We start from the raw sequence: 60,948 nt of genomic DNA on the forward strand, positions 1-60,948 counted from the left end.
GTCCTATGCGGGCTATAGGGGGTCCTAGGGGAACTCTAGGGGGCCCTATGGGGGCTATAGGGCATCCTATGGTGGTTTTAGGGGGCCCTAGGGGAGCTCTAGGAGGCTCTCTGGGGGCTATAGGGGCTCGTAGGGGAGCTCTGGGGATCCCGTGGGGTCTCTAGGGGGCCCTAAGGGAGCTCTAGGGGGCCCGATGGGGGCTATAGGGGGTCCTATGGGAGCTCTGGGGGTCCTAGGGGAGCTCTAGGGGGCCATATGGGCGCTATAGGGCAACCTATGGGGACTATAGGGGGTCCTAGAGGAGCTCTAGGGGGTACTATGGGGGCTATAGAGCATCCTATGGTGGTTATAGGGGGCCCTAGGGGAGCTCTAGGTGGTCCTATGGGGGCTATAGGGGATCCTATAGGAGCTCTAGGGGGGCAATAGGAGCGCTAGGAGTTCCTATGGGAGCTATAATGGGTACTATGCAAGGTCTCGGGGGTCCTATGGGGGCTATAGAGTGTCCTAATGTTGGTTTTCAGGGACCCGAAGGGAGCTCTAGGGGGCCCTATGGGGGCTATAGGAGGTCTTATGGGAGCTCTAGGGCTCCTAGGGGGGCTATAGGGGGGCCTATGGTGGTTATAGAGGGCCCTGGGGGAGTTCTAGGGGGTCCTATGGGGGCTTTAACCACCATAGGACCCTCTATAGTGCGCCCTATGGGAGCTCTAGGGCATCCTATGGGGACTACAGGGGGTCCTATAGGAGCTCTAGGGGGTCCTATGGGGGCTATAGTGGGTCCTATGGGGGCTCTAGGGCATCCTATGGGCACTGTAGAGGGTCCTATAGGAGGTCTAGGGGGGCTATAGAAGCTCTAGGAGGTCATAAGGGGGCTCTAGGGGGTCCCACGGGGGCTCTACGGGGTCCTAAGGGGGTTATAGGGTGTCCTAGGGGAGCTCTACGGCGTCCCGTGGAGCTCTAGGGGGTCCTATGGGGGCTTTACGGGGTTCTATGGGAGCTCTGGGGGTCCAGTGGGGGCTATAGGGGGCCCTATGGGAGCTCTAGGAGGCCCTATGAGGGTTATACGGGGTCCTATAGGAGTTCTTGGGAGTCCTATGGGGCTCTAGGGGGTTCTTTGGGAGTTCTAGGGGTCCTATGGGGGCTATTGGGGGTCCTAGGGGAGCTCTAGGGGATCCTATGGGGGCTATAGGGGTCCTATAAGAGCTCTAGGGGATCCTATGGGGCCCATATGGGGTCCTATGGTGGTTATAGGGGGCACTAGGGGAGCTCTAGGGGGCCCGATGGGGGCTATAGGGGGTCCTAGGGGAGCTCCAGGGGGCCCTATGGGGGCTATAGGGCATCCTATGGGGACTATAGGGAGTCCTATAGGAGCTCTAGGAGGTCCTATGGGGCTTATACGGGTTCCGATGGTGGTTATAGGGGGTGCTAGGGGAACTCTGGGGGTCCTGTTGGGCCTCTAGGGGGCCCTATGGGGGCTCTCAGGGGTCCTAGGGTGGTTATAGGTGGCCCTATGGGAGCTCACGGGCATCCTATGGGGACTATAGGGGATCCTATAGAAGCTCTAGGGGGGCTATAGGAGCTCTAGGGTTTCCTATGGGACTCTAGGGGGTCCTATGGGAGTTCTAGGGGGCCCTATGGGGGTTATAGAGGGTCCTAGGGGAGCTCTGGGTATCCCGTGGGGTCTCTAGGGGGTCCTATGGTGGTTATAGGTGGCCCTATGGGAGCTCTAGGGCATCCTATGGGGACTATAGGGGATCCTATAGGAGCTCTAGGGGGCCATAAGAGCTCTAGGGGTTCCTATGGGGGCCATAGGGGGTCCTATGGGAGCTCTAGGAAGCTCTCTGGGGGCTATAGGGGGTCCTAGGGGAGCTCTAGGGGGCCCTGTGGGGGTCATAGGGGATCCTAGGGGAGCTCTTGGGGGCCCTAAGGGAGGTCTAGGGGGCCCTAGGGGGCTCTAGGGGGTCCTATAGGAGCTCTGGGGGTCCTAGGGGGGCTCTAGGCGGTGCTATGGTGGTTATAGGGCGTGCTGGGGGAGTTCTAGGGGATCCTATGGGGGCTATAGAGGGTATTATGGTGGTTATAGTGTGCCCTATGGGAGCTCTAGGGCATCCTATGGGGTCTATAGGGGGTCCTATAGGAGCTCTAGGTGGTCTATAGGAGCTCTAGTGGGTCCTATGGGGGCTATAGAGGGTCCTATCGTACTTATAGGCAGCCCTAGGGGATCTCTGGGGGTCCTGTGGGGGCTCTAGGGGGTCCTATGCGGGCTATAGGGGGTCCTATGGTGGTTATAGGGGACCCTATGGGCGCTCTAGGGCATCCTATGTGCACTATAGAGGGTCCTATAGGAGGTCTAGGGGGGCTATAGGAGTTCTAGGGGGTCCTGGGGGAGCTCTAGGGGGCCCTAGGGGAGCTCTAAGCGTCCTATGGGAGCTCTAGGAGGCCCGGTGGGGGCTATAGGGGGTCGTAGGGGAGCTCCGGGGTACCCGTGGGGTCTTTAGGGGGCCCTATGGGGGCTATAGTGGGTCCTAGGGCAGAACTGAGTGTCCTAGGGGGGCTATAGGGGGTTCTATGGTGGTTATAGGGTGCGCTGGGGGAGTTCTAGGGGGTCCTATGGGGGCTATTCAGGGTCCTATGGTGGTTATAGTGAGCCCTTTGGGAGCTCTAGGGCATCCTATGGGGTCTATCGGGGGTCCTATGGGGGCTCTAGGGGGCCCTGTGGGGGCTCTAGGGGGCCTGTCGGGCTCTAGTGGGCCCTATGTGGGCTATAGTGTGTCCTATGGAGGTTATAGGGGACCCTATGGGAGCTCTAGGGGGCCCTATCAGGGTTATAGGGGGTCCTATGGGAGTTCTAGGGGGTCCTATGGGGGCCATAGGGGGTCCTTTGGGAGCTCTAGTGGGCCCTATGTAGGCTATAGGGTGTCCTATGGAGGTTATAGGGGACCCTATGGGAGCTCTAGGGCATCCTATGGGCACTATAGAGGGTCCTATAGGAGGTCTAGGGGGGCTATAGAAGCTCTAGGGGGTCCTAAGGGGGCTCTAGGGGGTCCTACGGGAGCTCTAGGGGGCCCTATGGGGGTTATAGGGTGTCCTAGGGGAGCTCTAGGGCATCCCATGGAGCTTTACGGGGTCCTATGGGGGCTATAGGGGGTTCTGTGGGAGCTCCTGGGTTCCTGTAGGGGTTATAGGGGGCCTTATGGGAGCTCTAGGGGGCCCTATCAGCGTTATAGGGGGTCCTATGGGAGTTCTAGGGGGTCCTATGGGGGCCATAGGGGGTCCTTTGGGAGCTCTAGGGGGCCCTATGGGGGCCATAGGGGGTCCTTTGGGAGCTCTAGGGGGCCCTATGGGGGCTATAGGGCATCCTATGGTGGTTTTACGGGGCCCTAGGGGAGCTCTAGGAGGCTCTCTGGGGGCTATAGGGGCTCGTAGGGGAGCTCTGGGGATCCCGTGGGGTCTCTAGGGGGCCCTATGGTGGCTATAGGGGGCCCTAAGGGAGCTCTAGGGGGCCCTAAGGGAGCTCTAGGGGGTCCTATGGGAGCTCTAGGGGCCATATGGGCGCTATAGGGCAACCTATGGGGACTATAGGGGGTCCTATAGGAGCTCTAGGGGGTACTATGGGGGCTATAGGGCATCCTATGGTGGTTATAGGGGGACCTAGGGGAGCTCTAGGTGGTCCTATGGGGGCTATAGGGGATCCTATAGGAGCTCTAGGGGGGCAATAGGAGCGCTAGGAGTTCCTATGGGAGCTATAATGGGTACTATGCGAGGTCTCGGGGGTCCTATGGGGGCTATAGAGTGTCCTATGTTGGTTTTCAGGGACCCGAAGGGAGCTCTAGGGGGCCCTATGGGGGCTATAGGAGGTCTTATGGGAGCTCTAGGGCTCCTAGGGGGGTATAGGGGGGCCTATGGTGGTTATAGGGGGTCCTGGGGGAGTTCTAGGGGGTCCTATGGGGGCTATAGAGGGTCCTATGATGGTTATAGTGTGCCCTATGGGAGCTCTAGGACATCCTATGGGGACTACAGGGGGTCCTATAGGAGCTCTAGGGGGTCCTATGGGGGCTATAGTGGGTCCTATGGGGGCTATAGTGGGTCCTATAGGAGGTCTAGGGGGGCTATAGAAGCTCTAGGAGGTCATAAGGGGGCTCTAGGGGGTCCCACGGGGGCTCTACGGGGTCCTAAGGGGGTTATAGGGTGTTCTAGGGGAGCTCTACGGCGTCCCGTGGAGCTCTAGGGGGTCCTATGGGGGCTTTACGGGATTCTATGGGAGTTCTGGGGGTCCAGTGGGGGCTATAGGGGGCCCTATGGGAGCTCTAGGAGGCCCTATGACGGTTATACGGGGTCCTATAGGAGTTCTTGGGAGTCCTATGGGGGCTCTAGGGGGTTCTATGGGGGCTATTGGGGGTCCTAGAGGAGCTCTAGGGGATCCTATGGGGGCTATAGGGCATCCTATGGGGGCTCTAGGGGGTCTATAGGAGCTCTAGGGGGTCCTATGGGGCCTACATGGGATCCTATGGTGGTTATAGGGGGCACTAGGGGAGCTCTAGGGCGCCCTATGGGGGCTATAGGGGGTCCTAGGGGAGCTCTAGGGGGTCCTAGGGGAGCTCCAGGGGGCCCTATGGGGGCTATAGGGCATCCTATGGGGACTATAGGGAGTCCTATAGGAGCTCTAGGAGGTCCTATTGGGCTTATACGGGTTCCGATGGTGGTTATAGGGGGTCCTAGAGGAGCTCTGGGGGTCCTGTTGGGCCTCTATGGGGCCCTATGGGGGCTCTTAGGGGTCCTATGGTGGTTATAGTTGGCCTTATGGGAGCTCACGGGCATCCTGTGGGGACTATAGGGGATCCTATAAAAGCTCTAGGGGAGCTATAGGAGCTCTAGGGGTTCCTATGGGACTCTAGGGGGTCCTATGGGAGTTCTAGTGGGCCCTATGGGCGTTATAGAGGGTCCTAGGGGAGCTCTGGGGGTCCTGTGGGGGCTATAGGGGGGCTATAGTGGGTCCTATGGAGGTTATAGGGGACCCTATGGGAGCTCTAGGGCATCCTATGGGGACTATCGAGGGTCATATAGCAGGTTTAGGGGTCCTAGGGGAGCTCTAGGGGGTCCTAGGGGAGCTCTAGGGGGTCCCATGGAGCTCTAGGGGGCCCTATGGGGGCTATAGAGCATCCTATGGGGACTATAGGGGGTCCTATAGGAGCTCTAGAGGTGCTATAGGAGCTCTAGGGGATCCTATGGGGCCTATATGGGGTCCTATGATGGTTATAGGGGGCCCTAGGGGAGATCTAGGGGGTCCTATGGGGGCTCTAGGGGGCCCCATGGGAGCTCTAGGGCATCCTATGGGGACTATAGAGAATCCTAAAGAAGCTCTAGGGGGTTTTATCGGGGCTATAGGGGGTCCTATGGGAGCTCTAGGGGGCCCTAGGAGGGTTATAGAGGGTCCTAGGGGAACTCTGAGGGGTCCTATGGGGGCTATAGGGGGTCCTATTGGAGCTCTGGCGGTCCTAGGGGAGCTCTAGGGGGTCGTATGGGGGTATAGGGGGTCCTAGGGGAGATCTAGGGGTCCTATGGGGGCTATAGGGGGTCCTTGGGGAGCTCTGGTGGGTACTAGGGGAGCTCTAGGGCGTCCTATGGGAGCTCTAGGGGGTCCTATGGGAGCTATAGAGAGTCCTATGGTGGTTATAGGGGACCCTATGGGAGCTCTAGGGCGTCCTATGGGCACTACAGAGGATCCTATAGCAGGTCTAGGGGGGCTATAGGACCTCTACGGGGTCCTTGGGGGCTCTAGGGGGTCGTATGGGAGCTCTAGGGGGTCCTATGTTGGTTATAGGGTGTCCTAGGGGAGCTCTAGGGCGTCCCATGGAGCTGTAGGGGGTCCTATGAGGGTTATAGCGGGTACTAGGGGAGCTCTAGGGTGTCCTATGGGAGCTGTAGGTGGTGCTATGGGAGTTCTAGGGGGTCCTATGGGGGATATAGGGGGTCCTATAGGAGATCTAGGGGGTCTACAGGAGCTCTAGGGAGCCCTATGGAGCCTATAAGGGGTCCTATGGTGGTTATAGGGGTCCCTAGGGGAGCTCTAGGGGGCCCAATGGGGGCTATAGGGCATCCTATGGTGGTTATAGGGGGCCCTAGGGAAGCTCTGGGGGGTCCTAGGGGAGCTCTAGGGAGCCCTATGGGAGCTATAGGGGGTCCTAGGGGAGCTCTGGGGGGCCCTATGGGGGCTATAGGGCATCCTATGGGGACTATAGGGGGTCCTATAGAAGCTCTAGGGCAGCTATAGGAGCTCTAGAGGGTCCTATGGGGCCTATATGGGGTCCCATGGTGGTTATAGGAGGCCCTAGGGGACCTCTAGGGGGCCCTATGGGGGCTATAGGGGGTCCTATGGGGGCTATAGGGGGTCCTATGAGAGATCTAGTGCATCCTAATGGGACTATAGAGGGTCATATAGGAGGTTTAGGGGTCTATAGGAGCTCTAGGGGGTCCTGTGGGGGCTCTAAGTAGTCCTACGGGAGCTCTAGGGGGTCCTATGGGGGCTATAGAGGGTCCTACGGTGGTTATAGGGGGACATAGGGGAGCTCTAGTGCATCCTATGGGAGCTCTAGGAGGCTCTCTGGGGGCTATAGGGGGTCCTAGGGGAGCTCTGGGGGTCCTGTCGGACTCTAGGGCATCCTATGGGCACTATAGAGGGTCCTATAGGAGGTCTAGGGGGGCTATAGGAGCTCTAGGTGGTCCTATGGGGGCTCTAGGGGGTCCTACAGGGGCTCTAGGGGGCCCTAAGGGAGCTCTACGGGGCCCTAGGGGAGCTCTAGGGCATCCCATGGAGCTTTAGGGGGTCCTATGGGGGCTATAGGGGGTTCTGTGGGAGCTCCTGGGGTCCTGTAGGGGTTATAGGGGGCCTTATGGGAGCTCTAGGGGGCCCTATCAGGGTTATAGGGGGTCCTATGGGAGTTCTAGGGGGTCCTATGGGGGCCATAGGGGGTCCTTTGGGAGCTCTAGGGGGCCCTATGGGGACTACAGTGGGTCCTAGGGGAGCTCTGGGGGGCCCTATGGGAACTCTAGGGCATCCTATGGGGACTATAGGGGATCCTATAGGAGCTCTAGGGGTCCATAAGAGCTCTAGGGGTTCCTATGGGGGCCAGAGGGGGTCCTATGGGAGCTCTAGGGGGGCCCTATGGGGGTTATAGAGGGTCCTAGAGGAACTCTGGGGAGTCCTAGGGGAGCTGTAGGGGATCCTATGGGGGTTCTAGGGGGTCCTATGGTGGTTATAGGGCGCCCTAGGGGAGCTCTAGGGCATTCTATGGGGAATATAGGGGATCCTATAGGAGCTCTAGGGGGTAATAGGAGCTCTAGGAGTTCCTATGGTAGCTATATGGGGTACTATGGGAGATCTGGGGGTCCTATGGGGGCTATAGAGGGTCCTACGGTGGTTATAGCGGGCCCTAGGGGAGCTCTGGGGGGCCCTAGGGCAGCTCTGGGGCATCCTATGGGGACTATAGGGGGTTCTATAGAAGCTCTAGGGGGTCCTATGGGGCCTATATGGGGTCCTATGGTGGTTATAGGGGGCCCTAGGGGAGATCTAGGTGGTCCTATGGGGGCTATAGGGGGTCCTAGGGGAGCTCTAGGGCATGCCATGGGAGCTCTAGGTGGCCCTATGGGGGCTATAGGGGGTCCTAGGGGAGCTCTGGGGGTCCTAGGGGAGCCCCAGGGGGACATATAGGGGGTCCTAAGGGAGATTAGGGGGTCCTATGGGGGCTATAGAGGGTCCTAGGGGAGCTCTGGTGGGTACTAGGGGAGATCTAGGGGATCTAATGGGGGCTATAGAGGGTCCTATGGTGGTTATAGGGGGCCATAGGGGAGCTCTAGGGCGTCCTATGGGAGCTCTAGGGGGCTCTCTGGGGGCTATAGGGGGTCCTAAGGGAGCTATGGGGGTCCTGTGGGGGTCTTAGGGGGCCCTATGGGGGCTATAGGGGGTCCTATAGGAGCTCTAGGGGGTCTATAGGAGCTCTAGGGGGTCCTATGGAGCCTATATGAGGTCCTATGGTAGTTATAGGGGTCCCAAGGGGAGCTCTAGGGGGCCCAATGGGGGCTATAGGGCATCCTATGGTGGTTATAGGGGGCCCTAGGGGAGCTCTAGGTGGTCCTATGGGGGTTATAGGGAGTGCTAGGGGAGCTCTGGGGGGTCCTAGGGGGGCTCTGGGGGAGTTCTAGGAGCTCTAGGGGGTCCTATGGGGCTATTGAGGGTCCTATGGTGGTTATAGGGGACCCAAGGGGAGCTCTAGGGCGTCCCATGGACCTCTAGGGGGTCCTATGGGGGCTCTAGAGGGTCCTAGGGGAGCTCTAGGGGGTCCTAGGGGAGCTCTAGGGGGTCCTAGGGGAGCTCTAGGGGGCCCTATGGGGGTAATAAGGGGTCATATGATGGTTATAGGGGGCCCTATGGGAGCTCTAGGGCATTCTATGGGGAATATAGGGGATCATATAGGAGCTGTAGGGGGTCTTATGGGGCCTATATGGGGTCCTATGGTGGTTATAGGGGCCCTAGGGGAGCTCTAGTTGATCCTAAGGGGGCTATAGGGGTTCCTAGGCGAGCTCTGGGGTTCCTAGGCGAGCTCTGCCTATGGGGGCTATAGAGGGTCTATGGGGGGCTATAGAGGGTCCTATGGGGGCTCTAGGAGGCTCTCTGGGGGCTATAGGGGGTCCTAGGGGAGCTCTGGGGTCCAGTGGGGATATAGGGGGCCCTATGGGAGCTCTAGGGGGCTCTATGAGGGTTATAGGGGGTCCTATGGGGGCTCTAGGGGGCCGAATGAGGGTGATAGCGGGTCCTAGGGGAGCTCTAGGGGGTCCTATAGGGGTTATAGGGGGTCCTACGGGAGTTCTAGGGGGCCCTATGTGGGTTATAGCGGGTCCTAGGGGAGCTGTAGAGGGTCCTAGGGGAATAATTGGGGGCCCTATGGGGGCTATAGTGTGTCCTAAGGTGGTTATAGGTGGCCCTCTGGGAGCTCTAGGGCATCCTATGGGGGACTATAGGGGATCCTATAGGAGCTCTAGGGGGGTTATAAGAGCTCTAGGGGTTCCTATGGGGGCCATAGGGGGTCCTATGGGAGCTCTAGGGGGCCCTGTGGGGGTTATAGGGGGTCCTAGGGGAGATCTGGGGGTCCTATGGGGGCTGTAGGGGGTCCTATGGGGGCCCCAGGGGGTCCTAGGGGAGCCCCAGGGGGTCCTATATGGGCTATAGGGGGTCCTAGGGGAGATTAGGGGGCCCTATGGGGGCTATAGGGGGTCCTAGGGGAGTTCTGGTGGGTACTAGGGGAGATCTAGGGGATCCAATGGGGGCTATAGAGGGTCCTATGGTGGTTATAGGGGGACATAGGGGAGCTCTAGGGCGTCCTATGGGAGCTCTAGGGGGCTCTCTGGGGGCTATAGGGGGTCCTAAGGGAGCTCTGGGTGTCCTGTGGCGGTTTTAGGGGTCCCTATGGGGGCTATAGAGGGTCTTATCGTGGTTATAGGGGACCCTATGGGAGCTCTAGGGCATCCTATGGGCACTACAGAGGGTCCTATAGCAGGTCTAGAGGGGCTATAGGACCTCTACGGGGTCCTTGGGGGCTCTAGGGGGTTCGTATGGGAGCTCTAGGGGGTCCTATGTGGGTTATAGGGTGTCCTAGGGGAGCTCTAGGTCGTCCCATGGAGCTCTAGGGGTCCTATTGGGGCGATAGGGGGTCCTATGGGGGCGATAGGGGGTCCCAAGGGGAGCTCTAGGGAGCCCTATGGGAACTATAGGGGGTCCTAGGGTAGCTCTATGGGGCCCTATGGGGGCTATAGGGCATCCTATGGGGACTATAGTGGGTCCTAGGGGAGCTGTAGGGGGTCCTATGGGAGCTCTGGGGGTCCTAGGTGAGCTCTGGGGGATCCTATGGTGGTTATAGGGCGCGCTGGGGGAGTTCTAGGGGGTCCTTTTGGGGCTATAGAGGATCCTATGGTGGTTATAGTGTGCCCTATGGGAGCTCTAGGGCATCCTATGGGGTCTATAGGGGGCCCTATAGGAGCTCTAGGGGTCTATAGGAGCTCTAGGGGGTCCTATGCGGGCTATACGGGGGTCCTATGGAAGTGATAGGGGACCCTATGGGCGCTCTAGGGCATCCTTTGGGCACTATAGAGGATCATATAGGAGGTTTACGGGGGCTATAGGAGCTCTAGGGGTCCTAGGGGAGCTCTGGGGGGTCCTATGAGGGCTCTGGGGGGTCCTATGAGGGCTCTGGGGGATTTATAGGAGTTCTAGGGGGTCCTATGGGGGTTATAGAGGGTCCTATGGGGGTTATAGGTGTCCCTATGGGAGCTCTAGGGCATCCTATGGGCAGTATAGGGGATCCTATAGGAGCTCTAGCGGGCCCTAAGGGAGCTCTAGCGGGCCCTAAGGGAGCTCTAGCGGGCCCTAAGGGAGCTCTAGCGGGCCCTAAGGGAGCTCTAGCGGGCCCTAAGGGAGCTCTAGCGGGCCCTAAGGGAGCTCTAGCGGGCCCTAAGGGAGCTCTAGCGGGCCCTAAGGGAGCTCTAGCGGGCCCTAAGGGAGCTCTAGCGGGCCCTAAGGGAGCTCTAGCGGGCCCTAAGGGAGCTCTAGCGGGCCCTAAGGGAGCTCTAGCGGGCCCTAAGGGAGCTCTAGCGGGCCCTAAGGGAGCTCTAGCGGGCCCTAAGGGAGCTCTAGCGGGCCCTAAGGGAGCTCTAGGGCATCCTATCGGGTTTATGGTGGGCCCTAGGGGAGCTCTGGTGGGCCCTAGGGGAGCTCTGGTGGGCCCTAGGGGAGCTCTGGTGGGCCCTAGGGGAGCTCTAGGGGATCCAATGTGGGCTATAGAGGGTCCTATGGTGGTTATAGGGGGCCATAGGACAGCTCTAGGGCGTCCTATGGGAGCTCTAGGAGGCTCCCTGGCGGCTATAGTGGGTCCTAGGGGAGCTCTGGGCGTCCTATGGGGGCTCTAGGTGGCCCTATGCGGGCTATAGGGGGGTCCTATGGAGGTTATAGGGGACACATGGGAGCTCTAGGGCATCCTATGGGCACTATAGATGGTCCTATACGAGGTCTAGAGGGCCTATAGGAGCTCTAGGGGGTCCTATGGGGGCTCTAGGGGGCCCTAGGGGAGCTCTAGGGGGTCTATAGGGGTTCTAGGGAGCTCTGGGGGTTCTAGGGGAGCTCTAGGGGGCGCTATGGGGTATAGGCATCCTATGTGGTTATAGGGGACCCTATGGGAGCTCTAGGGCATCCTATGGGGACTATAGAGGGTCATATAGGAGGTTTAGGGGGGTCCTAGGGGAGCTCTAGGGGGTCCTATGGGAGCTCTAGGGGGTCTTGTGGGAGCTCTAGGTGGCCGTATGGGGCGTCCTATGGGTACTATAGGGGGTCCTACAGCAGCTTTTGGGGGGCTATAGGAGCTCTAGGGGGCCCTATGGGGTCTATAGGGCATCCTATGGTGGTTATAGGGGGCCCTATGGAGCTCTAGGTGGTCCTATGGGGGCTATAGGGGGTCATAGGGGAGCTCTAGAGAGCCCTATGAGAGCTATAGGGGGTCCTTGGGGAGCTGTGGGGGTCCTAGGGGAGCTCTAGGGGCCCTATGGGGGCTATAGGGCATCCTATGGGGACTATAGGGAGTGCTATAGGAGCTCTAGGGGGTCCTATGGGAGCTCTGGGGGTCTTGTGGGGGCTCTAGGGGGCCATATGCGGGCTATAGGGGGTCCTATGGAGGTTATAGGGGACCCTATGGGAGAACTAGGGCATCCTATGGGCACTATAGAGGGTCCTATAGGAGGTCTAGGGGGCCTATAGGAGCTCCATGGGTTCCTATGGGAGCTCTAGGGGGCCCTATGGGGGTTATAAGGGGTCCTAGGGGAGCTCTAGGGCATGCTATGGGAGCTCTTGGGGGCCCTATGAGGGCTATAAGGGGACCTAGGGGAGCTCTGGGGGTCCTATGGGGACTATAGGGGGTCCTATGGGGACTATAGGGGGTCCTAGGGGAGCTCTACGGGGCCCTATGGGCGCTCTAGGGGGCCCTATGGGCGCTCTAGGGGATCTAGGTGAGCTCTGGGGATCCTAGGGGAGCTCCAGGGGGCACTATGGGGTCTATAGGGCGTCCTAGGGGAGCTCTAGGGCATCCTATGGGGACTATAGGGGATCTTATAGGAGCTCTAGGGGTTCCTATGGGGGCCATAGGGGGTCCTAGGGGAGCTCTGGGGGTCCTGCCGGGGTTATAGGGTGTCCTAGGGGAGCTCTGGTGGGTCCTAGGGGAGCTCTAGGGGGTCCAATGGGGGCTATAGAGGGTCCTATGGAGGTTATAGGGGACCCTATGGGAGCTCTAGGGCATCCTTTGCGCACTATAGAAGGTCCTATAGGAGGGCTAGGGGGCCTATTAGGAGGTCTAGGGGGCCCTAGGGGAGCTCTAGGGGGCCCTAGGGGGGTTATAGGGTGTCCTAGGGGAGCTCTAAGGAGACCTGTGGAGCTCTAGGGGGTCCTGTGGGTGCTATAGGGGGCCCTAGGGGGGCTCTAGGGGGCCCTATGGAGGTTCTAGGGGGCCCTATGGAGGTTCTAGGGGGCCCTATGGAGGTTCTAGGGGGCCCTATGGAGGTTCTAGGGGGCCCTATAGGAGCTCTAGGGCGTCCTATGGGAGCTCTAGGAGGCCCTATAGAGGCTGTAGGGGGTCCTAGGGGAGCTCTGGGGGTCCTGTGGGGGCTCTAGGGGGCCCTATGGGGGCTATAGTGGGTCCTATGGTGGTTATAGGTGGCCCTATGGGAGCTCTAGGGCATCCTATGGGGACTATAGGGGATCCTATATGAGCTCTAGGGGGGGCTATAAGAGCACTAGGGGTTCCTATGGGGGCCATAGGGGGTCCTAGGGGAGCTCTAGGGGGCCCTATGGGAGCAATAAGGGGTCCTATGATGGTTATAGGGGGCTCTATTGGAACTCCAGGGCATTCTATGGGGAATATAGGGGATCCTATAGGAGGTTTAGGGGGGCTATAGGATCTCTAGGGGTTCCTATGGGGGCTCTAGGGGGTCCTAGGGGAGCTCCAGGGGGCCCTATGGGGGGCTATAGGGCATCCTATGGGGACTATAGGGAGTCCTATAGGAGCTCTAGGAGGTCCCATGGGGCCTATATGGGGTCCTCTGGTGGTTACAGGGGGTCCTAGGGGAGCTCTGGGGGTCCTGTGGGGCCTCTAGGGGCCCTATGGGGGCTCTTGGGGGTCCTATGGTGGTTATAGGTGGCCCTATGGGAGCTCTAGGGCATCCTATGGGGACAACTTGGGATCCTATAGAAGCTTTAGGGGGGCTATAGGAGCTCTAGGGGTTCCTATGGGGGCCATAGGGCGTCCTAGGGGAGCTCTGGGGGTCCTGCCGGGGTTATAGGGTGTCCTAGGGGAGCTCTGGTGGGCCCTGCGGGAGCTCTGGTGGGCCCTGCGGGAGCTCTGGTGGGCCCTGCGGGAGCTCTTGGGGGTCTTAGGGGAGTTCTAGCGGGCCTCTGGGAGCTATAGGGCATCCTATGGTGGTTATAGGGTGCCCTAGGGGAGCTCGAGGGCGTCCTATGGGAGCTCTAGGAGGCCCTAGGGGGGCTATAAGGGGTCGTAGGGGAGCTGTGGGGATTCCGTGGGGTCTCTAGGGGGCCCTATGGGGGCTATAGGGGCCCCTAAGGGAGCTCTAGGGGGCTCGATGGGTGCTATAGGGGGTCCTATGGGAGCTCTGGGGTTCTAGGGGAGCTCTAGGGGATCCTATGGGGGCTATAGGGGGTCCTAGGGGAGATCTGGGGGTCCTAGGGGGTCTATAGGGGCTCCTATGGTGGTTATAGGGCACGCTGGGGGAGTTCTAGGGGTTCCTATGGGTGCTATAGGGGCCCCTATGGTGGTTATAGTGTGCCCTATGGGAGCTCTAGGGCATCCTATGGGGTCTATAGGGGATCCTATAGGAGGTTTAGGGGGTCCTAGGGGAGCTCTTGGGGGTCCTATGGGAGCTCTAGGGGGTCTTGTGGGAGCTCTAGGTGGCCGTATGGGGCGTCCTATGGGTACTATAGGGGGTCCTATAGCAGCTTTTGGGGGGGCTATAGGAGCTCTAGGGGGCCCTATGGGGTCTATAGGGCATCCTATGGTGGTTATAGGGGGCCCTATGGGAGCTCTAGGTGGTCCTATGGGGGCTATAGGGGGTCATAGGGGAGCTCTAGAGAGCCCTATGAGAGCTATAGGGGGTCCTTGGGGAGCTGTGGGGGTCCTAGGGGAGCTCTAGGGGGCCCTATGGGGACTATAGGGAGTGCTATAGGAGCTCTAGGGGGTCCTATGGGAGCTCTGGGGGTCTTGTGGGGGCTCTAGGGGGCCATATGCGGGCTATAGGGGGTCCTATGGAGGTTATAGGGGACCCTATGGGAGAACTAGGGCATCCTATGGGCACTATAGAGGGTCCTATAGGAGGTCTAGGGGGCCTATAGGAGCTCCATGGGTTCCTATGGGAGCTCTAGGGGGCCCTATGGGGGTTATAAGGGGTCCTAGGGGAGCTCTAGGGCATGCTATGGGAGCTCTTGGGGGCCCTATGAGGGCTATAAGGGGACCTAGGGGAGCTTCTGGGGGGTCCTATGGGGACTATAGGGGGTCCTATGGGGACTATAGGGGGTCCTAGGGGAGCTCTACGGGGCCCTATGGGCGCTCTAGGGGGCCCTATGGGCGCTCTAGGGGATCTAGGTGAGCTCTGGGGATCCTAGGGGAGCTCCAGGGGGCACTATGGGGTCTATAGGGCATCCTAGGGGAGCTCTAGGGCATCCTATGGGGACTATAGGGGATCTTATAGGAGCTCTAGGGGTTCCTATGGGGGCCATAGGGGGTCCTAGGGGAGCTCTGGGGGTCCTGCCGGGGTTATAGGGTGTCCTAGGGGAGCTCTGGTGGGTCCTAGGGGAGCTCTAGGGGGTCCAATGGGGGCTATAGAGGGTCCTATGGAGGTTATAGGGGACCCTATGGGAGCTCTAGGGCATCCTTTGCGCACTATAGAAGGTCCTATAGGAGGGCTAGGGGGGCCTATTAGGAGGTCTAGGGGGCCCTAGGGGAGCTCTAGGGGGCCCTAGGGGGGTTATAGGGTGTCCTAGGGGAGCTCTAAGGAGACCTGTGGAGCTCTAGGGGGTCCTGTGGGTGCTATAGGGGGCCCTAGGGGGGCTCTAGGGGGCCCTATGGAGGTTCTAGGGGGCCCTATGGAGGTTCTAGGGGGCCCTATGGAGGTTCTAGGGGGCCCTATAGGAGCTCTAGGGCGTCCTATGGGAGCTCTAGGAGGCCCTATAGAGGCTGTAGGGGGTCCTAGGGGAGCTCTGGGGGTCCTGTGGGGGCTCTAGGGGGCCCTATGGGGGCTATAGTGGGTCCTATGGTGGTTATAGGTGGCCCTATGGGAGCTCTAGGGCATCCTATGGGGACTATAGGGGATCCTATATGAGCTCTAGGGGGGCTATAAGAGCACTAGGGGTTCCTATGGGGGCCATAGGGGGTCCTAGGGGAGCTCTAGGGGGCCCTATGGGAGCAATAAGGGGTCCTATGATGGTTATAGGGGGCTCTATTGGAACTCCAGGGCATTCTATGGGGAATATAGGGGATCCTATAGGAGGTTTAGGGGGGCTATAGGATCTCTAGGGGTTCCTATGGGGGCTCTAGGGGATCCTAGGGGAGCTCCAGGGGGCCCTATGGGGGCTATAGGGCATCCTATGGGGACTATAGGGAGTCCTATAGGAGCTCTAGGAGGTCCCATGGGGCCTATATGGGGTCCTCTGGTGGTTACAGGGGGTCCTAGGGGAGCTCTGGGGTCCTGTGGGGCCTCTAGGGGCCCTATGGGGGCTTTTGGGGGTCCTATGGTGGTTATAGGTGGCCCTATGGGAGCTCTAGGGCATCCTATGGGGACAACTTGGGATCCTATAGAAGCTTTAGGGGGGCTATAGGAGCTCTAGGGGTTCCTATGGGGGCCATAGGGCGTCCTAGGGGAGCTCTGGGGGTCCTGCCGGGGTTATAGGGTGTCCTAGGGGAGCTCTGGTGCGCCCTGCGGGAGCTCTGGTGGGCCCTGCGGGAGCTCTGGTGGGCCCTGCGGGAGCTCTTGGGGGGTCTTAGGGGAGTTCTAGCGGGCCTCTGGGAGCTATAGGGCATCCTATGGTGGTTATAGGGTGCCCTAGGGGAGCTCGAGGGCGTCCTATGGGAGCTCTAGGAGGCCCTAGGGGGGCTATAAGGGGTCGTAGGGGAGCTGTGGGGATTCCGTGGGGTCTCTAGGGGGCCCTATGGGGGCTATAGGGGCCCTAAGGGAGCTCTAGGGGGCTCGATGGGTGCTATAGGGGGTCCTATGGGAGCTCTGGGGGTTCTAGGGGAGCTCTAGGGGATCCTATGGGGGCTATAGGGGGTCCTAGGGGAGATCTGGGGGTCCTAGGGGGTCTATAGGGGCTCCTATGGTGGTTATAGGGCACGCTGGGGGAGTTCTAGGGGTTCCTATGGGTGCTATAGGGGCCCCTATGGTGGTTATAGTGTGCCCTATGGGAGCTCTAGGGCATCCTATGGGGTCTATAGGGGATCCTATAGGAGGTTTAGGGGGTCCTAGGGGAGCTCTTGGGGGTCCTATGGGAGCTCTAGGGGGTCTTGTGGGAGCTCTAGGTGGCCGTATGGGGCGTCCTATGGGTACTATAGGGGGTCCTATAGCAGCTTTTGGGGGGGCTATAGGAGCTCTAGGGGGCCCTATGGGGTCTATAGGGCATCCTATGGTGGTTATAGGGGGCCCTATGGGAGCTCTAGGTGGTCCTATGGGGGCTATAGGGGGTCATAGGGGAGCTCTAGAGAGCCCTATGAGAGCTATAGGGGGTCCTTGGGGAGCTGTGGGGGTCCTAGGGGAGCTCTAGGGGGCCCTATGGGGGCTATAGGGCATCCTATGGGGACTATAGGGAGTGCTATAGGAGCTCTAGGGGGTCCTATGGGAGCTCTGGGGGTCTTGTGGGGGCTCTAGGGGGCCATATGCGGGCTATAGGGGGTCCTATGGAGGTTATAGGGGACCCTATGGGAGAACTAGGGCATCCTATGGGCACTATAGAGGGTCCTATAGGAGGTCTAGGGGGCCTATAGGAGCTCCATGGGTTCCTATGGGAGCTCTAGGGGGCCCTATGGGGGTTATAAGGGGTCCTAGGGGAGCTCTAGGGCATGCTATGGGAGCTCTTGGGGGCCCTATGAGGGCTATAAGGGGACCTAGGGGAGCTCTGGGGGGTCCTATGGGGACTATAGGGGGTCCTATGGGGACTATAGGGGGTCCTATGGGGACTATAGGGGGTCCTATGGGGACTATAGGGGGTCCTATGGGGACTATAGGGGGTCCTAGGGGAGCTCTACGGGGCCCTATGGGCGCTCTAGGGGGCCCTATGGGCGCTCTAGGGGATCTAGGTGAGCTCTGGGGATCCTAGGGGAGCTCCAGGGGGCACTATGGGGTCTATAGGGCGTCCTAGGGGAGCTCTAGGGCATCCTATGGGGACTATAGGGGATCTTATAGGAGCTCTAGGGGTTCCTATGGGGGCCATAGGGGGTCCTAGGGGAGCTCTGGGGGTCCTGCCGGGGTTATAGGGTGTCCTAGGGGAGCTCTGGTGGGTCCTAGGGGAGCTCTAGGGGGTCCAATGGGGGCTATAGAGGGTCCTATGGAGGTTATAGGGGACCCTATGGGAGCTCTAGGGCATCCTTTGCGCACTATAGAAGGTCCTATAGGAGGGCTAGGGGGCCTATTAGGAGGTCTAGGGGGCCCTAGGGGAGCTCTAGGGGGCCCTAGGGGGGTTATAGGGTGTCCTAGGGGAGCTCTAAGGAGACCTGTGGAGCTCTAGGGGGTCCTGTGGGTGCTATAGGGGGCCCTAGGGGGGCTCTAGGGGGCCCTATGGAGGTTCTAGGGGGCCCTATGGAGGTTCTAGGGGGCCCTATGGAGGTTCTAGGGGGCCCTATGGAGGTTCTAGGGGGCCCTATGGAGGTTCTAGGGGGCCCTATAGGAGCTCTAGGGCGTCCTATGGGAGCTCTAGGAGGCCCTATAGAGGCTGTAGGGGGTCCTAGGGGAGCTCTGGGGGTCCTGTGGGGGCTCTAGGGGGCCCTATGGGGGCTATAGTGGGTCCTATGGTGGTTATAGGTGGCCCTATGGGAGCTCTAGGGCATCCTATGGGGACTATAGGGGATCCTATATGAGCTCTAGGGGGGCTATAAGAGCACTAGGGGTTCCTATGGGGGCCATAGGGGGTCCTAGGGGAGCTCTAGGGGGCCCTATGGGAGCAATAAGGGGTCCTATGATGGTTATAGGGGGCTCTATTGGAACTCCAGGGCATTCTATGGGGAATATAGGGGATCCTATAGGAGGTTTAGGGGGGCTATAGGATCTCTAGGGGTTCCTATGGGGGCTCTAGGGGATCCTAGGGGAGCTCCAGGGGGCCCTATGGGGGCTATAGGGCATCCTATGGGGACTATAGGGAGTCCTATAGGAGCTCTAGGAGGTCCCATGGGGCCTATATGGGGTCCTCTGGTGGTTACAGGGGGTCCTAGGGGAGCTCTGGGGTCCTGTGGGGCCTCTAGGGGCCCTATGGGGGCTTTTGGGGGTCCTATGGTGGTTATAGGTGGCCCTATGGGAGCTCTAGGGCATCCTATGGGGACAACTTGGGATCCTATAGAAGCTTTAGGGGGGCTATAGGAGCTCTAGGGGTTCCTATGGGGGCCATAGGGCGTCCTAGGGGAGCTCTGGGGGTCCTGCCGGGGTTATAGGGTGTCCTAGGGGAGCTCTGGTGGGCCCTGCGGGAGCTCTGGTGGGCCCTGCGGGAGCTCTGGTGGGCCCTGCGGGAGCTCTTGGGGGTCTTAGGGGAGTTCTAGCGGGCCTCTGGGAGCTATAGGGCATCCTATGGTGGTTATAGGGTGCCCTAGGGGAGCTCGAGGGCGTCCTATGGGAGCTCTAGGAGGCCCTAGGGGGGCTATAAGGGGTCGTAGGGGAGCTGTGGGGATTCCGTGGGGTCTCTAGGGGGCCCTATGGGGGCTATAGGGGCCCCTAAGGGAGCTCTAGGGGGCTCGATGGGTGCTATAGGGGGTCCTATGGGAGCTCTGGGGGTTCTAGGGGAGCTCTAGGGGATCCTATGGGGGCTATAGGGGGTCCTAGGGGAGATCTGGGGGTCCTAGGGGGTCTATAGGGGCTCCTATGGTGGTTATAGGGCACGCTGGGGGAGTTCTAGGGGTTCCTATGGGTGCTATAGGGGCCCCTATGGTGGTTATAGTGTGCCCTATGGGAGCTCTAGGGCATCCTATGGGGTCTATAGGGGATCCTATAGGAGGTCTAGGGGGTCTATAGGAGCTCTAGGGGGTCCTATGGGGGCTATACGGGGTGCTATGGGAGCTCTATGGGGCCCTATCGGGGTTATAGGGGTCCTGTGGGGTCTCTAGGGGGCCCTAGGGGTGCTCCAGGGGGCCCTAGGGGAGCTATAGGGCATCCTATGGTGGTTATAAGGGGGTCCTAGGGAGCTCTGGGGGTCCTGTGTGGGCGCTAGGGGGCCCTATGGGGGCTATAGTGGGTCCTATGGTGGTTATAGGTGGCCCTATGGGAGCTCTAGGGTATCGTATGAGGACTATAGAGGGTCATAGAGGAGGTTTAGGGGGTCTATAGGAGCTCTAGGGGTTCCTATGGGGGCTCTAGGGGGTCCTATGGTGGTTATAGGGGGCCCTAGGGGAGCTCTAGGGCGTCCCATGGAGCTCTAGGGAGCCCTATGGGAGCTATAGGGGGTCCTAGGGGAGCTCTGGGGTTCCTAGGGGAGCTCTGGGGGGCCCTATGGGGGCTATAGGGCATCCTATGGGGACTATATGGGGTCCTACGGTGGTTATAGGGGGCCCTAGGGGAGCTCTAGGTGGTCCTATGGGGGCTATAGGGGGCCCTAGGGCGTCCTATGGGAGCTCTAGGAGGCTCCCTGGGGGCTATAGGGGGTCCTAGGGAACTCTGAGCCTCCTCTGAGGCTCTGAGCCTCCTGGACTCAGATATGGGGAGCTGGGAGCCTCCTGGCCTCCTCTACGGGGGCCTCTGAGCCTCCCAGTCTCCTCTATGGGGATCTCTGAGCCTCCTGGACTCCAATATGGGGGACTGGGAGCCTCCCGGCCTCCGATACTGGGGGCCCTGGAGCTTCCTGCCCTCCACTATGGGAAACTGGGAGCCTCCTAGCTTCTCATATGGGGGCCTCTGAGCCTGCTGGACTCGGATATGTGGAGCTGGGAGCCTCCCGGCCTCCTCTATGGGGACCTCTGAGCCTCTCCTATGGGGGTCTGGGAGCCTCCGGGCCTCTGCTATGGCAGGTCTCTGAGCTTCCCAGCCTCGTCTACGGGGGCCTCTGAGCCTCTCCTATGGGGGTCTAGGAGCCTCCCGACCTACTCTGTGGGGGCCTCTGAGCATCCTGGCCTCTGATATGAGGACTGGGAGCCTCCTCGACTCTGATATGGGGGGCCTGGAGCCTCTTGACCTCCTCTATGGGGGTCTGGGAGCCTCTAGGCCTCCTCTGTGGGGGCCTCTGAGCCTCCTGGACTCCACTATGGACGTCTTTCAGCCTCCTGGCCTCTCATATAGGGGCCTATGACTGTCCCAGCCTTCTTTAAGGGAAACTGAGCCTCCTGGAATCGGATATGGGGAGCTAGGAGCCTCCTGGCCTCCGATATGGGGGCCTATGAGCCTCCTGGCCTCCAATACGGGGAGCCCCGGAGCCTTCTGGCCTCCAATACGGGGAGCTGGGAGTCTCCTGGCCTGCACTATGGGTGCCTCTGAGCCTCCTGGCTTCTCATATGGGGGTCTCTGACCCTCCCAGCCTCCTCCATGGGGGCCTCTGAGCCTCTCCTACGGGGGGCCTCTGAGCCTCCCAGCCTCTGATACGGGGGACTGGGAGCCTCCTGGCCTCTCATACAGGAGCCTCTGAGCCTCCTGGCCTCCGCTATGGGGGTCTGGGAGCCTCCGTTATGGGGACCTAGAGCCTCGCGACCTCCTCTGTGGGGGTCTGTGAGCCTCCTGGCCTCCTCTATGGGGGTCTCAGAGTCTCTCCTATGCGGGACCTGGAGCCTCCTGGACTCCGCTACGGGGCCCTTGGTCCTCCTGTCCTCCGACATGGGGGGCATCTGAGCCTCCCGGCCTCCGATACTGGGGGCCCTGGAGCCTCCTGGCCTCCGATATGGGTGCCTCTGAGTCTCCTGGACTCGGATATGTGGAGCTGGGAGCCTCCCGGCCTCCTCTATGGGGTCCTCTGAGTCTCACGGCCTTTGATATGGGGGACCCTGGTGCCTCCCGGTCTCTGATATGGGGGTCTCTGAGCCTCTCCTATGGGGGTCTGGCAGCCTCCCAGCCTCCTCTATGGGGGCCTCTGAGCCTCCTGGCTTCTCATATGGGGGTGTCTGAGCCTCCCATCCTTCTCTATGGGGGCCTCTGAGTGTCCTGGACTCCGATATGGGGCACGGGGAGCCTCCCGGCCTCATCTATAGGGTCTCTGAGCCTCCTGGACTCCTCCATGGCGTCCTCTGAGCCTCTCCTATGGGAGTCTGGGAGCCTCCCAGCCTCCTCTATGGGGGTCTCTGAGCCTCGTGGACTCCACTACAGGCATCTCTCAGCCTCCTGGCCTCTCATATAGTGGCCTCTGAGTGTCCAAGCCTTCTCTATGTGGGTCTGAGCCTCCTGGACTCGGATATGGGGAGCTGGGAGCCTCCTGGCCTCTCATACAGGAGCCTCCGAGCCTCCTGGCCTCCACCATTGGGGTCTGGAAGTCTCCCAGCCTCCTCTGTGGGGGTCTCTGAACCTCTCCTATGGGGGGCCTGGAGCCTCCTGGAGTCTGCTAAGCGGGGGGCAGTCCTCCTGGACTCTGATATGGGGGTCTCTGAGTCTCCTGGTCTCCGATATGGGGACCTAGAGCCTCTCCTATGGGGGGCTGGGAGCCTCCCAGCCTCTGCTATGGGGTCTCTGAGGCTCCCGGCCTCCGATATGGGGGGCTGTAGGGAAATGCTGTGCTGAGGATCTGCAGAGCTGAGAAGAGCCTGTGCGGTCGGGACCTAGCAAAGCTCCTGGCAACCAATCAGAACAGGCCTGGAAATCCCTCAGCTGCTTGTAGGGATCAATATCCGCGCACGTCGGTAACAACCGGAGCGAGACCTGACCTCATGTTGAGTCCGTGTCCTGCGATCCGGCTCGGCTCCCGGAAAGGCCGTGCAGTTATCCTGCGCTGGGCCAACAGCCGGCGCCCGAACAGGGACCCGACGGCGGGAACGTTGGGACCCGACGGCAGGGGACCAAACGGCAGGAAAGTTGCTGCGACGGGTGGGAGATCCTGGGTCGCCGCGGCCGGACGGAGGATCCAGGAGCCGGGAAGCGGCGTCCGCTGCGAGGGATTCTCTGCTCCCAATCAGGCCTGGCTGCTGCAAAAGGAAAAAGGGGCAGTTAGAGAGGAATGGGCAGAGAGCCGCGGCCAGGGCTGCCCAGCAGGGCTGCTCAATCCCGGCTTTCAGGTCGCAGTGGAAGCACAACGGGAACGCTGGCTAGGGGATAAGGAAGCAGGCCAAGGCCAGAGCGAATAAAAGAGCTGTTGAACTGAAAGGAGGAGCTGAACAAGTAAGGGGGGCTGGAAGGGTCTCGGTTACATCATTGTCAGCCAATCAGGAGCCTGCGCAGTGACGTCACTAACTGCCACAATCATATAAACGTGCTGCATGCGAGCTAATAAACGAGCAGGATCCTTTAACTCCCATTGAGTGGGCGTCCTGACTCTGGCCGACCTCCTACAGGAGGACATGGAGGGATATGAGGGACACTGGGGACATGGGGGGACACGGGAGGACATGGAGGGACTCGGGGGACATATGGAGGGGACACTGGGGGACAAAGGGGATACGGAGGGACACGGCGGGACATGGAAAGACACACGGGGACACACTGACGGACACGGGGACACATGGAGGGGACACTGAGGGACAAAGGGGATACGGAGGGACACGGGGGGACACAGGGGACATGGAAGGACACACATGGACACACGGAGGGACATGCAGGGGACACACAGGTGACACATGGGGACACACGGGGGATACTGGGGGACACATGGAAGGACACAGAGGGAAACAGGGACACACGGAGGGACACGCAGGTGACACAGGGACATGCGCGGCCCCCCAAAGCCCCCACGTTCCCCCTATTCCCCCCTGGATCCCCGTGTCCCCACCACCCCCCTGTGTCCCCGTCCCCTCGGCTAACGAGCCCCTTCATTAACCCCCCCATTAACCCTCCCTCATTAGCGGGCCCCCCTCATTAAGCCCCCGCATTATCTCCCCCCCCCACTAACCCCCCCCCCCCCCCCCGGATCCCGGTTTCCTACCCGGCAGCTCCAGCCCCAGCTCCATGGTCTGCGCTGGGGCACGGGGGGATCCCAATGTCCCCCTGCGGGTGACACCAACCCCGTCCCCGCGACCGGGAGGCGCCGCCATCGCTGCCGCCGCCTGCGCCCTCAGCTTCCGCTTCCGGCGACCCGCCCCTTCCGCCGCGCGTTGCCCCCGGCGACGGCTCCGCCAATGGCGGCGCGTTGCCCCCGGCGACGGCTCCGCCAATGGCGGCGCGTTGCCCCCGGCGACGGCTCCGCCAATGGCGGCGCGTTGCCCTCCTCCCGTCTGCACATGCGCCGCCTCCCCCTCCCTCTTGCAGTACCGGTAATCGGACACGCGATGGCAGCAGTGAGCGCTCCCGACGCTCTGCGCATGCGCACCTCCACCCTCCCAGTCGCAGTACCGATGTTCCGACACCGTTCGGACGATAATTCTAGTAACCAGTGATGTAAATACAAAGGCTCTTAATTGGTAGACAATGATCTAAGACGCTTCCTCCCCGCCACCGCTCCAACCCCGGCGCGCGCCCGTTCTCCCCACGCTCCATGGCCTGGGCCGCCGCTCTCGCCCACCGCGGGTTCGAGTCCTGCCCTGCCCGGCCCCGGGGAGCTGCTCCGTCCGTCCCGGTGCGCCCCGAGCGGGATGAGCGGCCCAGGGCCCCCGGCACAGCGGGACCCCCAGCCCCGAGCGCGCACCCCCGGCCCCGCTCACCTGCTCCGGCACCAGCTTCTCAGCAGCAGCGTCCACGTTGCGGAGCGGCTCCAGCACCACCTTCCTTCAACTGCCGGCCCATACACAGGATGCCCCCGCCCACCGCCACCCTTTATCAACCCCCGGTCCCACCTGTGACTCATTCTGGCCCAAGGGCCCGCAGCTGCTGCCCATCACCGAGCAGGACGGGAGAAGGGCCACGAGCCCCATCAGGGACAGCTGGGGCAGCCCGGGCAGCAGAGCCCCACCTGCAGCTCACCAAAGTGCCAGGCAGAGCCCTGGCCCGAGCACAGGGACAAAGGGGACAGTCAGGTGGGGGCAGCGACATCAGCCCCTTTGTCCTTCAGTTTTACATTTGTGCAGTCCGTAAACACCGCGTACAGCAGGATTATCCCAGAAGCCTGCATCATGCACATACGGAGGGATTCGAGAAGCATCTCGGAAGAAAAGAGAAACAAACACCCGTGTGTCCCCTGGATGCTAACCCACCAACATGCTGCACAGAGCTGCCGCACAAGACGAGACCACAGCCACCATGGAGGCGTCACCAAGAGGGGACCCAGCAAAGGGCAGGGGAGGGGGGCGAGAAAGCAGGTGACACCGGCAGGGGCCTCAAGTTGTGCCAGGGGAGATTCACATTAGATATTAGGTAACATTGCCAGATGAGAAGAGTAGTCAAGCATTGGAATAGGCTGCCCAGGACTGCGATGGAGCCACCGCCGCTGACAGTGTTCAGGAATCACATGGACGAAGCGGTTGGTTTAGAAGTGTGGTGTTGAAGGGCTTACGGTTGGACTCGATGGCCTTGAAGGTCTCTTCAAGATTACCCAGATGTCAAGGTGTAGCAGTTGACAGCGACGTGTTGACACTGTTGAGTTGCTGGAGGACTGGGGGGAGCCGGGACTCACGGCCACACTTCTGCTTCTCCAATCGTCAAGCAAAACAGCGAGCACAGGGGAGCGCTCAGCACTCGTGCCTCCCCTTACCTTTCCGGCACGGCTACTCGGATGGCCGAGGGCAGCAGTGAGCAGAGCAATTTGCACGTGCATGCGCCACACTTTGCTGTCATGGAACTCATTTTTAGGTACAGGAGGGAGTGCTGCACAACGCAGGGCACACAGGTGCTGCCCTTTCAACAGCAGTTCTGCTGCACTGACACGTTCAAGGGGCTCACTCGCTTTCCAGAATGGCAGGACTTGATTTTTTTGTTATTTTTTCCCCTCCCCAACAGTAACTGTAGTCAGTTATTCATGCTTTAAGGAATAGAAACCCCCAATTATATACAGGTACACGTGTATCCTCCCTCCTTACCTGGACTGAAGCAGCTCCTTCAAAGGGGGCTGCAAGAAAAGCATTCCTGTCCAGGCCGTGCTTGCACCTTCTAGAGTCTTATTATGACGTCCCCAGTCTTGGTAGCCGTCAGAATGCTTCGCTCGCACATGCGAATGCAGCAGTGCAGGGAGGGAACGTAGGCCTCACCCGTGTCATTGGTCTGCGGTACCGTTTATTCGGCACGTGAGGGCAGCACGGAGGGCAAGGGAAGGCAGTCCGCGTGCACGCCTGCTTTACCACGGCAGCCCTTCTCGCAGCCACGGGACATTTGCAGTGGGCGCTCTGGGGCAAACTGCGCACGCACCCACTGTGCTGACGCTGCACAACCTCCCGCACGCGCGGGTTGTAAAGCACAGGGGAGCCACGGAGCTCCTGGCACGCAGCCGCCGAGTCAGCCCGTTGACCTCACGCGCAGAGCGGTCTGCATTCGATGTACGCACGTTGGCGCGGGCACCATGAGGACGGCTTTCTTCAGGGAAGAGACTGCTCTAGTTTCCAGAATACCTTTAATTATTATTTTACTCAACCCCCATCGCCTCTATTACAGTGTAAAAACAAATCCTAATGGTTGGGCCTTTCTCATATAGATGTGCTCACATCTGCAACATACCTGGTTGGAAGCAGGCAGCTGCTTCTGAAGGCTTCAGGAACCAAGCTACCACCTGAACAGTGCAGAAATGCAGACTAAAATTACTCACAGGCTGCATTAAAAAAAAGGAAAGACAAAAACAGTATATAAAGAAACTTTGTTTAAATTAGTGAATCCCCCCCCAAAATGTTTCAGGGCTAAATTATTCTATTCTGCCTGCTAACTGGACTACACACAACCTGCCCCACAGGCATGTCCACAGGGGGACACGCAGGTGACACAGGGACACACGGAGGGACACGCAGGTGACACAGGGGACACCCGGAGGGACACGCAGGTGACACAGGGGACACCCGGGGACACGCGGTGCCACTCCCGGCGTCCCCGTGCGCCGGCGGCTCCCGCGCCACCTCCTGCAGCAGCCCCAGAGGCTCTCGCAGCCCCGCGGCAGCCTGCGGGGGGACGGGCCAGCGCGGCCCCAGGGACCCAACGGCCCCGTGTCCCTGCGCGGCCCCCATAGCCCCCACGTTCCCCCTATTCCCCCCTGGATCCCCGTGTCCCCCCATGTCCCCATCGCCCCCCTGTGTCCCCGTCCCCCCTCTGTGTCCCCCACCGTGTCCCCACGTGCTCCAGGCGGCTCCACAAGCCCCGGCTCATCCCGTCGCTGCCCAGGGCCCCGCTGAGGCCCCCGAGGAGCCGCTGCAGCCCCGGCTGCTCCCGCAGGGGCTCCAGGGCGCCGCGTGGGGGGCGTTAATTGAGGGGGGGGGGGTAACGAGCCCCTTCGTTAACTCCCTCATTAACCCCCCCCCCATTAACGAGCCCCTTCATTAACCCCCCCATTAACCCTCCCTCATTAGCGGGCCCTTTCATTAACCCCCTCATTAAGCCCCCGCATTATCTCCCCCCCCCCCCCACTAACCCCCCTGCCCGGATCCCGGTTTCCTACCCGGCAGCTCCAGCCCCAGCTCCATGGTCTGCGCTGAGGCACGGGGGGGTCCCAATGTCCCCCTGGGGGTGACACCAGTCCCCCCCCCCCCCCCGTTACCCCAATGTCCCTCCGTGGGTGACACCAACCCCGTCCCCGTGACCGGGAGGCGCCGCCATCGCTGCCGCCGCCTGCGCCCTCAGCTTCCGCTTCCGGCGACCCGCCCCTTCCGCCGCGCGTTGCCCCCGGCGACGGCTCCGCCAATGGCGGCGCGTTGCCCCGAGCGACGGCTCCGCCAATGGCGGCGCGTTGCCCGGAGTGACGGCTCCGCCAATGGCAGCGCGTTGTCCCTAGCGACGGCTCCGCCAATGGCAGCGCGTTGCCCCGAGCGACGGCTCCGCCAATGGCAGCGCGTTGCCCCTAGTGACGGCTCCGCCAATGGCGCCGCGTTGCCTCGAGTGACGGCTCCGCCAATGGCGGCGCGTTGCCCCCAGTGATGGCTCCGCCAATGGCGCCGCGTTGCCCCCAGCGACGGCTCCGCCAATCGCGCGCGTTGCCCTTCAGCGCGGTGGAAGGGGCGGCAGCGATGGCGGCGGCTCCCGCTCCCGGTGGGGCTGGTGTCACCTACAGGGGGACATTGGGACCCCTCCGAGCCCCAGCGCAGACCATGGAGCTGGGGCTGGAGCCGCCGGGTAGGAAAGTGGGATCCAGGGGGAGATAATTGGGGGGGGGGGGTTAATGAAGGGGCTCGTTAATGGGGGGGTTAATGGGGGTGTTAATGAAGGGGCTCGTTAAGGCCCCTCCGTTAACCCCCCCACGCGGCGCTCTGGAGCCCCTGCGGGAGCAGCCGGGGCTGCAGCGGCTCCTGGGGGGGCTCAGCGGGGCCCTGGGCAGTGACGGGATGAGCCGGAGCCTGCGGAGCCGCCTGGAGCACGTGGGGACACGGTGGGTGACACAGGGAGGCGATATTCTTCCCGGGTCCTTCCCGGGTCCTTTCCGTGTCTCTCCCGGGTCGGACTGACCCCACGTGCCAGGACGCGCCCGGCACAGACAGGACAGTGGCCGAGTGCGGCGGGGACAGAAGAACCTCCTGGCTCCGAGGCCGGCGCTGTCTGCGCAGGAGCTGGGCAGCAACTCCCTGCTCTGCAGCTGGAGAGGACGTTGGGGCCAGAGCGGCAGGTACCACCTGGGGAGGAGGTATCGAAATGGCCCTACTGCCCCTGTTACCCTGGGTCCTACTCCCCCCAGTTACCCTCAGCCCTACTCCCCCTCTTTACCCGGCCGGACACTCCCGGCCTCCTCTATGGGGTCTCTTTGCCTCCCAGCCTCCTCTATGGGGGCCTGGAGCCTCCTGGACTCCGCTATGGGGGCCCTGGAGCCTCCCGGCCTGCAATATGGGGACCTAGAGCCTCTTCTATAGGGGGCTCAGAGCCTCCTGGCCCCTCATATAGGAGCCTGAGTCTCCTGGCCTCCTCTATGGGGGCCTCTGAGCCTCCTGGACTCCGATATGGGGGAGTGGGAGACTCCCGGCCTCCTCTACGGGGTCTCTGAGCCTCCTGGACCCCTCTATGAGGGCCGCTGAGACGCCCACCCTTCATTATGGGGGTCTGGGAGCTTCCCAGCCTCCACTATGGGGGCATTTGAGCCTCCTGGTCTCTTCTATGGGGGCCTCTGAGCCTCCAGGCCTCCTCTATGGGGAGCTGGGAGCCTCCCGGCTTCCTCTATGGGGGCCTCTGAACCTGCCAGCCTCCTCTATAGGGGCCTCTAAGCCTCTCAGTCTCTGATATGGGGGACTGGGAGCCTCCTGGCCTCTCATATAGGAGCCTCTGAGACTTCTGGCCACCGCTATGGGCGTCTGGGAACCTTCCATATGAGGACCTAGAGCCTCTGAGCCTCTCCTATGGGGGCCTCTAAGCTTCTCAGCCTCCTCTATGGGGGACTGGGAGCCTCCTGGCCTCCTCTATGGGGGCCTCTGAGCCTCCTGGACTGTGCTCTGAGGGACTGGGAGCCTCCTGGCCTCTGCTATGGGCCATCAGAGCCTTCCAGCCTCCTATAAGGGGATCTGGGAGTGTCCCGGCCTCCTCTATGGGGGTCTCTGAGCATCCTGGACTCAATTATGGGGGTCTCTGAGCATTCTGGCCTCTCATATGGGGGCCTCTGATTGTCCCAGCCTCCTCTATGGGGAGCTGGGAGCCTCCCAGCCTCCTCTATCGGGGCCTCCGAGCCTCCCAGCCTCCTCTATAGGGGCCTGGAGCCTCCTGGACTCCGCTATGGGGGCCCTGGAGCCTCCTGGCCTCCGATATGGGGACCTAGAGCCTCTCCTATGGGGGGCTCAGAGCCTCCTGGCCCCTCATATAGGAGCCTTAGAGCCTCCTGGCCTCCTCTATGGGGTCTCTGAGCCTCCTGGACTCCTCTGTGGGGACCGCTGAGCCACCCACCCTTTACTATGGGGGTCTGGGAGCTTCCCGGCCTCCACTATGGGGGCATTTGAACCTCCTGGTCTCCTCTATGGGGGCCTCTGCGCCTGCAGGCCTCCTCTATGGGGACCTGGGAGCCTCCCGGCTTCCTCTATGGGGGCCTCTGAACCTGCCAGCCTTCTCTATGGGGGCTTCTAAGCCTCTCAGTCTCTGATATGGGGGACTGGGAGCCTCCTGGCCTCTCATATAGGAGCCTCTGAGACTTCTGGCCACCACTATGGGCGTCTGGGAGCCTCCCATATGGGGACCTAGAGCCTCTGAGCCTCTCCTATGGGGGCCTCTAAGCTTCTCAGCCTCCTCTATGGGGGACTGGGAGCCTCCTGGCCTCCTCTATGGGGGTCTCTGAGCCTCCTAGACTCTGCTCTGAGGGACTGGGAGCCTCCTGGCCTCTGCTATGGGCCATCAGAGCCTTCCAACCTCCTATAAGGGGATTTAGGGGTGTCCCGGCCTCCGCTATGGCGGCCTCTGAGCCTCCTGGACTCCGCTATAGGGACCCCGGGGGCCCCTCCTATGGGGGAAGGGAGCCTCCCGGCCTCCTCTGTGGGGGCCTCTGAGCCTTCCACCCTTCACTATGGGGGTCTGGGAGCTTTCCAGCCTCCACTACGGGGGTCTCTGAGCCTCGTGTCCTCCTCTATGGGGGACTGGGAGCCTTCAGAGGCCTTCGAGCCTCCTGGCCTCCACTATGGGGGTCTAGGAGCCTCCCAGCCTCCTCTGTGGGGGCCTCTGAGCCTCCCACCCTTCACTATGGGGGTCTGGGAGCTTTTCAGCCTCCACTACGGGAGTCTCTGAGCCTCGTGCCCTCCTCTATGGGGGACTGGGAGCCTCCCGGCATCCGATATGGGGGGCCCTGGAGCCTCCTGGCCTCCACTATGGGGGACTGGGAGCCTCCCGGCATCTGATATGGGGGACCCTGGAGCCTCCTGGCCTCCACTATGGGGAGCTGGGAGCCTCCCAGGCCCCAGTAAGGGGGCCTCTGAGCCTACTGGCCTCCCATATGAGGGCCTCTGAGCCTCCAAACCTCCTCTATGGGGGGCTGGGAGCCTCCCGGTCTCCACTATGGAGGCCTCTGAGGCTCCTGGACTCTGATATGGGGGCCTCTGAGCCTCCCAGCCTCCTCTATGGGGGCCTATGAGCCTCCTGGACTCCGCTATGGGAAGCCTCTGGGCCTACACTCTGGGGGCCCTGGAGCCTCTCAACCTCCTCTATGGGGGCCTCTGACCTTCTCCTGTGGGGGTCTAGGAGCCTCCCGGCCTCCTTTGTGGGGGCCTCTGAGCCTCCTGGACTCCTACTCCCCCCCTTTACCCTCAGTCCTACCCTCTTCTTTACGCGGCCCGACACTCCCGGCCTCCTCTATGGGGTCTCTTTGCCTCCCAGCCTCCTCTATGGGGGCCCTGGAGCCTTCTGGCCTCCAATATGGGGACCTCGAGCCTCTCCTATGCGTGGCTCAGAGCCTCCTGGCCCCTCGTATAGGAGCCTCTCAGCCTCCTCTATGGGGTCTCTGAGCCTCCTGGACTCCTCTATGGTGGCCGCTGACTCCCAGACCCCCATAGGAGAGGCTCAGAGACCCCCATATAGGAGACCGGGAGGCACCGGGCCCCCCATATCGAAGGCCGGGAAGCTCAGAGGCTCCCATAGAGTAGGCCAGGAGGCTCAGAGCTCCCCTTATCAGAGTCCAGGAGACTCAGAGCCCCCCATATCGGAGGCCAGGAGGCTCCAGAGCTCCTAATTTTGGAGGCCGGGATGCTCCAGGCCCTCGTATCGGAGGCCGGGAGGCTCCCAGCTCCCCATATCCGAGTCCAGGAGACTCAGAGCCCCCATATCGGAGGCTCCCAGCTCCCCATATACAAGTCTAGGAGGCTCAGAAGCCCCCATAGAGAAGGCTGGGACACCAGAGGCCCCTATATGAGAGGCCAGGAGATTCAGAGACCCCCATAGTGCAGTCTAGGAGGCTCAGTGGCTCCCACAGAGGAGGCTGGGAGGCTCCCAGATCCGCATAGGAGAGGCTAAGAGGCCCCCATATCGGAGGCCAGGAGCCTCAGAGACTCCCATATCGGAGGCCAGGAGTCCCCAAGGCCCCCATAGTGGGGTCCAGGAGGCTCCAGACCCCCCATAGGAGAGGTTCAGAGGCCCCCGTAGAGGAGTCCAGGAGGCTCAGAGACCCTATAGAGCAGGCTGGGAGGCTCAGATGCCACCCAACCCTAACCCCAACCCCTAGCACTAAACCCTAACCTAATCCTAACCTCTAACCCTAAACCCTAACCCTAAACCCTAATCCCTAACCCAAACCTAACCCTAAACACAAACACTAACCCCTAACCCTGATCCTTAGCCCCTAAACCCTTATCCAAAACTGAACCCTAACCCTAAACCCTAACACAAAACTCTAACCCTAACCCTAAACCCTAACCCTAAACCCCAACCTTAAACCCTAACCTTAAATGGGACCTAACCCCAACCCTAACCCTAACCCTCTAACTGTAACCCTAAATGGGCCCTAACCCTAAACCCTAACCCGAACACTAAACCCTAACCCGAACACTAAACCTAATCCTAACCCTTAAACCTAATCCTAAATGGGCACTAAACCTAACCCCTAACCCTAACCCTAAATGGGCCCTAACCCTAAACCCTAAACCTAAACCCTAACCCTAACCTCTAACCCTAACCCCCTAACCCTAAACCCTAACCCGAACACTAAACCTAATCCTAACCCTTAAACCTAATCCTAAATGGGCACTAAACCTAAACCTAAACCCTAACCCCTAACCCTAACACTAACCCCTAACCCTAAACCTAAACTCTAAACCCTAACCCTAACCATAAATCCTAACCCTAACCGCTAACCTAACCCTAATCCTAACCCTAAACCCTAACCCTAAACCCTAACCCCTAAACCTAAACCCTAACCCTAACCCCAACCCTAACCCTAAACCCTAACCTAACCCTAACCCTAACCGAACCCTAATCCTAAACCCTAACCCTATCCCTAACCTAACCCTAACCCCTAACCCTAACCCCTAACCCTAAACCCTAACCCTCACTCTGGGTTAGGACCCACGGCCCACGGCCCCCAGCATTGGGGTGCCTGCCATTCCAAACCTCAGTGACCGGGGCACCAGCTTCGGGGGTGGGCGCTGAACTGCCCTGATGGCCCCTGAGGCCTGTGGCCCCCCTGCCACTGCGGGGGCCCGCCGGGCCGACCTGAAGGCCCCCCCGGCTCAGTGCACACAGAGGCCCTTTGAGGCCAAACGAAAGCCTGTAGGCCCACCCCAAATCAGTGCGCACGAAGGCACTTGGAGGCCAAGCGAATGTCCATAGGGCCCCTCTGGCTCAGTGTACACAGAGGCCCCGGGAGGCCTCACGAAAGCCTGTAGAGCCCCCTCCCCTCCGCCTGGTGTGCATGGAGGCCCTTGTAGGTGGGACGAAAGCCCATAGAGCTTCCGCGGCTCAGTGCGCACAGAGGTCCTTGGAGGCCAAATGAAAGCACGTATGGTGCTCCCGTCCCAGTGCGCACAGAGGCCCTTGGACGCCAAAGGACAGTCCATAGGCCCCCCCCAGCCCAGTGCGCATGGAGACCCCGGGAGACCGTACAAAAGCACGTAGGGCTCCCGCGGCCTAGCGCACAGGGAGTTCCTTGGAGGCCAAACAAAACCCCGTAGGGCCCCCCCAGCCCAGTGCGCATGGAGTTCCTTAAGGGCCAAATGAAAGCACGGTGTGGCTCCCCCAGCCCAGTGCGCATGGAGGCCCCGTGAATGTCTGTAGAGCTCCCGCAGCTCAGTACACAGAGGCCCTTGGAGGCCAAACAAAACCTGTAGGAGGCCCCGCCCAGCACCGTGCGCACCGTGCGCACGGCCAAACGGAAGCGTGTAAGGCCCCCCTGGCCCAGTGAGCACGGAGGCACTGGGAGGCTGCACAAATGCCCGTAGGGCCCTCCATGCCCTATGTGCATGAAGGCTTTGGGAGGCTGCACAAAAACCCTTAGGACCCCCTCTGGCCCAGCATGCATGGAGGCCCTTGGAGGCCGTACAAAAGCTCGTAGGGCCCCCACCACACAGTGCGCACGGAGGCTTTGGGAGTCCTCACAAAAGCCCATAGGGCCCCCTCTGCCCAATGTGCATGGAGGCTCCGGAAGGCCAGACAAAAGCCCAGCATTGCCCACCCAGCTTAGTGAGCATGAAGGCCCTTGCTGACTGCCTAAAAGCCCTTACGGATCCCGCGGCCCACTGTGTACGGAGGCCACACCAAAGCACATGCCGCCCCCCCTCTGTGCACAGAGGCCCTGGGAGGCCGCACTAGTGCCTGTAGGGCCCCTGTCATGTGTGGATGGCACAGATGGATGCACGGCTGGAGCGACACGACTGGTTTTTAATGGCAGCACTTTCACAACCACTCCCCTCACGCCATGATGTCCCATTTGTCCCACAAGTGATGTGAGCCTCCAAATAGGGCTGGCTGTGGGCCCGTGAATTCCGGGGTGGCAGGGGAACAGCGTGGATGGGCTCCTAGCTGGCACTGCGTGGACCAAACTCTGGCAGAGAGTCACCCCGGGGCGCCAGGGAGGTGTTTGAGCACTGCAAGACACGATCGCTCCCGGTCTGCATGTGTCCAGCGCCATGCAAGGGACAGCTCCCATCCCGGGGGGCACAGGACCCAGCTGTGGCCACAGTGTCATCCGTAGGGGACCCAATGTTGGGTGGGCTCGTCTGTGCGTCTTCCTCCAGCTCCTCGGTGCCAGTTCTGACCTGGAGCTGGGAGCTGGATCTGCCATCCTGGATGACACTCACCTGGCAGGGCACAGAGGCTGCCACAGGGCCGTCCCCACCGTGGCGGGTGGCAGCAGCCTCACCAGACACGCAGCTCTCACACTCCGGAGAAGCCTCGTGGCCATTGGCTCCTGTCTCTGCGGCTGCATCGTCCCAGCCTCGCACCACAGCCCGCTCTGGCGCGGCCCCGTCCACGGAGCCGAGCAGGTCACCCTCTCCTGCTGCCTCCTTGGCACCTGCTGGAGCCTCCTCGGGGAACCAGCCGCCCACCTCATCCGCCTTCTTGCGTGGGCGCCCGCGCCGCCGTTTGGGTGCATCTCCAGGTGGCTCCAGGGGATGCTTGGTGGCCTTGGGGCGCTGCGTGATGTGCGGGCCAGGACCCGGGCTCTCTCCTGGCATGTTCCAGGGCTTGCTGGGGCTGTCAGCAGCACAGAGGCCGGCGCCAGGCGGTGCGTTGGGCAGCACAACGTTGAGGACGGGCACGGCCGCATGCTGGCTCAGCAGCCCCGGCGCCCCGTTGAGCACCGGAGCCAGGCCCAGTGCTGGCGCTGCTGTCCCCATGGCGAGCGGCAGCGCCGCCACCTTCACTGTGCCCCCCAGGGGGGTGGTAGTGATTTTGGGCGCCAGCACCTGAGGGGACGAGCGCACGGGCGCAGCCCCTGGGGCCACAAGTCTGTACCCCGGGATGCGGGGCAGCAGCAGCGGCAGGCGGGCGACCCGGGCGTTCACTTGGGGGCTACTCACGGGCTTGGGCATCTCAGGGGGTTTTTTCTTCTCAGACTGAGGCAGGACAGAAGGCTTGGAGCCACTCTCCTTCTTGTTCTGTGGGCACAGGGGTGATGGCAGGGGTTACCTGGACTCCATCCTGCCCAGGCTGGGCTGCTCCCACTGCCTTCCCTGATTGTACTTAAAAGATCAAATCCCCCCACCCCAGAACCGGGCTCTGCAGGCGGTGGAGCCGCATCTCACCTGGCCCTGGCTCCTGTCGCTGCTCTCCAACGTTTCCAGGCTGTTCTTCCTCGCTGTCAGCGGAGACTGACCATCACGGCGGATCTTCTCTGTGCCTTCTGGGAAAGCACACATGGTGGCCATGGAGACCAGCCCTCCCTGAGCCCCTCCATGCTCAACACAACAGGGAACACAGAAAGTCAGCCCTCTGTGTGCAGCTCACAGGGGACATCATGTCCCTTCTGGCATCAGCCCAGTCCTCCTGCAGCCCGCAACCCTCCAAGTTCCTGCGGAAGCCCAAGTAGGCTGTGCAGTGAGTGAACACAATTTAGGAGCTCTCCGGGCCCTCCCTTGTCACATCCTGTGGGGCCTGCGGCTCCAATCCAGCCCAGTGACCTACCTGAGACCGCCATGGCCATGATGAGGTCGGCACCGGCCGAGCGGGCGCTGATTATGTGCTGCTGGATAAGGAACTGTGCTACTTCCACTATGTTGTTGAACGAGCGTTTGAGGATCTTCTCAGCCCAGTCGCAGGTCAGGGCACAGGCTGCCTCCATCACCTCACTGTTGTAGGACTGCACCAGGTCCGTCAGCTCTGACTGCTGCTGGCAGGACAAGCTGTGAGCACTTGTGCCACCTGTTGGGACTCCCTGGATGCCAACAGGGCCTGATTGTGCTGTCCCCAGCAAGTCACAAGCCCGTGCATCTCAGTGACACAAGTCCCCATCGGCAGACACATCCCCTTTCCACTTTGGAAAGCTAATGGGACAGCGCACAGGCTTGCTAGGCCCCCAAGAGCACCAATGGAGGGTTCCCCATCACCAACCATGGCCGTCGTTAGATATAACGAGCAAGCAGGTGTAACTCAAGCGACCAAGGCACCAGAGTACTTACAGTCTCTGTCACTTTGAGATCCAGACTAGCCAGGGGAGGCAGGCTCACCACTGTCTTCCTCCGGATCCCGCTGTAGCAGTATGTTAGGCAGGGTTAAGGTGTCTCACTGCCACGCAAATAACGGCCAGCACCCTCTAGCTTCAGGCTAACATTTGAAGGGATGCAGCTGCCAGGCTCTCACCACTGCCACCTGCTGCCGCCTGGACTCATCTTTGCAACAGTGAGAGCAGCCTGTCACAAGCCAATCTGGGCTGTTCCCTGTTTGTTGCATTTCCTGGCACCCGTAAGCTAAGCCCATGTCCTTTCCATGCATCCTGCAGCTCGAGATCTCCCTCAGACAACCAAGCAGGAAATCAGGAGCTGAAAAAGCAGGAGCTGACAAGAACTCCAGACACAGACTTAGATCAAGCAGTTCTCGCCTGCCCATCCAACTGCCATGGGGACCAGCTCCAGGGCTTCCCAAGCCAGCAGTGCGTGTGGAAGGATATTTTGATTGCCCTCGGCCTCCCAGTCTTCTGGCTTTGATGTTTGGGAAGATCTCCCGGATGATCTTCCCAAAATTGGCAGCGCTGAGAGGGCGACAGCAGAGGTTATCGCAATATTGCCTGCCAGAGAGCCAAAGCCAGAAAGAAAGCTGCAGATTCAAACTGTTAAGCCCTTCTCATTGCACTCCAGGTGCACTTTTTTCATACTGACATGGCTCATTTTAGATACCCAAGAGCAGGCAAAGCTTCCCAAACCAACCGAGGTGTCCCCGCCCAAGGAAGAGACACTCCTGCCCCTGCGCTCACTTGTAGGCATCGTAGACGTCCTGCTTGGGCAGGCAGGTGCCTGTGTGTTCCTCCAGGTGATTCCGGATCCAGTTGCAAGCATGCATGTGCTCAGCTGTGCTCAGCGAGCTCACATCCAGGCTACCACTGCTCCAGAGGAACCCAGCAATCCAAAAATACAAACATTTAGCAGAAGCAGGACAGATGATGAGTGCTGTGGCAGTCTTCACTCCTGGCCTCTTTCAATCCCAAGAGCTTCTGCTCTCCTGGCCCAGCTTGCACACACAGCCCTGTTTCACCCTGGCACCCACCTTTTCTCCCCCAGGGTTGGCCCAGGTGGCAGCTGGAGGTAGAGGTAGAGCTTGTCGTTGTCGGAGAATTTCTGCACATCTTGCTAGAGTCAAAGGGTTCACGTGGACAGGGAGAATGGACCAGAGAAAGAGAAAGATTAAAGATCCAAAAGAAGCAACATCTTCTTTCAACAGCATCATCCCTCTGGTCCCCACATAGGGCTGGAAAGTTAATGCCCAAGGGATTAGGTAAAAACCAACACCTAGGTTAACTGGAAGAGGGGTGGGAGTGTGTCAAGGGATTGCAGACAAGCCATTCCCTCCTCCTTGGCTGCAGAGGTACTCACCAGAATGGAGTCCACTTTGTTCTGCACGGATTTGCTGTATGGAACAGAGACAAAAGCCATTAACATAGAGAAGGACAATGCTCCAGTGCCTGGGACAGAGCCACGGGCAGTTTCTGAACCTGCCTGCTCTAGCCAAGCTCTGCTGCTACAGAACGGACCCAGTTTGGGGCTCTGTTCTGTTTTTACAGCACCTAGCACAAGATTTAGAGGTCTCGCCACTCTAATACTAATACAAGAAGCCGCAGGCACTCGACCACAGGTATCTTGTCGGTCCCTGAGACTGCAAATTAATCCACCTTATTACATGAGCCTGCATTTGTTAGTGCTCAATTAAGAACAGAAGATGCTCCAAGAAAGGCAAGCGCTGCCCTTACGAGATGGTGCTCCTGAGCTTCTGCAGCAGCATGCTGGACTCGCTTGGGTTGCTCCGGGAGCTGTCGGGCAACAAACTTCCCTTTGGGGTGGCTTGGGTGCTCGATTCTTCATCAGCCATGACATCTGGTTGCTGCTGGAGGATGGAAACCAAGAACTCAACGAAGGAGAGACAAACCCTCCAGAGATACAAACGTAGCAACAGGCCCTCATAGCACTGACCTCTGGCCACCTGCCCTCCCTGACCAGGCTCTGAGGCTTGAGCTTTGCTTGTCCTCAGTCCTGTCCCTTCTGCTCTGAGTGCCCAACGGCACCTGAAAGGGATGAAATCCCAGGAAGAGGGACATGGATACTGGCAGGTATCACAGCTGGCCTCAGGGGTCTGGCACAGTCATGGCAGGGATACTAAGGAAGGGACCAGGACAGGTCCATGGCAACAGGGATGCTGGGGGCCACTGGGACACCAAGTGCCTCAAGTGGTAAGAGGATGAGGACACTGGGACATGAGGTCTCCACGGACAAGGGGACAGGGATGCTGGGGGACACTGGGACCCCTGGTTCCCACAAGTGCAGGGATGCTAGGGACAGCAAGTCCCCACGCACAGGGGGACAGGGACAATGGGGGACACTAGGACACCGGGTCCCCAGGTGCTTGGGGCACCTGGACAGCAGGTCCCCACAGGGACTGGAGGACACAGCAAGGAGATGGCACCGCCACATCAGGTCATGGGGACAGGGACACTGGGGGCATCGGGACAGCAGGTCCAAGGGGGCCGGGCACGCGGTGGATCCTCCCTCCCCTCCCCACTCGACCCGACCCGACCCGACCCGGACCGGCCCTTCCGGACTGGTCGGGGGGAACCGAGGCGACCAACCCCGCACCCACCTGCGGGCAGCTACAGCTGGGGCCCTCCCCGCCCGGCCCTCATGCCAGGACGGTCCGGTCCGGTCCGGTTCGGTCTGGTGCCCAATACGTGCGGCTGCCCCGCGCGCAACAGGAACCGAAAGTGTTGTACCCTGCCGGGACGCGCCCATGGGCCCCTCTCGCCGCTCTCTCCCTTTTTCTTTTTCTGATTGGCTGCAGCAGAGCGGATCTGCCCGGATACTGCGCTCTTCTTTAATGTGATTGGTGACTACTGGTTTTCCTACCCGGATACAAGCGGGGTTGGGCTTCTGAGTGGTCGGGCGCGAGTTGAACTCTGCCTAGTAACAGGCTTCTGATTGGTGGGGCTGAAAGAGGAAGCGCGAACGTGTGTGTGTGCGCGCAGTCAGCGCGCGCAGTGTGGATGCGCATAGCGTGTGTGCAGAGCGTGCACATGTATACAGCGTGTGTGCATGCACACAGCGGTGCATGCGCGTGTTCATGCAGCATATGTGCATGCAGCGAGTGCACACACTGTGCGTGCACGTGCATGCAGTGCGTACGCAATGTGCATGCGTGCAATGGGTGCAGCATTCAACAGGCGTGCAGTGCTTGTACATGCATGTGTCTTGTGCGCGTGCAGCACACTTGCAGTGCGTGTGGGTGCAGCACACGGCTAGCACCTCCATAGCCAGTGGCCAAGGTCAGGGCGGTTTCCAGGCCCCCAGCGCCTCTGCCATGGGTGTCTTGCAAGGAGCTGAGGAAGGTGGCATTGGAGGAAAGTGCCTTGGTGCCCTTTCTCCTGCCCCTTTCCTGCTACTTTTCCTAATCCCCCCCAGGGATTTTCCTTCTTTGGGAGCAAGGGACAACATGGCTCTTTTATTTTCAACCCGGAACCACTGCTGAGCGCATCTGCAACTGCAGTTCCTCTGGTTTGGGGAGAGCAGTGCATTGCTGTGGCGCTGCTTCCTGCGGGATCCTCAGAGCCAGATGTCGGAGGTGCAGTCTCCGCCAGGATAGCGGATCTCGTGTGCGAGACAGGGACCCTCGGGCTCCTGCCCAAAATCCACCAGAAAGCTCTTGTTGACAGCCAGCCCCCCCCGCTCCGTGTCCACATCGAGCTGCAGCATGACGGAGCCCTCCCTGTGCAGAGATGACAACACGGATGCAATGGGAGGACTGGGAGCTGCGGGGATCCACCCACTGCAGAGCGGGTGGCCCAAAGGTGCCCCAGTTCCCCACGCCACCCCTACCTGATAAGCTCGGGGTAGAACTGCTTGTCCCAGGCGCTGTAGAGGGACGTGGTGACATAGAGCCTCTTGCCATCCAAGCTGAGCTGGATCATCTGTGGTCCCCCTGGCACCTTCTTGCCCTGGGAGGACACAGGAGGACAAGACATGCTGCAGACGTGTCATGGTCTGCCCAGTCTTCCTGGGGGACCTGGCACACCTAGATGTCCTCTCCTTGGTGTGTTGCCACCACCCAACGTATGGATGGGAGCTGGAGCCCTGCGGCTGCCCAGATGATGTTGGTCCAAATGGAGATGGGATCAAGTGGATGGCAAGGATGACAAGGATGCCACTGGAGGGACAATGGACTTCACCTTGATTATGAACGGCTCCGGCTGGCTCTGCAGCTCCTGGTCTTCGCACACAGACACGGGGCCACCTCTGCTGATGCTGCCGCCCACAAAGACCTGGAAGCAGAGCCCAAAGCCCCGGAGATGGCAGCGGGGTGACCATGCTCTCCGTCCAGCCCAGAGGAGCAGCGGTGGAGGCAGCCGAACACTGTCCTACCTGTCCCACCAGCTGTGGCTGGCGGGTGTTGGAGATATCGTACTGGCGGATGTCCCCATGCAGCCAGTTACTGAAGTAGAGAAACTTGTCGTCCAGTGAGATGAGGATGTCAGTGATGAAGCCTGCAGTGGGACATGGCAGAGTCACCAAGGGGACAAGCAAAGCGTGCATGGTAGGGACCGTGGGCATGCACTGACCTGGCATTTCCGGGAGAATCCAGCCCTCCACCTTCTTGCTGGGTACCTGGATCACCTTCTCTGCCGCCCAGTCCCCTCGCTGCAGGGGGCAGGAGATGGAGCTCAGGGCAGGCATGCAGCTGCTCACAGAAGCACCTGGCTCATGTCCCTGGGTGCCACCATCGCCCAGAACTGTCTTGACACCTTCTTGACTTTTGCAACCTGTGCTGCTCTCCCCTACGTCCCTGGCGAGCGCACCTGGGTCTTGTAGAAGCGGTGGATGGCGCTGCTGAGGGTGCAGCCCACGTAGCCCTCAGCTGCGTTGGGGTTGTGGAGGAAGCGGATTTCCAGTGGCGCTGCGTCCTCCCCGACATCGATGGCCTGGATGTAGTTGTGGGTACTCCAGTCCCATACGTTGAGGCGTCGGCCGTAGCGCTCTGCAAGGGTGACATGGTCAGGGGGGTGCGTGACGTGCAGGGTCTCATGCACCAGCAGAGCTGTCATAATTTGGGGCTTTGGCAAAAGCCACATGGAGGTGCCCAGGATCCAGCTGGGCTGGGATGGGCTATGTGGCTTTGATGGGGCTGCAGCCCACAGGGCTACGGCCAAAATGCAACCCCAAGCACAGCTCGATGGCAGCATTTATGGAGCATCTTGGGCTGAACTTCCGGAGTTTGCAACTAAGTGGAACTAGATGCTCTCTACGAACTGATGTGAAATTGGACAGTTTTATCTGCCACCTTTAGGTTTTCAGCTTTCACCAGCAACACAAAAGCAGCGGATTTAAGTTTGGCCTTACTGAGGCCAAACTTCAGCATCCTATTCAACATCTCATTTAGGAGTATTTAAACCAATGGTTTATTACCTTTCTTCAGATCATTTGGGTCAAACCCGTAGCCCAGGCACCTGGGGACTCCCCATTCAGTGCTTATCAGCACGTTATGGCGAGGCTGGTACCAGAAGTCATAACCCATCGGTGGCGTCTTATCTCCTCTCTCCCAATTCCCTTTGATCTCAAAAGTCTCTCCGTCCAGCAGGATAAAACCACCTGATGAAAAAACAAGGTAGGGAGGAAATGGCCCAGATTAGCAGTTTAAGTGCTGTGAAACAGAGTGACTCATTTCAGAGCAGTACGAAAATAAGATGGAGAGCAAGGTCATGGAGATGGGCAAGGTCTCCAGGAGCCGCTGGGTTGGGTGTTATTCCTGCCCCAGCATGCTCTCCTCGGGGATTACAGGAGGAAGATGATAAGAGGAAGAACACCTTTTCCATGGCCTGCTGGGTCCCCCAGGGTGCTGATCATGATCTCCCCGCTGCCCAAGCAGTGGGAGGTGTGCGGATAGCCCAGGTCGCACTTCCAGAACACGTCCTCGGGGTTGATGACCTGCAGGGAAGTTCACATGCTCTGGCATGTTCTGGGCTGTGCCAGAAGAGCTCAACTACTGGCACATCAACAGGAGAGCAACCATCTTCCCCAGCCTTCAGAAGCTGCCACTTGGCCATCATCATCCTGCCGAATTTCGGACTCAGCCCAAAACCTCTTCACTGAGCTGTCACACACGCAGGCTAATGCCACATTCGAGGTACCTTGTGAAGCCTGGGGGCTCGCAGGTCAGTTCCCACGTCCACCACGTAGATACGGGAGGAGATGAGGCTGGGCAGGATCAGGCGGTTGCGTGCCTTGGTGCTGTCACCGAAGCAGCTGCTGCAGGCGTTCCAGCCTGAGTGGTGCAGCTCGTCGCCCACGTTGGGCATGGGCAGCCGGTGGATCACCTGCAAAGTCCGAGGTCTGGCTGCAGGAGGGAAGTGTTGCACTTTCCTCTGCACAGTGCTGGCTTGAAGGGCAAGCACTGAAATGTTTCTCTTTACTGATGTTCTGCCACCTGGCCAGGTCAGTTTAGCAGCAAGATAAGGGGGTTGGTACCTGGCAATAGTTCAGGGATTCAGGATTGACATCCACAGTGGCTAGAAAGTCTGGTTTCTTCCTCTCGGTGTTCCGGTAGATACAGGGCACATACACAATCTCCTCCCGGGGACCTGTCAACACATAAACTTTGTCAGAAAACATGTCCAGAAGGAAAAGAAGTATCACAGGAGTCACTGGCCAGGCCAGACCTCCCCACACTTGGAGGGGAGATGTGATGGAGGGATGAAGACACTTCCCTCCGTCATGTCTACACAGGTCCAGGAGAAAGCTTTAAAAATACATGAGAAAAACTAAGGTAAAGGCTTTCCAGCACTGAAAGCAAAGACAAAAAGTCCCAGTAACTCCAGGATGGTTGTAGCGAGCAATGCAAATCTACCATGAGGCAGTGGTGCAGGAGAACCCTGCATCAACCTGTCATTTCCAAAAAGCCGCCGCTGCAGTGTTGCACGTCCTGCTCCTGTTCGGGTGGTGGTACAAGGGGTGATTAGGATTGTGTGATGAAATAGTTTTGCTCCGAGCGCTGCCTAGCTCTCAAGCAAGGGTATATTGATCTCCTGTGGTTGCCTCGGCATTCAGGAAGTGGCATTCGCTCGTGGTTGTGTGTGGGATGAGGAAACACCAAGGCAGGAACAAGGATGGAAGAACTGGTCTCAGAAATGTTGAGGAGGCAACCTGGGACCTGCAGGTTTGATCTGAAGCAGACAGACATTTCATGGACATGTCAGGATTTTAGAGATAGGAATCATGGATCTGGATGTCCCAGGATGAACCTGAGACATTTGCAGGTGCAAAGATGTTCTGAGGGACCACAACAGGCTTGGCTTGGTGGAGGGCAGCTGGCTGCAAGAATGTGCTCGCAGCTGGCTCCAAACCATCTGAGCAGAGCAAGGACCTGCCTGAAGAACTGCTCTGAGAGGCAAAATATGTAAAAGGGAGCCAGCTGGGACATGCCTGGGACCTGGAACGTGTCTTCCCTAGAGCAAGGTAGCACCTGCGTGAGGTGCATCCTTGGTGAGTGGCACTTTTGCTCCCACTGCAGGGCCAAAAGGAGATGTCAGGGCAGGCTCAGCCCCAGGCAGAGGCTGTATGGGTAGAAAGTCTCTGAGAGCAGGAGTCACCTAATTGGGCCATAAGAGACTGGTGCCCAGGGAAGAAGGATGTCTCATCACACACGTTTGGGAATCATCCCCCTAAAGCTGCAGAGCTTTCTAAGGCTGGAGGCAAGTGCTGTGAGGGTCTGTTTGCTAAACCCCAGGGAGGAGAATTAAGGGATGGGTAGATGGAGACCAGGCAGTTATTGGTCCCTGGACGCTGGTGTTTTGGCAATACCACTGCCTGTGAGAAACTTAAATATTGGTTTTACACAGTGAAGCCACAAATAAGTCTTCTGTGAGTCATGACCCATCCCAAGCCATCCTGAAACTTAAAAGGATTTGCCCTGGCTCCAAACTGTCATTATGCAATTGATGTTCAACCCTTGGTAGATGCAGAGGAAAACCATTGCTTTCTTAACATTGCTGGGAGCCTCGCAGAGGTGGGGTTTTGATTTGATAACACCCTCTTGACAGTGTTATTTTAATCTTTGCTTGAACTGCAGACAGCTCAAGACTCTTCCCTGGGTTGCCCGGATTTCAGACTTACCTTTCATAGCATCCAAAGGGGAGGCGAAGCCCGGACCACATGCTCCACAATTTTCTGCATAGAGAACAAAACCAAGCAAAACATAAACAACACACAGTTATTTTAACGCCCATTTTGCAAAGGAGACAGCAGCTCTGGGTGCGTGGCTGGAGAAACCGCAAGGCCAGGTAGTGGCCCCCTCATCCCCATAGCTGCAGCGAGAGCAGAACATGTTCCTGGTCTGCGGAAAGGAGCCCCCCCATCCCAAAGGAAAGCACCTCGAGTGCATTTCCCACATCATAACATCTCCAGTCCTCTGCAAGAGAGGCAAAGCAAGTGATGGTTGGAGAAGATGGGTCCTTCCTGGACTTCCCTGATCTGATGAAGAACAGAGCTCAGACGCAGACAATCTTCAGGGTAGTGGTGCTACAGTCCAGGGCCATTAATGGAAAGCTTTTTAATGTAAGCTGAGCCTTGACTCCAGCCAGGTAATTCAGTGCACAAGGTCTCAGCTTCCCCACCAGCCCCTAACCCTGCCCAGGAGGTCCCTGAAGCCCTTAAGCCACCATCACAGGCTTGCGGGGGTCTTTGAAAACAGCACATTCAGATCCATTTTTGTTTTGCTTTTCACTTATGCTACCTAGGTGTCCCAGTAAGGCAACCACAAGCTCCAGCTCTAGAAGAGCTTAGGAAGAGCCCAGGACAGCACACGCGCGGCTCACTCCCAAGCCTTCCCCCGTGGAGAACAAGTTGCTGATTTCTTACCCATGCTGGACATTGGGTTGGGTCTCAGGTGCTGCTGAGAAGTGGGAGGAGACGGTCCTGCCTGCATCGTGCCCGTTCAGAGCGAGTTGGAGGAGAAGATGCAGCTCCTCAGGGGCTCAAATATATAGGGAGCTGGATGGGGAGGAAAAAGGACGCCAAGGGGAGGGTCATGCTTGGGGATGTGGGAGGGACCAGGGCAGCTTTTTAGTTTCTTACAGCACTGAAACCAAGGAGAGAAGTTATTGCAGCACTGTCAGAGCCTCCTCCCCACCCAGAGGGGCAGGAGCTGTGGCCGCACTGCAGAGCACAGACTTCCCAGCATGCGCTTTGGCCATGAGCAGGTTCTACTGCTTCTCTTAATTCCTTCCTAGAAGCCCAGTCCTGAGTTTCCCATGGAGCTGATGGACTGCCTCTGCTGGGAGATGGGCAAGCGCTTCCATTCCCAACCACAGAGATAATTTTATGAGGTTGCAGATGTTAATCACAAGCGAAAATGAAGAAACGAGGACTGGGTTGGTTTTAGCTACGTGATGACTGTTGGCTGTGGGATGTTAATCTGCTGGCTGGGAGGAGGGTAGAAGCAAAGTAACAGTTTGCCTGTGACACATCCTCTTAGTCAGAGTGTTGGCTGCTGCAATTTGCACGGGCCATGCGGGGGATGCTCGGCCTTTGCAGGCACGTCTCTGTGGGCAGGTTGCTGCTTTTGCCCTACTGAGTGCTCATCCCAGCTCAGAAACCAGTCAGCTCAAAGAGCGTGACCTGAAGATGGCCAGCAAACCCCACAATGGCGTTTACTCAACGCCTCCCTGCCCAGTGCTCACCTGCTTGGGCTCTTGTGTCTGTGTTCAGTGCCCAACATCGTGCCAAGGTCTATGGAATTCAGTTCACCACAGATGCACATGGCACAGGATCGTTATATCCCTCTGCGTCTCACCAAACCTCTGACCAGGAAAGGTTTCTTCTCCTGTGGACCCAAGAGAAAAAAAAAAAAAAAACCAAAAACACAAAGGTCAAGGCAGGGCTAAACAAAAGCTTAGTTAGATCTGGACTTCATATGCACCTTCTGGTAATCCCCCACAGAGATGTCTCTACCGTAATTCAATCAAAATAGCTTTATTGGGGTTATTCCCCTTGGGGAAGAGGGATGAGGGCAGTGGTGTCTATCCCTGTGGTTTAAGGAAGTTGTTGAAAGCTGCGAAGGGACTAGAGGGAGACGCTCATCTTCCAAATAAACAATAAAAGGACCAGGAGAGGCAGCTCCTCTAACTCCTCTCATCTGGACTTCGCAGGCTGATGTAGGGACATCTGCTGTCCCTCCAGCCAACGAAGAGAAGGCAACAACCGCAGTGAGACAGGCGCCTTGTCGACATTTGAAGGAAGGGCAGATGAAGCTCTTTCCATGGTCACCTCAACAGCACGGACTTGTGCTGAGAAGCTCCCCAAACAAGGAAGTCAGAGAGCCCTGGAGGATCTTTGATCCTCTTTATAGCCTAATTTTTGCAACTACCAAACCAATTCTGGTTTTTGCCTGCAATGTCCCCTTGCAGAGAAGCTCAAGAGCAACAGGACCTGGTGGAGAGGTGTGTGGGTGAGCAGTAGGGTTTCCCTTGCAGCCCCCCGGGGGCCAGTGCTCGATGTCCTGCTGAAAACAGCAGAGAAAGGTTGAGTGAAGGAAGACGCAGGAAGATGTAGCTGATGCCAAGAGCAACTTTATTAGCGTTTAAAGCAGGAGAAGACAAAAGTCACGGTACAAAGCAGTGTCGGGAGACAGGCACATTCACACCCTCCTCCAGCTCCATCGCGCTGGCCCAGCCTCAGCCCAACCGCTCAGCCCCATGCAGAGGGTGATTGGCTTTCTTCTGGTTTCCTTTCCAAGTAAGAACCAACTCTGAGACACAAGACAGAACTCAGCAGTTCCCCCCCAGGCTCCGGTAGAGCCAGAGCTGAGGGGCTGGAGCCATCAGGGCAGCCCTCTGAGAGGCCTGGAGCCAGGGAGCGGGAATGGGGGTGCAGGAATCTGCCGGAGGGCAGCGGCTGCTGCGCAGCTCCAGATCCCAACAAGTGCCCTGGGCTCCCAACCAGGCCCTTGCACTGAACAGGAAGGGGGCCTGGACTCGCCGCTCACACGCACGATCCAGCAAGGTTCATCCAGGCCCTGGAGCTTTGTTCACTGCTCTGCTCGAACCAAACCCTCCCGACAAGGCAGAGCTCCGTAGCTTCTGTTAACAGCAGCTTAGATTCCAGTGGTGAATGGGGACCCCTAATACCTGCACTAAAGGAGAAAGAGTAGGGAGCCTTGCACGTGGGGCCTAGGCCGAGTCAATGGTGGTGGAATCTCCACAAAGGAAGTGAATATCATGAGCAAGGGCAGCTCCACAGGCCTCCCTTCCAAAATCCACCAGGAAGTTCTTGTTCACACACAGGCCACCATTCTCAGTGTCCACATCAATCAGCAGCAGGACAGAACCTTCCCTGCAAAGGAATGAGAGAGAGAGCAGATATTATGGACAAAGAAACCATGCTCCTGTTGAGGACATCCCTGCACTTCACTCTTTTCCTCCCTGTGCAGGCTAAGACCTCTCTTCAACTCCTGGTCAAACACAAATGGGTACTTGGAGCCCCTGGATGCAGCGTCTCTCCCTTTGCTATCAGAGAGGCCTCACAAATGAACCTGACTGCACAAGCAGAGGGACAACATGGCATCTTACCTCCTCCCAAGGATTCCTTACCTGATCAGTTCTGGATAGAACTGCTTGTCCCATGTGCTGTAGAAGGAGTTGGTGACATAGAGCCTCTTGCCATCCAGGCTCAGCTGCATTTTGTAAGGACCGCCATACACTCTCCTGCACTGAAGGCACAACAGAGAGCAGTGACTCTACTGGCTTCATTCCTTGAGCAGAGAAGCAAAAGCAGGAGCAGAGAAGCAGAGCAGAAGAGTCAGCTCTCCTCCTCACAGGGGCACTAGAGCAGCCCTCTCCTTGAGGCAAGGAGAGCTGAACGTCTCTGCTTAACTTACCTTGATCACCAAGGGCTCGGGCTGACACTGCAGCTCTTCGTCTCTGCACACTGTTACAGGACCACCTCGGAGGATACTGCCCCCCACAAACACCTGGAACAAGGGACAGCGCGACATGAGGCCTTGTCTGCTGACCACCGCTGGATGCTGCTAAAGAGCCCAAGAGTGGGAGCCTCTCCAGTGCTGGCTCACCTGTCCCACCAGCCTGGGCTTGGAGGTGCAGGAGATGTCGTACTGGCGAATGTCCCCATGCAGCCAGTTGCTGACGTACAGGAACCGGTCATCCCTCGAGATGATGATGTGGGCTGGGAAAGCTAGGACGGAGAAGCAAAGAGCATTAGGGATAAGGCAACATGAGCAGAAAAGACGTGTTGCGTGAAGGCCCAGCTCACACCTGTCTCTGTTATCCTGTGTGCAGGCAGTCCACAAAGCAAAAGAAAAGGAACGTATATTTGGCGAGAATTACCGCACACTAACCTGGCATCTCCGGGAGAATCCATCCTCTCACCTCCTTTGGTGGGATCCTAATCACCTCCTCCACTGCCCAGCAGCCTCTCTGCACAAGAGAGGGGAACACCAAAGTGTCAGCAATTCGGAGCAGGTCAGTGCAAAGCCCTTGCTGCAAACACACACTCAGAGCAGGCAAATCTGCAGTGGGAAGGGGCCCTCGGGGGAAGACTGAGATTCACTACTCCAAATCATCTCCAAGGTGGTCAGCCAAGAACCCCATCCGATGCCCTCCCGAGCTAATGGAGAAGTCTGGCTGCCATGGGAAGGGTCTGGCTTCTTTCTGAGCATACACACAGCAGGAGGCCACAACCCTGCGTTTCTCTCCAGAGTTTCTGCATCACCCTGGAGCTCGTGGTGGTCGGCTCTGGTGTTACTTGCTGTGCCAACACGTGCCTCGTTCTCGAAGAAGCGATAGATAACGCCGCTCATGACACAGCTGACGTAGCCCTCGGCGGCATCAGGGTTGTGCAGGAATCGAACACTGTGGGGCACAGAATCCTCCCCCAGGTCGAAGCACTGGATGAGGGTTCGGCAGGACAAGTTCCACACATTCAGACGACGCCCAAAGACCCCTGCATTCAGGTCAAAGGGAGAAACAAGTCAGAAGAGGTGGTACTTGTCCTGTGGACTATTCTCTGCCAAGACACTAACAGGCAGCAAGGGATCCTCCCAAGATGGGCACCTCTATTCCCTCACCTTTGTGCAGGTCATCAGGATTAAACCCATATCCTGCACGTCTAGGGACAAATCCAGAAGAGCTGATCAGAACATTGTGGCATGCCTGGTACCAGAAGTCATATCCAGTGGGGGGTGCTCCACGCTCGTGCTCCCAATTTCCCTTCAGGTCAAAGGTCTCTCCATCCAGGACAATGAAACCACCTGTAGCAGAGAAAGAGAAGCACAACAGATCACCCACTTCCCATCCAGACTGATACCATGCTTTGTGGTAAGCTTCATTGAAGGGGCAAGCACTGTCTTCCAAAATTCTCCTCCCTCCAGATACTCAGAGGCAAAGGTTCTACCAGGAGGATATGGGGGTCAGTGATCTGTATTACAGCTTTCCATATGGGCTAAATTCAAGGGTTTTGTTCTTATATCAGCATTAAAGGAGAGATCTGGGAGAAGTTTTCTACCTGAAATTTTGAAAGTCTGGTATTTTTAGGGTTGCTATTCATCTATTAAGAATCACATCTTTGGGATGATTAGAGGGGAGATTACCGTTTCCATGTCCAGCTGCATCTCCCAAGTTGGCAATCAGAATATCACCATTAGGCAGGGCATGAGTTGCGGTCAGGTGTGCCTTGTTACATTTCCAGAAGACATCCACTGGCTCAATCATCTGAAAAATAAAAATAATAATAATGAAAAAACACTTTACAGGCACTTAAGCCCCTGATTGCTCAGCTCATTTCACACTCTGTGGCACAGCCTTTGGCCACCTGAGATTTCTGAAGACCTCGGACACTTGCAGGAAGAGCCTTCTGCCCCGCGACTCACACGTGACAGACCCTGCTCCTCCTCAGAGAGCTCCTCCCCTGAGCTCTCCTTCACCCCACCATGACTGCAACAACACGCAACTTGTGACAGCTGATTTGTCCACCTCACTATTCACGTGGGCGACACGTACAGGTACGACATGACTTGCAGCTAGAGGACATTCCCTGCACGCAGCAGCCATGGGGAAGGAAACAAAACGACCATGAGAAGCATGGACCAGATGCTACATAGGGCTTTCTTGGCAGCCAAGTCTTAAGACGAGACTGGAGGATAACTTCTCTTCCTTGTGTCTTTCTCCAGAGGCAGCAGCTCCCAAGACTTGCCGTGGAGTCCCCTCAGGCATACCTTGCACAGTCTGGGAGCACGGCACTGTGTCCCCACATCCACCACATAAATGCGAGTAGAAATCAAAGAAGGAAGAATGAGCTTCCTCCTTCTCCTTGTGCAGTCCTCAAAGCAGTGGTTTCCAGCACTCCACCCGAAACAGTGCAGCTCATCCTTGAGGTTGGGCATAGGCAGGCGGTGGATCACCTAGGCAAGCAAAGGCAGAAATAGAGGTCACTCAGGATGGCGAGGAGAAGCAGGGACAAAGACATGCGGACAATTCAAATGGAGCCAAGCGTACAGGGAACTGCCCAAAGTGTAAATGTTCCATATCCTGGGACATTATGGAGCATGGAGCCGGCACCTAGTGCTCAGCCCAGGCAGAACAGACTCTAGTCACAGGTACCTGGCCATAGGTGCAAGATTTGGGGTTGAGATCGATGGTAGCCAGGAAGTCAGGTTGGTCATGGCCTGTTTCCCTGTAGGTGCAGACCACATAGGCAACCTCCTCCCTGGGATGCCTCTCTGTTTTTTTTTTTTTTTTTAATCAAGAGAAAGAAAAAAAAAGAAAAAAGAAAAAAGAAGAAAAAAAGAAGTGTTAAGATGTAACAAATCAGAACGCAAGCAAAAAGCTCTTTCCTAGATATCCCCCATTCCCAAGACGCTTAAGAGGACTTGCCTTTAACAACTTCCACACAGGCTGAGTACGTCTGGCACTGAAGTCTGCAGCGGTCTGATTTGAGAAGAGAAAATGATGAGATTTCCAGGTATTTAAGGAAGCCTTTTCAAAAGTGTCTGTCTCACCAGATGGACCATCTCCCACCCTGGCGCCCCCTCAGCTGGGAGGGAGAGAGTTTATGCTAGTAAGCAGTTCCAAAGGTCTAGCCTGGAAGAAGTCTTGGAAAATCCCACCTTCCCCTTTCATAGGATCATAGAATCTTTCCTCCCATGCTGGAGAGATTCAAACCTTCTAGTCTACAAGTGGGACTCAGTAGACATCGAGATGCAACGTCCACAGCCCTGAGACAGGGGCTGCAGCAAGGTGTAGCATGGAGGCGTAACTCAAGGCTACCCAGCTCTGCGCTGCGGGAGCCCAGGGAAGGTGCGGAGCATTTCTTACCCATGCTGGAGGTGCCGAGCTCGCTCTGTCCCGGTGCTGGATCTGCAGGTCCGCTGGCTCTCTGCCTTGCTGGAGTGGGGTGCGCTGTGCAGAGGCTGCTCTCGGGGGGCCCTATATACCAGAGCCCGGAGTGGGGAGAAGGGAGCAGGCTGCCAAGGGAGGAGCGGAGCCTCCAGAGCGTTTGGGAGGTGCCTGCGGCTTGTTTCCGCCTTGCTAACCACCAATCTAGAGGAGAAATCTGCTGGTCCATGCAGCTCCTTTCCTCAAACACAGGCCACCCATATCTGATTCTGGAGCTCTCCTGATTTCCAAGGAGACCTCCTCACCCTCTGGAGCCTCCACGGCCCAGCTGAGACACAAGCTGATTAAAGGCTCCCCCCAAAGCCAGGCTCTCGCAATACACATGGGCAGCAGCTGCACATTCCACCCTGGGGAAGGGAAGAGCAGCTGGATAATGTCCCACCAGCAGCCGCCTGGAAATCATGGGGCTGGGACACACAGAGGCCAGCAAAGGAACCTGCAACATCGGGACCCTCACAGGAGACATGCTCTGCCTCAGAGCTGAGCTGCAGCCAGGGCCCCCCTGCCAGGAGCTCCCCAAGCCGGGCCCGCACTTTGCTCCACCCAGACAGAAACATCCCAACCCCAACGGGCCAGGAACTTGCAGGAAGGGCTCCGGGGGCAAGGGACATCACCGGAGTCAGAGGCCAGCAGCTTCTGAGGAGCTGCCGACACCTCCCAGACAACTCCTGGGAGACACACGTGGCTAGAAAGGGGTGCCTCAGGAAACACCATTCCTCTGGCTATTGATGCAGCCCTCACTAGGGTCAGATATGGCTGAGGCCGCTCAACTTTGCATCTGCATATGGGAAAGTGAGTCCATCAGTGAAAAAGAGGGACCCGCAGCACTGGGGCAGTTGAGCACTGCCAAATGTTGCCTCAGCATAAGTCTCTTCCGCTCCCTCCCTTGAGGAGACCTCAGCCAAAGGCACTGAAGGGTTGGAGAGAAGCACTTTGCAAAGAAGGGTCCTTTCCTGAGAGCTCCACAGGCCTTGCTGCTGCCAGATGCCAAACTAAAGCTGGAAGAAAATGCCAGGCCTCGTGGAACTTCAACTGGTTTACGTTCTTCCACCATATCTTGTGGAAGAGCTCATTCAATCAGTGGGCAAATTATATGGCATGAGTAATTAATTGCTCCGCGTAGGAATGCAGAAATGACAGAGTCATTAAAGAAGTCCTCAGGAGATCTCTATCAGAAGACAGAACAGATTAACCCATCTCGCTAGGGTTGTAATTAATGGTTTCCAAAGCCCTCTCTGAACATGGGATGAGCAGGCGCAGGGGGCAGCCAAATGCTGGGCATTTTATGGTGCTGACAGGTTTTTGGGAGAAGAATTTCTTTAACAGAGATCCATCTAGCAACTTAGAGGGCTAGGGCCAACCATGTCTCTTTCTCTGCCTTGGCACACGTACTGGGACTCACAAACTGAAGGCCGGAGGAGGTTATCAGGTTATGATAACCTGAAAAGGTTATAATTCAGATGGGTCTGAGGAAGCTTTTTAGACACCTGTTGGCTGCTATAGTTGAGATCCAGGGTTGCCTGGGCAACTCCATGGCTCCCACACTCACCAGAGATTCAGCACATCGTAGCATCATCTGCAGAAAGGGCATGAGGCTGAAAGACCAGCAGACACTCTAGGGAAAAGAGGGATTAGGTGTCCTTTCCCAAATGTCAGATGCCTCCTGAGGTGCCACCATGTGTCAAGGATTTGGGGTATGTGACTGGTTGCTATGGGACAGCGGCTGCTCTTGTTTTCTTGTGTTTCAGCACAATAAAGCACTTCAAGATAACAAAACAAACTTCTGGGAGCAGAACGTGTGCCCAAGATGTCACCAACTCCAAAGCTCTCAGAGGCTTGATGAAAAAACACCCCACATTTCCCTCACACCGGGCCAAGGACTGACAGGTCAATGCCGTAAGACCTGGAGTGATGAACTCTTCCATGGCAACTGCATGGAGCGAAGGATACTTCACCAGAGAGATATGTCAAGAACTGGTTCCACCTTTTCCACAGAAGGCAGCAGAGAGTCCTTCAGTGTCGCCTGCCCAGGGACCCCGTCAGCTTGGAGCTTGAGTCTTGCAGCCTGTAGATCCCCCAAGAGTGACTCCAGATGCCCTTTCCCCATTCTCTGCTTCACTCTTTAAACCTCAACATTGCTCACTCATGGTTATCTGAGATTAACAGAAGAGCCCATGTTCCCCTAATTGAAAATAAAAAAGAGAAATTCAGATGTTGCACCTGGATGCCATGATGGCATGGATGGCATGAAGTGCAACCAGGTCCAAGGAAGCACAAGAAGGACCTGCTGCATTAGGGGCAAATACAGTTTCTCAGCTGCTGCCCCTGTGCATGCTTTTGTTGTCACGATCTGCATGTCTCACTGCAGCTTCTTCTTGCACCTGGACACCTGCTAATTAAAAAGATCATTAGTCTTCTACTCATTAACTCTGCATTAAGTTTGCTGGTCATCCTAATTGGTTTGCCTTGGTGACGTCCTTGGCATCCATCACAAAACCAAGCTGTGGGATGCGATGTTTTCTCATTAAAACTGATAGTCGGCAGGATAAGAGCAGGCTTGGCAGCACCAGCAAAAAAAAAAAAAAAAGATGGAAAGATGGTTAGTGGAGAACAAAATGAGTATCGTGACAAAACCCAATAAAGCTCCCAACTGCAGGCATAGGCAGGAAGTGGTGGCATGGAAAAGCAATGAAGAGGCATGATGTTACAGCCAACACTAAGGTGGAATCGACTTCCCTCCTCCTGCTGATCCCTTCTAACCCTGATGGGGAAGAACATGCTATAATTTGGATAATGGGCATGACCATATTATGCAATCCAGTGCTGACTGGCATAACACAGTAAATGCATCAAAATACCTTGCTTCAGCAAAGACACTAGGGCCTCTGAGCACCTGAACTACAACTCCCTGGAGTGCAGGAGCAGTGTCCAACCTCCTCCAGGATGCAGGTTCCTACTCTTCCCATCTGACCCGTCCATGTCACTCAGCACTAGTGGCTACGCCAAAACTGCCAGCAGAGGCACATTGTCCAGGTCCTTCCGCTGCTCCAGATGTCTCCTGACTTGATTCCATGCTTGTCCATTCTGTCTCTCAGCAGCAGCACAAAATAAAAAATGTCAAACCCTTCTGTCGAAACACAAATTTCCACCTCAAGGGCAAGAGTTGAAAGATAATGTACAAGTTGGTGACTTTTTATAGGCACATTGGAAAATTCACTGTAAAGTTCTCCAGATTGTGACTGAGAAAGCACCAGCTTGAAGTTCTGAACAACTGCAGGAGCTTGACCTGCCAGGAGTCTGAACTCTGAGTCTGTCTTGGCTTGGTTGTGAAGAAGACATTCACTGGCAAATCCGGCAGTCATGGAATCCGCCCCAATTCGCACCTTTAATTCCTACCCAAACTTCAGTAGGGCCAGGCAGCCCATCAAAAAGACCAACAGAATCACTGGATTCCTACGCGGAGCAATTAATTACTCATGCCATATAATTTGCCCACTGATTGAATGAGCTCTTCCACAAGATATGGTGGAAGAACGTAAACCAGTTGAAGTTCCACGAGGCCTGGCATTTTCTTCCAGCTTTAGTTTGGCATCTGGCAGCAGCAAGGCCTGTGGAGCTCTCAGGAAAGGACCCTTCTTTGCAAAGTGCTTCTCTCCAACCCTTCAGTGCCTTTGGCTGAGGTCTCCTCAAGGGAGGGAGCGGAAGAGACTTATGCTGAGGCAACATTTGGCAGTGCTCAACTGCCCCAGTGCTGCGGGTCCCTCTTTTTCACTGATGGACTCACTTTCCCATATGCAGATGCAAAGTTGAGCGGCCTCAGCCATATCTGACCCTAGTGAGGGCTGCATCAATAGCCAGAGGAATGGTGTTTCCTGAGGCACCCCTTTCTAGCCACGTGTGTCTCCCAGGAGTTGTCTGGGAGGTGTCGGCAGCTCCTCAGAAGCTGCTGGCCTCTGACTCCGGTGATGTCCCTTGCCCCCGGAGCCCTTCCTGCAAGTTCCTGGCCCGTTGGGGTTGGGATGTTTCTGTCTGGGTGGAGCAAAGTGCGGGCCCGGCTTGGGGAGCTCCTGGCAGGGGGGCCCTGGCTGCAGCTCAGCTCTGAGGCAGAGCATGTCTCCTGTGAGGGTCCCGATGTTGCAGGTTCCTTTGCTGGCCTCTGTGTGTCCCAGCCCCATGATTTCCAGGCGGCTGCTGGTGGGACATTATCCAGCTGCTCTTCCCTTCCCCAGGGTGGAATGTGCAGCTGCTGCCCATGTGTATTGCGAGAGCCTGGCTTTGGGGGGAGCCTTTAATCAGCTTGTGTCTCAGCTGGGCCGTGGAGGCTCCAGAGGGTGAGGAGGTCTCCTTGGAAATCAGGAGAGCTCCAGAATCAGATATGGGTGGCCTGTGTTTGAGGAAAGGAGCTGCATGGACCAGCAGATTTCTCCTCTAGATTGGTGGTTAGCAAGGCGGAAACAAGCCGCAGGCACCTCCCAAACGCTCCGGAGGCTCCGCTCCTCCCTTGGCAGCCTGCTCCCTTCTCCCCACTCCGGGCTCTGGTATATAGGGCCCCCCGAGAGCAGCCTCTGCACAGCGCACCCCACTCCAGCAAGGCAGAGAGCCAGCGGACCTGCAGATCCAGCACCGGGACAGAGCGAGCTCGGCACCTCCAGCATGGGTAAGAAATGCTCCGCACCTTCCCTGGGCTCCCGCAGCGCAGAGCTGGGTAGCCTTGAGTTACGCCTCCATGCTACACCTTGCTGCAGCCCCTGTCTCAGGGCTGTGGACGTTGCATCTCGATGTCTACTGAGTCCCACTTGTAGACTAGAAGGTTTGAATCTCTCCAGCATGGGAGGAAAGATTCTATGATCCTATGAAAGGGGAAGGTGGGATTTTCCAAGACTTCTTCCAGGCTAGACCTTCGGAACTGCTTACTAGCATAAACTCTCTCCCTCCCAGCTGAGGGGGCGCCAGGGTGGGAGATGGTCCATCTGGTGGGACAGACACTTTTGAAAAGGCTTCCTTAAATACCTGGAAATCTCATCATTTTCTCTTCTCAAATCAGACCGCTGCAGACTTCAGTGCCAGACGTACTCAGCCTGTGTGGAAGTTGTTAAAGGCAAGTCCTCTTAAGCGTCTTGGGAATGGGGGATATCTAGGAAAGAGCTTTTTGCTTGCGTTCTGATTTGTTACATCTTAACACTTCTTTTTTTCTTCTTTTTTCTTTTTTCTTTTTTTTTCTTTCTCTTGATTAAAAAAAAAAAAAAAAAAACAGAGAGGCATCCCAGGGAGGAGGTTGCCTATGTGGTCTGCACCTACAGGGAAACAGGCCATGACCAACCTGACTTCCTGGCTACCATCGATCTCAACCCCAAATCTTGCACCTATGGCCAGGTACCTGTGACTAGAGTCTGTTCTGCCTGGGCTGAGCACTAGGTGCCGGCTCCATGCTCCATAATGTCCCAGGATATGGAACATTTACACTTTGGGCAGTTCCCTGTACGCTTGGCTCCATTTGAATTGTCCGCATGTCTTTGTCCCTGCTTCTCCTCGCCATCCTGAGTGACCTCTATTTCTGCCTTTGCTTGCCTAGGTGATCCACCGCCTGCCTATGCCCAACCTCAAGGATGAGCTGCACTGTTTCGGGTGGAGTGCTGGAAACCACTGCTTTGAGGACTGCACAAGGAGAAGGAGGAAGCTCATTCTTCCTTCTTTGATTTCTACTCGCATTTATGTGGTGGATGTGGGGACACAGTGCCGTGCTCCCAGACTGTGCAAGGTATGCCTGAGGGGACTCCACGGCAAGTCTTGGGAGCTGCTGCCTCTGGAGAAAGACACAAGGAAGAGAAGTTATCCTCCAGTCTCGTCTTAAGACTTGGCTGCCAAGAAAGCCCTATGTAGCATCTGGTCCATGCTTCTCATGGTCGTTTTGTTTCCTTCCCCATGGCTGCTGCGTGCAGGGAATGTCCTCTAGCTGCAAGTCATGTCGTACCTGTACGTGTCGCCCACGTGAATAGTGAGGTGGACAAATCAGCTGTCACAAGTTGCGTGTTGTTGCAGTCATGGTGGGGTGAAGGAGAGCTCAGGGGAGGAGCTCTCTGAGGAGGAGCAGGGTCTGTCACGTGTGAGTCGCGGGGCAGAAGGCTCTTCCTGCAAGTGTCCGAGGTCTTCAGAAATCTCAGGTGGCCAAAGGCTGTGCCACAGAGTGTGAAATGAGCTGAGCAATCAGGGGCTTAAGTGCCTGTAAAGTGTTTTTTATTATTATTTTTATTTTTCAGATGATTGAGCCAGTGGATGTCTTCTGGAAGTGTAACAAGGCACACCTGTGTGAAACTCATGCCCTGCCTAATGGTGATATTCTGATTGCCAACTTGGGAGATGCAGCTGGACATGGAAACGGTAATCTCCCCTCTAATCATCCCAAAGATGTGATTCTTAATAGATAAATAGCAACCCTAAAAATATCAGACTTTCATAATTTCAGGTAGAAAACTTCTCCCAGATCTCTCCCTTAATGCTGATATAAGAACAAAACCCTTGAATTTAGCCCATATGGAAAGCTGTAATACAGATCACTGACCCCCATATCCTCCTGGTAGAACCTTTGCCTCTGAGTATCTGGAGGGAGGAGAATTTTGGAAGACAGTGCTTGCCCCTTCAATGAAGCTTACCACAAAGCATGGTATCAGTCTGGATGGGAAGTGGGTGATCTGTTGTGCTTCTCTTTCTCTGCTACAGGTGGTTTCATTGTCCTGGATGGAGAGACCTTTGACCTGAAGGGAAATTGGGAGCACGAGCGTGGAGCACCCCCCACTGGACATGGCTTCTGGTACCAGGCATGCCACAATGTTCTGATCAGCTCTTCTGGATTTGTCCCTAGACGTGCAGGATATGGGTTTAATCCTGATGACCTGCACAAAGGTGAGGGAATAGAGGTGCCCATCTTGGGAGGATCCCTTGCTGCCTGTTAGTGTCTTGGCAGAGAATAGTCCACAGGACAAGTACCACCTCTTCTGACTTGTTTCTCCCTTTGACCTGAATGCAGGGGTCTTTGGGCGTCACCTGAATGTGTGGAACTTGTCCTGCCGAACCCTCATCCAGAGCTTCGACCTGGGGGAGGATTCTGTGCCCTTCAGTGTTCGATTCCTGCACAACCCTGATGCCGCCGAGGGCTACGTCAGCTGTGCCCTGAGCGGCGTTATCTATCGCTTCTTCAAGAACGAGGCACGTGTTGGCACAGCAAGTAACACCAGAGCCGACCACCACGAGCTCCAGGGTGATGCAGAAACTCTGGAGAGAAACGCAGGGTTGTGGCCTCCTGCTGTGTGTATGCTCAGAAAGAAGCCAGACCCTTCCCATGGCAGCCAGACTTCTCCATTAGCTCGGGAGGGCATCGGATGGGGTTCTTGGCTGACCACCTTGGAGATGATTTGGAGTAGTGAATCTCAGTCTTCCCCCGAGGGCCCCTTCCCACTGCAGATTTGCCTGCTCTGAGTGTGTGTTTGCAGCAAGGGCTTTGCACTGACCTGCTCCGAATTGCTGACACTTTGGTGTTCCCCTCTCTTGTGCAGAGAGGCTGCTGGGCAGTGGAGGAGGTGATTAGGATCCCACCAAAGGAGGTGAGAGGATGGATTCTCCCGGAGATGCCAGGTTAGTGTGCGGTAATTCTCGCCAAATATACGTTCCTTTTCTTTTGCTTTGTGGACTGCCTGCACACAGGATAACAGAGACAGGTGTGAGCTGGGCCTTCACGCAACACGTCTTTTCTGCTCATGTTGCCTTATCCCTAATGCTCTTTGCTTCTCTGTTGTAGCTTTCTCAGCCAACATCATCATCTCGAGGGATGACCGGTTCCTGTACGTCAGCAACTGGCTGCATGGGGACATTCGCCAGTACGACATCTCCTGCACCTCCAAGCCCAGGCTGGTGGGACAGGTGAGCCAGCACTGGAGAGGCTCCCACTCTTGGGCTCTTTAGCAGCATCCAGCGGTGGTCAGCAGACAAGGCCTCATGTCGCGCTGTCCCTTGTTCCAGGTGTTTGTGGGGGGCAGTATCCTCCAAGGTGGTCCTGTAACGGTGTGCAGAGACGAAGAGCTGCAGTGTCAGCCCGAGCCCTTGGTGATCAAGGTAAGTTAAGCAGAGACGTTCAGCTCTCCTTGCCTCAAGGAGAGGGCTGCTCTAGTGCCCCTGTGAGAAGAGCCGGCTCTTCTGCTCTGCTTCTCTGCTCCTGCTTTTGCTTCTCTGCTCAAGGAATGAAGCCAGTAGAGTCACTGCTCTCTGTTGTGCCTTCAGTGCAGGAGAGTGTATGGCGGTCCTTACGAAATGCAGCTGAGCCTGGATGGCAAGAGGCTCTATGTCACCAACTCCTTCTACAGCACATGGGACAAGCAGTTCTATCCAGAACTGATCAGGTAAGGAATCCTTGGGAGGAGGTAAGATGCCATGTTGTCCCTCTGCTTGTGCAGTCAGGTTCATTTGTGAGGCCTCTCTGATAGCAAAGGGAGAGACGCTGCATCCAGGGGCTCCAAGTACCCATTTGTGTTTGACCAGGAGTTGAAGAGAGGTCTTAGCCTGCACAGGGAGGAAAAGAGTGAAGTGCAGGGATGTCCTCAACAGGAGCATGGTTTCTTTGTCCATAATATCTGCTCTCTCTCTCATTCCTTTGCAGGGAAGGTTCTGTCCTGCTGCTGATTGATGTGGACACTGAGAATGGTGGCCTGTGTGTGAACAAGAACTTCCTGGTGGATTTTGGAAGGGAGGCCTGTGGAGCTGCCCTTGCTCATGATATTCACTTCCTTTGTGGAGATTCCACCACCATTGACTCGGCCTAGGCCCCACGTGCAAGGCTCCCTACTCTTTCTCCTTTAGTGCAGGTATTAGGGGTCCCCATTCACCACTGGAATCTAAGCTGCTGTTAACAGAAGCTACGGAGCTCTGCCTTGTCGGGAGGGTTTGGTTCGAGCAGAGCAGTGAACAAAGCTCCAGGGCCTGGATGAACCTTGCTGGATCGTGCGTGTGAGCGGCGAGTCCAGGCCCCCTTCCTGTTCAGTGCAAGGGCCTGGTTGGGAGCCCAGGGCACTTGTTGGGATCTGGAGCTGCGCAGCAGCCGCTGCCCTCCGGCAGATTCCTGCACCCCCATTCCCGCTCCCTGGCTCCAGGCCTCTCAGAGGGCTGCCCTGATGGCTCCAGCCCCTCAGCTCTGGCTCTACCGGAGCCTGGGGGGGAACTGCTGAGTTCTGTCTTGTGTCTCAGAGTTGGTTCTTACTTGGAAAGGAAACCAGAAGAAAGCCAATCACCCTCTGCATGGGGCTGAGCGGTTGGGCTGAGGCTGGGCCAGCGCGATGGAGCTGGAGGAGGGTGTGAATGTGCCTGTCTCCCGACACTGCTTTGTACCGTGACTTTTGTCTTCTCCTGCTTTAAACGCTAATAAAGTTGCTCTTGGCATCAGCTACATCTTCCTGCGTCTTCCTTCACTCAACCTTTCTCTGCTGTTTTCAGCAGGACATCGAGCACTG

General features: G+C 57.9%; 4 protein-coding genes across 7 annotated transcripts; 1 reads left to right on the top strand and 3 right to left on the bottom strand.

Annotated features, from left to right (window-relative positions):
• Positions 1-33,849: 33,849 nt before the first annotated feature.
• Positions 33,850-38,713, bottom strand: RFX5 (regulatory factor X5). Its single transcript, XM_088535546.1, has 10 exons — positions 38,647-38,713; positions 37,763-37,896; positions 37,389-37,422; positions 37,063-37,145; positions 36,773-36,898; positions 36,470-36,586; positions 35,982-36,063; positions 35,488-35,692; positions 35,109-35,206; positions 33,850-34,961 (listed from the first exon to the last, which is right to left on the bottom strand). Exons 2-10 carry the CDS (start codon positions 37,879-37,881, stop codon positions 33,879-33,881), a joined length of 1,947 nt encoding a protein of 648 aa, XP_088391672.1. The 5' UTR covers positions 37,882-37,896; positions 38,647-38,713; the 3' UTR covers positions 33,850-33,878.
• An 867-nt stretch (positions 38,714-39,580) lies between these two features.
• On the bottom strand, positions 39,581-45,183 carry LOC104577271 (methanethiol oxidase). 2 transcript variants are annotated; one of them, XM_088535300.1, is made up of 12 exons: positions 44,907-45,183; positions 44,163-44,216; positions 42,519-42,631; positions 42,182-42,367; positions 41,858-41,978; positions 41,460-41,642; positions 40,853-41,031; positions 40,616-40,694; positions 40,419-40,540; positions 40,226-40,318; positions 39,876-39,994; positions 39,581-39,765 (listed from the first exon to the last, which is right to left on the bottom strand). In XM_088535300.1, exons 1-12 carry the CDS (start codon positions 44,971-44,973, stop codon positions 39,603-39,605), a joined length of 1,479 nt encoding a protein of 492 aa, XP_088391426.1. In that variant the 5' UTR covers positions 44,974-45,183; the 3' UTR covers positions 39,581-39,602. The 2 variants fall into 2 exon arrangements, with proteins under 2 accessions (XP_088391426.1, XP_010223025.2); XM_010224723.2 differs by lacking the exon at positions 44,907-45,183 and having other exon boundaries at positions 44,163-44,214.
• Positions 45,184-47,215: 2,032 nt separating this feature from the next.
• On the bottom strand, positions 47,216-50,460 carry LOC148592157 (methanethiol oxidase-like). 3 transcript variants are annotated; one of them, XM_088535301.1, is made up of 9 exons: positions 50,275-50,460; positions 49,651-49,771; positions 49,129-49,311; positions 48,826-49,004; positions 48,400-48,478; positions 48,115-48,236; positions 47,923-48,015; positions 47,636-47,754; positions 47,216-47,378 (listed from the first exon to the last, which is right to left on the bottom strand). In XM_088535301.1, exons 1-9 carry the CDS (start codon positions 50,440-50,442, stop codon positions 47,216-47,218), a joined length of 1,227 nt encoding a protein of 408 aa, XP_088391427.1. In that variant the 5' UTR covers positions 50,443-50,460. The 3 variants fall into 3 exon arrangements, with proteins under 3 accessions (XP_088391427.1, XP_088391429.1, XP_088391428.1); XM_088535303.1 differs by having other exon boundaries at positions 48,400-48,474; positions 48,822-49,004; XM_088535302.1 differs by having other exon boundaries at positions 48,820-49,004.
• Positions 50,461-57,026: 6,566 nt separating this feature from the next.
• LOC148592158 (methanethiol oxidase-like) lies at positions 57,027-60,264 on the top strand. Its single transcript, XM_088535307.1, has 9 exons — positions 57,027-57,212; positions 57,712-57,832; positions 58,172-58,354; positions 58,479-58,663; positions 59,005-59,083; positions 59,247-59,368; positions 59,468-59,560; positions 59,726-59,844; positions 60,102-60,264. Exons 1-9 carry the CDS (start codon positions 57,045-57,047, stop codon positions 60,262-60,264), a joined length of 1,233 nt encoding a protein of 410 aa, XP_088391433.1. The 5' UTR covers positions 57,027-57,044.
• The last annotated feature ends 684 nt before the right edge of the window (positions 60,265-60,948 follow it).

Source organism: Tinamus guttatus, unplaced genomic scaffold (assembly GCF_059628265.1).
Source record: "Tinamus guttatus ecotype Peru unplaced genomic scaffold, ASM5962826v1 Tinamus_guttatus_pri_ptg000629l, whole genome shotgun sequence".
NCBI classification, from domain to species: Eukaryota; Metazoa; Chordata; class Aves; order Tinamiformes; family Tinamidae; genus Tinamus; species Tinamus guttatus.

Coding starts and splice junctions, on each gene's coding strand:
- LOC104577271 (XM_088535300.1), bottom strand. CDS start 44,973: ATGCAGGCAGGACCGTCTCCTCCCACTTCTCAGCAGCACCTGAGACCC. Junction 42,632..44,162: donor CCCTTTGGATGCTATGAAAG/GTAAGTCTGAAA, acceptor ATGTGTTGACAG/GTCCCCGGGAGGAGATTGTG. Junction 41,643..41,857: donor CCCAGCAGGCCATGGAAAAG/GTGTTCTTCCTC, acceptor TTTTTTCATCAG/GTGGTTTTATCCTGCTGGAC.
- RFX5 (XM_088535546.1), bottom strand. CDS start 37,881: ATGGCTGATGAAGAATCGAGCACCCAAGCCACCCCAAAGGGAAGTTTG. Junction 36,587..36,772: donor GACGTCTACGATGCCTACAA/GTGAGCGCAGGG, acceptor GCTCTCTGGCAG/GCAATATTGCGATAACCTCT. Junction 35,693..35,981: donor ATCTCAAAGTGACAGAGACT/GTAAGTACTCTG, acceptor TTGTCCTGCCAG/CAGCAGTCAGAGCTGACGGA.
- LOC148592158 (XM_088535307.1), top strand. CDS start 57,045: ATGCCCAACCTCAAGGATGAGCTGCACTGTTTCGGGTGGAGTGCTGGA. Junction 57,833..58,171: donor TGCAGCTGGACATGGAAACG/GTAATCTCCCCT, acceptor TCTCTGCTACAG/GTGGTTTCATTGTCCTGGAT. Junction 59,845..60,101: donor TTCTATCCAGAACTGATCAG/GTAAGGAATCCT, acceptor ATTCCTTTGCAG/GGAAGGTTCTGTCCTGCTGC.
- LOC148592157 (XM_088535302.1), bottom strand. CDS start 50,442: ATGCCCAACCTCAAGGATGAGCTGCACTGTTTCGGGTGGAGTGCTGGA. Junction 49,005..49,128: donor TCCTGATGACCTGCACAAAG/GTGAGGGAATAG, acceptor ACCTGAATGCAG/GGGTCTTTGGGCGTCGTCTG. Junction 47,755..47,922: donor CCGAGCCCTTGGTGATCAAG/GTAAGTTAAGCA, acceptor TTGTGCCTTCAG/TGCAGGAGAGTGTATGGCGG.